The sequence below is a fragment of the Anopheles nili genome, chromosome 2, assembly GCF_943737925.1.
Source record: "Anopheles nili chromosome 2, idAnoNiliSN_F5_01, whole genome shotgun sequence".
NCBI lineage: Eukaryota > Metazoa > Arthropoda > Insecta > Diptera > Culicidae > Anopheles > Anopheles nili.
This window is the reverse complement of record NC_071291.1, coordinates 56114511-56178989: the sequence shown is the minus strand read 5'-3', so window position 1 is coordinate 56178989 and position 64479 is coordinate 56114511. Positions and strand designations below refer to the sequence as shown.

Sequence of the window (64479 nt, the reverse complement as noted above, 5' to 3'; positions counted from 1 at the left end):
TGTTGTGCCCTCCTGGGTGATGTTTAATAGGCAATCGTAGTTGCTAAAATGCAATCAGCAAGCGTCGATAAAATGCCTCATCAAAGAGGCATTCCGTTGCTCTTGGGGGCTCCATTTGAACTCGATCAATTTTGGGAGGCAACCAAAGGCGACCCTGTTGACCTTCACGCCCAGATGAAGTAATAAACGAAACCAGCGTGTATTTATTTAGTTGCTTTATCTGACATCTCGCAGGAGTTCGCCCAGCTAGGATAATTGTTTTACCGTACCGTGTTTTGGGCGAATTCCGGTGGAATATCCTGTGGCATTTTGTGGGGGGGGGAGGGGGGTGGGGCAGTAAATATTTTTTTTGCTCTCTATTTAATCGAACCTTTATGAAGTTTGCCTCGCTTGTTGGTCTAGATTTAGACTTTATTGGCTTTATCAATTTTTCACCCGACAGGTAATCGATAGAGAAAGTAACCACGAGGGGAATTGTCTTGAATATTTCATGTTTCCTCATTCGTAGGCTGGCGTTTGATTTATGTGCGGGGCCAGCACAAGGAAATTAAATTTGATCAAATGAAACCGATCAAAATCTTAATGCATAATTGATAACCCAGCGCTCCACCGAATTAGTCTGCTGCCCGTGTGCGTTTGGAATAAATCCAGCATACGGATCTGATTTTGCCCACCAAAATAACGAAAGATTTCCTGCAAAACAACAGCAAGTTAGCACAAATACCGCATGTTCCATCGCTGGTTGGTTAGTTAGGTCCCCCGAAAGGAACATTGCTTTGGTTTGCTTCTAATGAGCAACAAGCACGAAATGGTGCATTTGATTTGCGGCCAGTACAATCCTTATATGCTAATGCAACGTCTCTATACCTAGACGGTTGACATCAGGAATGGGTCAATGACGCCGATAGCATTCCCTTGCTGTGGGGCCCTATTGTTTCTTTATTGTAAACGTGCATCATACGCCTCGAATCCCCAAACTTTCCGTGCGATCCTTTCGCGTACCATTAAAGCACCCAGGAGCTTTCGCTCGTGTGCTGTAAACGACCGCAAAATGCCGCAAAACGGTTATCTTCTTCTTGCCAAGGGGTGGAGGGCTGCCAACCTGACCCCACCACCTCAAGGTCGCGAGGATTTAGTTCGGCATGTTTGGACAACCGCCAAGTACGGGACCCAAACAGGGGGTAACTCGTAAACCATTTTAAGGCCTTAAATCCAACGACCATTTACAGCGAAAGTAGCTCGCGCTCGATAATGCGCCCAACAACGGTCCGCCAGTGACCGGTTTGCTGCCTCGAAGGTCTGCTTCTTTTCTGACATTTTTGGTATCCTTCGCCTCATCACCACCCCTTCATCGATAAAACCCTCCCGAACCCCTCGGAGCCAATATCGCGTCATCTCGTGCCTCAATGGCTACAAATCCTCGAGCTTGATGTTTGCGTCGCGTTCCATCGGCACCAATAATCGATTCGCCTTAGACACTCGCGACCTGAGCCAGGAGGGGTGCTAGGGTGATGTCTGAGACAAGAACACGCACCCTCCCTGGTTGGTTTGCTTCACGAATGCGGCATACTGTTCCTGCTGGCGTGAGCATGATGCTTGCCGCGAATGTTGTCACCCCAAAGCTCAGCACCATGATGTCATGCTGCAGCACGGATTTTGCACAGTAAAGGCATGCGGCCCGTGGTTTGCTTACTAGGGGTTTTTTTTTCTTCTTCTACTCACCCCTTTAGGTCGCCTTTTATTTACGTCGTTTTTTGGGGGGGGGAAACTCTACCCGTTCTTACGCCGTGGCAAATTGGAAACAGTCGTCACGGGGAGGATTCGCGTGGTGACCCACAGATGGATGGTTTTTGTTTTGTTCACAATCGCGGCTGACTCATCGCCCGTAGGGTTGTGAGAAGGGCCAGGCTAAAGGTTAGGCCCCCCTTGATGGTGATTTATTTAATTGGCCATCGGAAGGGCGGTCGCATCTCGCCCGCGACAACGAGTCTGCTGTATGCTTGGAGTAATTTCTCACCTGTGGAACGATGGTTTTTTTTTTCGTGTATTTTCGCTGCTTTAATGAACCGAAACTGTTGTTTGGTGCAATGAGTGAATAGAATGGTACCTGATGAAGATGATGTCAGATTTTCTATATCTCGTCACTTTTGCGCATCGCAAAGTGTATCTCGTTCATCTTTTATTGATTTGTGAATTTGATTATTTTTTTTTGTATTTTTGAAATTTTAAGAGTGATGTTATTTAGAATAAATTTACAATAACGTCTACCAGAATAAATCATTCGAGTTATTTCAATTACAGATTTAATGGGGAATATTTTAAAATACAGAAAATGGAAAAATATTTTCATGTTTTCTCGTGTTCATCTTCTATCATTTTAGTACAACAAATACAACGTATGAATATCAATAATACAAATTATAAATTTAATACAGACTTCAGAATGAACTTAAGTAACTATGATATAATAGTATGTACGTTTCTATGCAAAGTAATTTATTCTAGAAATAAAATTAGGTGATTTAGAATAATTCTAAAACATCAAATCCGATCGTTTGTTAAGGCCAACGACGGGAGATGATTCATATCTATTTACGTGGAATTATTCGTATTAATTTTGTTTGGATAAATTTTGTCAGCCCCCAATTCGTCATGCTACTTTCCAAGGTAACCCTTTTTTTACATGTTACCATTAATCGTAATGAAGCTTTTTTTATACTTCTTTGATTACTACCGTTAATTCCGGCCATGATAGCATAACGCTGATAAAAATATCTACAAACTGTTGGCCAACTGTTGGCCCTAGCTATCCTCCGTGAGTCAGCGATGCATGCTATTCCAGCGAAAATAAACCAAAAAAATAGAAACAGCAGTCTGCTCTCGATCACAACTGTTATCGGTGACCTGCTATGCAATGGCCCCCTGCAACCCATCTATGCGAAACGGTGTACCGATTGGACCTGCCTGTTTCGCGCCGAAGATTTATGATAAATCCAAAGCTCGAAACCTCAATTGTACCGGCGATATAAGGCGCGTTATCGACCGTATGGGATAATAATACTCGCGTTACAACCGCGCACCTCGCAGGAGGATGATAAATTTGCCAATGAAACGGCAAGAGTGCTGGCGAGATCGTGCAGAGAATGGATGGTAACCGATTGAATTATGGAAACGACCACACACGCTCGCGAAATTGAGTAAAAAAAATGGCCAGGTTCGGGGTGAGGTGACGTGTGTATTGTGCTGCCAAATTGCATTCGAACCACTTGAACTATTGACAAATGTATTTGACGATTGGTTGGCCAGCTTTTAGCTATGCTAACGGCACGCCAATGATACAGGGCAGCCGTCGTTCGGGGAGCTTGTTCTCGATTGGGTATGAATTTCCTGTCGATCTACGAACACTTCACGATCGCGCGATCAGGTGGAAGCAGTGAAAAGGATAATTGAAAACCGCAAGAACCGAATCCATCGATGAGATCATTTGATATTTAAACAGATGTTCGTAGGAGCCATGCAGAACTCAAAAGTCAAAGGATTACTAAACGTATAACGGTTGAAACATTTTCTCAAAAAAATTATCCATTTCTTTCATATTTATATGATTGTGCTAACTTGAGTTGTAAGATATATAAATTTATTAAATATATTAAATTTATTTCAATTTAATATATAACTTATTATTGAAAAGTCAAAAGTAAATAAAAATGTAACAACATTTTATTACTAAATTAAATACAATTCAATTACATAATAATTAAAACATTATATTATTAAAATAGATGTAATTTTGAATCAGTCAGGCTTTGAAAATCAGTTAACTGATTATAAAAATAATCTATCCTTGTACGATACGTTCTTTATTGAATCATTCGTGATACGATGGATCGGTACGATGAATTTGTGAAACAACTAAAATAAAACCATTCATGATATGATGTTTATGTCCACATCATGGCATGATATTCAGCTTATTAAACTTTGTTAACTATTCAATTTACTGCACCGTACAGTGTCTATGTTTTATGTAAAAATAACGAATGAAAACTGCTGACATATCCAACTCAAAACATAATGCCAAAGCAAACTTTACCGAACTATTGCGTGTCCCATTATTCAGTGTTTAATATCTATGCGTTTTGTTTCTAAATCGCGCTCGTTGTCCGTGTTTTCCGTCGTGTTCCACCGAGTACCGAAACCCCTGAAAACCCCGCGTGCGTCCCGTGGTGGAGTGAATAATCGATACGAAAAAATTCAAGCATATTGAGTAATAAACAATCCAAACATTGATACATTATCACCAGCATCACCATCCTTCACCTTCCAAACCACCACCAACACCAACCACCTACCCGACCCGACCCAACCCCACAGTGCGCCGTATGGTTATGTCGTGTGGCCGCGTAGGACCGAACTGCTATGGCCGAAGACTTGGCTGATCAAATTGACGACTATATCTGTGTATTTGAAGGAGCCGGTGATCTAACGATGGATACGTTCGTCATGCTACTGTTCGCGCTGATCGTGGTAGTGATTTCGCTAGTGTTCGCGACCAAGCTGATCTACGACAAGTACGTCCTGCGGAAGGGCGCCACGACCGGTGGGACCGTGGAAGGTGCCGCCGGTTCTGCCGTGACCGGAACTACGGCTAGCGTGGCTTCACCGGTGGTTTCTACTGGTGTGGCCGTTGCGGTCGGTGGCACGCGCCTGTCCGAACCGAAGGAAGTGCTCACCAAGAAGGTAAGTGAGGTCCTTTGAAAATTGCTGTCAAATGGGACATCATTTTTACGTTGTAAGGATAAAAAAAAATGTTTTCAGATTTTAATATTTTACTAAAAAAAAGTAAATGTATTCACAATAAATCAACCGAATTGGAGATTGGGAAAAGGATCTGTTGATCTTTTGAGGATGTTATTTCTGTTCGATTCCGGAAATTTTTTTTTTAAGATATATTACATATGTTACCTGAAACACTGTTATATTTGGCGATTTACACAATGCTTTTCGATTTATAATTATTATGATTACATTGAATGTAATGATTTCTAATATAATGATAACAACACAAATGGTGTATGTTACTATGTCTACAAACCACTGTACATTGATCGTGGAGTCGTTGATCTAAAAATCGGTAGGGTAAACCAACCACAATTAGTTGAGCATTTTGCTTTTGCCAGTTTTTTCATTTATGTTGCTTTTCTAATGGTAAAAAGTGTAAAAAAAACGACAATTGCATTTTGTAGATGAAAGGATAGTTTCATCTACAGAATACACGATCGAGAAATACACTTTATATAAAACTTCAAATATTAACTAGAAACATCCATGGCATATTAGTGATACACCGAAGGTGCAATACTAGGATTATATTTAATATATTTAATCAGTAAAAACACCGTATGGGACTATTTAATTTTTTAACATGCATTCTCAAAACTTGGCTCTGTGCTTGATAAACTTCTTGACGCATCATTGCAGGATGCCATCCTGTCGCAAGTCCGTAATGGCGGTGCCGGTGGTGTGGCCGGTGGTGCACGACCCGGCGGTGGTTTCGGTGGCGGTGGAATGGGAGGTGGCGGCGGTGCCATGATCGCTCGCAAACGAATTTCCCGCATGAGCCCCGGCCCGGAACTGACGCAGAAAAAGCGTCCCATAATTCCACCGTCGAACATCAATGGAGCTAATCCGGTAAGTACGCATCCATGAAACCAAAATCCTGAAGATTATCCCTGGTTTGATATTCATTTGTTGTGTCGCTTCCTCGAACAGGAAATAACTAAGTGGGGGATCCATCTGTTCCGCTGGTTGTACTCCGACCTCGTGGTGGTTAACAAGTTGCTGCAGGACTGGGTATCGTCCGTCAACACGGCCCTCCTGACGCACGTCGAGCAGCACGAGATGATCGTCGAAATTGTGCGAGTGCTTCCCGAGAGTCTGCCTCCGAACCTGTCGAGCATCCTGTGTGAACCGACCGACCAACCGAACGAAGTCGAGCTGCTGTTCGACGTCGATACCACGCCCGTCCTGCAGATCAAGGCATTCAAATCGAACAACCAGAAAACGGAAGTGTCCCACTACAAGGCAACCATTTCGCGACTGAAGTCCCGTGTCAGCGTTATCGTTAACTACATCGCGCTCAAGGGAGAAATGAAACTCGAGGGCTATCCGGACGTGAGTGTCAGGAACGATCGTCAGGAAAGACGAGTTGGCGATGGTTTTTTAACGCTTATCGTGCGCTTCATTTGTAGATTAAAATTCATCTAAACAGCATTGGACCGCTGAAAACCGCCAACACGCAGGACGAGAAGAAACAGATCGATCTCATCACGGAATTGCTGATCGGATCTATCCGGGATGTCGTGTATCCGGTGGATTTCTCTATCTACTCCACTTGTCCGCGCATAATGGGCGAAGAGTCCGATGAGGTCACATCAGACTATGGCTATGGCGTGAGTAACTGCCCTGAATGTTGTCAATGATCTCCTCGTTTACTCGTTCTGTTTTCTTTCAGGGATACAATGATGGATATCGAGCATATCAGGACGACGCGTACGGTACCGGCCTGTCGGCATCGCCGAGAAAGCTTCTAGTCAAAGTTCTCAAAGCGGAAGGACTTCTTAAGGTGCGTTAACGTTTTTTTTTGTGTGCCAAGAACAAACGAATAAATGCCATTAACACTCTCATTACTTCTGTTCTGTAGTGCACTAAGCCGTACTGTGTGATCGAAATGGATGAACCAGCTCAGAAGCACCAATCAACATCTAAGCAAAGCCAAAGCCCGTACTGGGACGAATCTTTCTTGTTGTAAGTAACCACATCCTGTGAGAGATCCTTCTTATGTATGTCGATTTAGCGAATATGGTAGTCCGTTCCGTTGTAGCACGTTTAGTGCGACCAAAATTTTAATTTGGTGGTATCTTTTATTTTTTCTTCTTTCCTCTCGATGTATGGAACGATCGGTCTCTCCCACCTGCATATCTTCCCTGTAGTGACCTGTCGAACCACTCTACCGAACTCCTATTCGAGGTGTACGATACTGTAGCAGTAGGTAAAGATAATCCAACGGCTGATCGAGAGGCCGACCAGGAAGAGACCTGTGAGGATGCTGGCAGCGATCCTCTACAGGTTTCGTCTCCGACGGCCAGTGCGGCGACAATGGCGCCCTGCATGCCTCCGTCGACGCCCAGCGTCGACAGTACTAACACGAGCGTGCCAAACGAACCGGACAACGGCAGCGATGGTGCCCTAGCCACCGTTGCCGAGTGTCCCGAGCCAAGTGCCGTATCGCAGGACGATACTGATCGTGCGCTAGAACCTGAACCATCCGCTCTCGACGCCGGTGGTGATCCCGCATGTTCCGATACTAACCAATCTAAACCCCGTACTGCATGTGAGTGGAAAACCGTACTGCATAGAGATGTGCTATCGTAATAGGATGCGTAAAATGATATGTAGCGTATTTAATAAGCCATTTATTATAGCAATTCCCACGTGAATTGTGTACAAATGCTGTAACGTGAGCATTGCGAATGTTAATTCAATATTCTTGTTTTATCACATTCAATTGTCGTTCAGTTGATCATTCGAGTGCAATTAACCTCAACTTGATGTCGTGCTCACTTATGTAGAAGAGTATGTTTTCGTATATTATGCATGGTGTAGATAGATTGATAACCATTAGATGCTTTTTACATGACAAACAAGATCAGTACGCTAACAAACTCGCTTACAAAACAATTTCTGTTTAGAGAATTCGCAGATTAACCTTTTTTACAGCATGCCGAGTACTATTTATTTTCCACGCTCTTATTAAAACATTTTTACGTCTTCCATGCAGCGGGCGGACAAAAGTTCCTTGGATTGGGCTTGGTTGGCATCGACGAATTGGCCAACGGTCCGGCCACGACTCAGATCCTCGAATTGCAGCCTCGTCCTTACGAAACAGAAAACATTACCGGTTCTCTAACGGTTGAGGTAAGTTGGACTATTGCACGTGAACGCATCGTTCTATAACAATGCGAATGTCCTGATAATATCGTTCAAACGATCTCTTCGATCCTACTAGTTCGTGTTCATCGATTCCCCACCGGTTCCAGCGGCAAGGCGACAGTTTACCCAACCATCCTTCCAGACGAACGGAATGTCCAATTTTGCTCGAGGTAAGTGTAATTAACAAGAAACCAATCTATGGTTCTATGGTTTTCTCATGAAATTTTCCCTGCGAGACATAGTAATTCCGATCATCGTTTTGTTTATCCACTTTCGTACAATCGTACTGCGCACTGTTTGTGTCTATTCGTTATCGTTACCAGTTTTGCCACTCACTTTCACACGATCATTTATCTGTTTTGTTGTACAGTGCTCAATATATTTTATATTTCGTTCAAAGTTGTTTTGCACTATGTGTGTCATTATTTGTCTAGTTAGCTATTTTCGTTACTTTTGTTAGTTTTGTGATTTAGTTTTTTTTTTCAATTAGTTTGGTTTTGTTCCTTTTCACTGCAGTGCTATCGTGTTTGATGTTGGGTTTTGACCATTTGCTCAAGTTTCCCAACGACGAAACACATTCCGTTTTTATCATTATTATTATGTTTTACATAAAATTTACTTGTGATGCACTTGTATGAAGCATTTTCTGAAAAGTTTCCGTTAATCTCCCAAACAAGCAAGAGATAGATTTTTGCACCAAAACCCGTATATCTGCGTTTCACTGTCGTTTATTTTCCTTTTTTTGATTTACGAAATGGAATCTTCTCTTATGACTTCTCGCCACCAGCATACCGCATTCTCATTACATGACGCAACTGTATACCAACACATCGTGGCGCTTTTAACATATTTTCGGGCGAATTATATCTAACGATTATCTAACTTTTTTTTTCAAGAAATGTAAAGAAAAAGTATATTTTCTCACATAATCCCTTATCTATCTGTTATCTATTTTCTTTTCTCTATTTATTGTTTCAGAATATTAAATCAATATCAAATACCAAATACAAGACTTATTTTTTGCCAAACTTTTACTCAACACAACATCACGTACACTCTATCTAAGCGCACGAGCAATCGTCTAATTCGTAAAGCAAATCTTCAATCTTCGCTGCTCATCTAACAACCAATGCTGTGCGCTGTGTTTCTTTATTATGGTGTCCAGTTTCGAACTTAATCCCTGAAACAGAATCTGTTTGGCGAAATGATTTTTATTTTGTGTCCATTAGTTTAATTTATTTGTTGATGGCTCAATCGGTGTTGTAGTTGTACTCGATGAATAAACTTCACTCACTGTTGGAAATTGTAGGTCGCTTTATTTTCTTGTGGTTTATCAAGATCTCGCAAAATTTGCTTGTGTTTATCGCATCGTATCCATTTCATTTTGATACTATTTGATTACTATCACCTTAGTCGCTACTGTCAATCTGCATGTTCCGTCATGCTAAGTAATGTCCTTAGTTGCTATGGATACGGTGTCGAAACAGGAAACGGCATGCTCAGTAGCGCATCATAGCTCACCGCACAGCAGCTTTGTAGCTCCAGGGCCATCTAAGAAGACAAGAATACATAACTGTTGCTCCGTAAATTCACTTCCTTCGAATATCAGATTACGTATAGTGTTGATTCGAGCATTAAAGTACAATACACACCCTAAAGACAATGTAAGGAAATTTCTGCCAATTTCTATGAATCAATTGCACTGAGAAGAGAGATCTATGTGAGTAAAGATATTTTAGCCTGCTGCGCTCGAACTGCCATTAATAGACACTAATCAGGATTGGGTTTGCGATATTTTTTGAACAGTTTTGCACTAACGAATATCATTTGCCTGGAAATCAGTGCACTTGTTGCATTTTAGCTGCTTAACTACAAATACAAGCATGATTCGCTTATGGCTCGGAAGATTTCATTACACCACCAAACATCCGCACACAGTCTTAGACCGACGTGAAAAATGTCCTTTTTTTCATATCATTCTGCATGCGCTTCGATTGCAGCTCAAAAAAAGCTCTAAAAAACGGGATACAAAACGTTACCGATCGTCGAATATACTTGAGTATCTAGAGATTCTTTTTTGTCCATTTGTTCCTCCCTCCAGCAGAGTGTCGTTCCGTTCCAAGCTACGCGAATTGGTATCCTTTTTCCTCAACTTGCTTGAAATGGTTTTAAAAGTTTCGTTTCATTTAAAAGTGTGCCTTTGTGATGTTTTTTCGTTTCTTCCTTTGTTTTGTGAAGAACAGCAAGTCATATATTTGATGAAATGGGTACATTTATGTTTGTTTTAATCCTGATATTTTTACAGATGCCGTTACAAGTACACCGGGAGCAACGGCGAGCCCTACGGGGGCTAATAAACATTTGGTAAATGGCACCTCAACGTCTCCATCTTCACCATCCAAACAATTGCCCACTAAGGCACAAACGATGACAGAACGGAACCAACGATTCCAAGCAGCCGAAGCTAATCGAATGGTAAACGTTGAACAATTCCTAGTTCCAGCATAACGATCAACTATACGCTTCAACAAAATTAAACTAATACTGTTGCAATCTCCCACAGAACAACTCCTTCTTGAAGCCAACAGCCACCGGGCAGCTGAGCCCGATTAATGGTGGAAAATCAGAATCAACCCCGGCCTCGCCGGCACTCTCCTCCGCTTCCGCCACCTCGCAATCCATGTCGGCCAGCTTGAGCAACAGCGCTCCTATTAGCATCAACTCGGCGCCACCGCTTAAGAAACCGCGAAACATTTTCGGCACGCTGCGCAACAAGCTGACACCGTCGAAGAAGTCGAAATCCCTGGACGTACCGCAGTACAGCCCGACCACGCCGGGAGATAATATGCGTAGCGCGTCCTCAACGCTCAGCCGAGGACCATCGTTTGATCAAAGTTGGTTTCATACGGCTCGATTTTGGCGAGTAACTCACTGATCACTATTTTGCTTATATCGATTCTTTATGTACCTCGCAGGATCGAACATCTTCCGCAATCTGTCACGCAAGTCGTCCATCTCGGAGTCTTCCGCCATATCAGGAATGTCGACCGGCAGTGGGCGAACGTACGTGCACGAGGAATCGACGCTGCTGCTCGAGACGACCGAGAATAACGTCGTCCGGCACTATCTGGTTCCGCTCGAGGTGGCCACCAAGCAGAAGAACTGGAAGCGCAAGGGTACCAAGCTGCACATTTATAACGATCACACTTTTGTGGCGAAACACATCGATCGGTGAGAAGCACGCATTCTTTAAATAAGCTGCAACATCTGACCGTTTGCTTGTAATTCCAGCGCGGTCCTTTGCTTTGTCTGCAACCGCAGCATACCGCGCCGTCTAGGCAAGCAGGGCTACGAATGCCGGGACTGTACGATCCAGTGCCACAAACCGTGCCACGTGCGGGCTCCCCAAGCCTGCCCGAATCCGAAGATACTGTCCATGCAGCTGTAAGTACTGCGGCCACGAATCGCATCGGTTGCCATTACCCCGGTGGTGACGGCTGCCCTCTTTTTCCTCCCGACGGACGTGGTCCACACGTTAATGCTGATTCTCGTTTTATCTTCTCACCCCGTTACTCCCCGGAAGGTCAACACTACCCGTGCTTAGAGATTAGTGACACCCCGATCCCGCGTTGTACCGAGGCCACTGCGGCTTGCCGGACCAACATTTGTTCTGCCCCTATCCCGTCCCGTCTAAAGCTTTCGTGTATCGGCTTTTCTTCGCACGTCCTTTTTGCTGCCCGGTGGTTGGTCTTTCCATTTTTTCCTCCATTTAGTAAGCATCTTGTTTGGCTTTTTTTGTTATGCCACTAAGAATTTCGATTGTGCGGTTGAAACAAAGTAATAGCTCCGTCTGTAAAACTCGCTTAATACTAGATCGCGGCGCAATGACCAGCAAATCTGCCAATCGTTTCGTAAGTCCCTAGCGTGAGAATGTTCCTTCACATAAGCTAATTCCTTATGGTTTTCGCTATTAAAATGTGTGCTCTATTCGATTGATTCTAACAACCAATTGGTCATGGATACACAAAATAGGTGAAAGGACTCAGTAACTTCTTAAGATACTAACACTGCAAAAAGTAACTAGATGAGCTGCTTTTCAACTAATTGTTTTTTAACACATTTCAACTCCATTTGTTTTTTGCTCAGGTTTTAATTTTTTATCAGATTTTTATTTTTTTATCAGATTTTTCAAATATTATATTAACTTCTGTTCTAACGACACCTGCCAACAACTGTCTTTTGAGTTTTTATTTTGTTTTTTTGCTTTTAACTATTAGTTTTTAATCCTATGACTCATGGCAAAAATCCTATTGCGACGTGTAAAAATAACTTGATAGTAAAATAACTTCAGCTCTTCCTTAACGCATTGCAAGAGAGTGTAACTAATCCGAATAGCAAGAGTGTTTGACTAAACAGACTTCAAGCGTATGTAGCTTTTCTAGTATTGACAGAATCTTCACTTGTTTCAGATTACGATGGCCCTGGACCCAGTAGGACATTTTTGTGCACAACCGTTGGCCAAATGGTTAAAAAATCACAGGAAGCGAACGCATCTCTGCCAAAGGAGCATTTATATGGTGGAACATAGTGATCGGCTTATAAATCACTGTCAGGAAAAAAGTATCACCTCTCAATCTTCTAAACCTTACGTAAAACGTTGACAAAACTAAGATCACCAAACTAGCAAACAAAAATGTCTCCTTAGCGTCTACGGTTTCCGCTTCTTGGATGCTCGAACACAAAACACAATCTCCCCAAAAAAAATGGTAAAATTAGCAATTCAAATCACACAAAAAAAATATATATACACATATTTCTCGAACCATGCATTACGCTACGAAAACGCTACTTTGTAACGACAAGTTTTATATTTGATAGCAGCTTTGTAACGAAACAGGAAAAACGATATGATGCCACTTAGTTTACTTCAGTGCTGTTCGACAAACTCGCAGAATTATTACTAGCTTCGAAACTTTCTCAAAATGTCCCTTTATCGCTCTCTTTCACTCTTTTGCTCGATTGGGTCGGTAAGATTCTCCAGTAGATTGTTTATTTTATCAACGAATAGTTCTTCTTTTGGTGGATCTAGCACAAGTACAAAGCCGACAGAAGGACGTTGAAGGTGAACAGTAAAAAAGCGACCATCGGAGGCGATCGATGTAAGTCCTCCTGCGTAGCTTAGCTTGACAAAAAACGAAATCAGTGCCTATGAGGTTTTTCGATCTGAGCTAGGTATAGTCATTATAACATAAGAACGGATCTTTGGGAAAATGTAAGAAAATGGGAACATAAGGAGTACCGAAATCCTACGTAGTTTACTTGAAGGGAGCGTGAATTTGTTAGCAAAATAACGGTGGAAGATTGTCAAATTAAAAGAAACATTTTGATAACGCACTGGAAAATGGAATTAGTCAAGAACATAAATTATCCATCAATGTAGAAAACCCCCACATCCGGGAAGAGCTGTTCGTTCAGTAATCGTTCTTTAATGTAAGATCATAAGGGAAGCTCTGTGGAAACGGCACGAAAGCCACTGATCCATCTGCATACGCAGGAATCGTTCGTCCCAAGCACCACTCTCTGTTGAAGTATGTGTTAATGTAAAGTTTTGTATCGTTATCATTATTTTATTAATATCGTTTTGTAAACCCAAGATGTTAGAAGCAAACAAGGCAAAGGAACAACACATCACTGTTAAAAAAGAAACCGAATGAATAAACTTCAATATTGTTGAAAATGGAAGTAGTTCCACTATTTTATTACCTCACTTCTTTGTCTTATATTTTCTCGCTTCTATAATTATTTAGAACAGATTTGTTTTTGAAAAGGTTTGATAATTATTACCATACTGAATTTTCTTCTTTGTTATATAATCGTAAGACAATTTCTTGAACGCTTTTTAACTGAAGTTATTGCTATTTAACTCAAACGTTTTACATGTTTTTAAATACCAATACACAACGTCACAACTTTACGGCGAGTTATTTCTCTCAATGTAATCGTAACGTAAACAAGAAAGCTCGTTTGGAGGCAGTAAATATTTTTCCCATAATTTTGTTTATTGACATTGGTCTCAAACAGCTCATCTAAAAGATATTACATCATGACAGGATATTTGAATAACGACAACGCGTATTCTATACACAGAACACCCTATACTATCGGTGATCTGCTAGCACTTGTTACAAATCGAATGGCTACGCTTATTTCGAAAAATCTAATTAATTTGGTCATAGACACGCGAGCAAACTAGCCGCTCTACACAATCGAGCTAGGCTCTTTCTTTGTATCGCGTCTTTCCCTGTTATTTTCGAATTCCTAACAACTACTAGGTGAAGAGTTCTCCTTTCTAGGTGCATTGCACGCACTCCCTGGCTTTGAATGGATCAATGCACATGCCACATGCTACAAGGCAGATTTGGCTTCCACACGTTGCGGGACAATCCAGCGACATTTAGACACTCAAACTCAACATACATCAGTCCTAACTGGACTGAATTGGGTTCAATTTTACACTTGCCACTTTCAGTACCGCTAGTACTGCTCGTTGCGGTACGCGTGGAAAAATCGTATAACAATTTCTGGCAAATTCGGCGCTCGGCAGATGTACTTGTGGCCATAATGACTGGTCTTTTCGAACCGATGAAATTCGATCGGACCCCACGATTTGCCTCTCGTGTCCAACGCCCGGCGGTAGAGCTAAACAAAACGGAATGTGAATAAGGATTAAAATAAGTTGCCGGAAGAATACCCACTTTCTCTGTTCCCAATTTACCTTGTATCCCAACTTGAATGGCACCACGAGATCGTCCTCGGCGTGCAGGATTAACACGGGCTGGCGGAACTCGCCTATATGCTGATCAGATTCAAAGCGCAGCTTGTTGTCGTACATGGGTTTGGAAACGAGAAAATCGAACCACGGCAAATGGCGATACATCTAACAAAAAAGGAGGCGCACGAATTAATCACCATCCGGCACATAATCAATGGCTCGTAAGCATACCGTCGAGAACGGATGAGCACAGATCTCCTCCTTAATGTTATTGAAAGGACTCTCCAGGACGACCGCTCTGGGCCCGGGTAAGCTCATCTCGGTCAGCAGCGATAAGAGATGCGTTGAAACGCCGGTTCCAAGCGAATGACCCCACAGATAAACCGGATTCTTCGTGATACTCGTGATGTACTGATACACGGCTAGTGCATCGTAGACGACTCCTCGCTCGGTTGGCGAAACAGTGGCCGAATCACCGTACCCACGGTAATCCATCGTTATCACGTGGTAGTTAAGCCCACGCAACCTTTGATATAGCTCAACCCGATGGGTCGCCCCTCGGGAGGCCGTGTTCCCGTGCAGATACAGGACGACATCGTTCGTTGTCGCGCGTAGACACTCCTCGAACAGTTCCCGCTGGTGGTCATCGTTGGTCAGAGTGAACCCGTCTCTCTGGAACACTCGCTCTATGCCACGATACTTGTTTTCCGTTTCACTAGCGGAACTCTTCGCATCAGGCAATATGCTGCCACCATTGCTTACGTTGCCATCTATCGTAGGCAGAGTGCCGTTCGATATCCTTCCCTGTAGATAAGCAAGAGAAATAGCTGGTAAATCGCAACATTTTAAATTCCTATAAATAAAAAATAACTGTAATATTATAAAATTATCGCGCTTAGTTTGGTGATTTGCCAATTTCTTACTGGGACGATTATTAGTTCTATTTATGTTCTTTTCTTACTAGGTATTTTGCCTAAAAAACCGTAGAATAGATGAAACAGGCAATTTTGGTTTTTTCAATGTTGCGATTATTTCTATTTATTATGTCTATCAGAAATCTATCTTATGTCTTATAATGTCTATTAGAAATTCATCTAAGTATCCTAACGCCATGTTCTTTTCCTAATATCTAAGTATCCTAACGCCATGTTTCTTCTGTTCATATTAGCACCCGAATCGATCTGAACTCATTAAATAGTACTAGACGTGTATGTGGTAGCAATTACCTCGATTCAGTTTTTCTTGCTTTCTTTGTCATGTTACAATAAGTAACACATTCGTTGAACAAACCGATAGTGTTTTCTTTCCACTTCGTTTATCAAACATCCACTTCACGCGCTATCAAAGCGAACCTTTTTGCTACCACTCTACCTTCTCTTCCTTCAGTAACCGCGTGTGAAAGTTGACATCCGGTAAAATTGATATTAAACATTTATATCACACCACACGAATCCACACCGAACAACCGGAAAGTAAAGTGCCATTGGGAAGGGCTTCAAGAGCAGTAAAAAAACGCGATTAAAATTGTACCACTCAGCTGAGTAGCATTCATGCACCTGATTCAGCTGTACGTCATGATAATAGCAGATCCATCGAGAAAATCGATCCCCTCCGTCCCGTTCAAGGGAATCAAAACGAGCCTTGGGCTATTAAAAATAAAACAACCCCTAACTTTGGCGCAGGAACGTATATGCCTCCCTCGATCGTGTAATTGCATAATGGATCAAAATGATCATAATCGAGACAACAAAACGATCAATGGTGACGTCCGCATTTTGCTACTGCAAAAATAATGACGATGCGCTGCTAGCTGTACGGTTCGTCCAAATACAAGAAAATTCGCGTCAGAGTCACCCCAAAATCGGTGCACCGTCCGTAACAAAATTATAAAAATAGTCACCAGACACAATCGCGCCACGAAATGTGCGCGGTCGTCAGCAGAGCGCGCAAATTTAAATCCACCAGCCGAGGTTGGCCCCACTGAGGCAGCATTCGGTGGGAAATTTTTAGCCGGCTTACCTCGTCGACGTGTAGCTCTTTCGCGTACCGGTGCACCAAATCGTTCGGCAGCACGTGCCATACGCCAATGTCCACATCGATCTCTTCCTCTTGGTCGCGGTAGTTGATGTAGAAGTTGCGTGTCGCGTAAAGGCCGCTCTTTTCTGGCCGCTTGAGCTCCAAATTTGGCGGATAGGTAACTGCAACGAAAGCGAGGCAGAAAAAGAGTTAGTGGAATGGAATGCATAAATAAACTATTCGATCGAATCGATGGAGCTGCGTCACTTACTGAAGGTGAGAAACAGGATCTTTTTCTGCAGCTCGAAGGAAAATTTGAAGAATATCGGCAGCAGGACGAAAGCGACGAGAAACGACACCACCAAAGCGAAGCACACCCAGTAGCCGATTCTGGAAGAGTGGAAGTAAAAGAAACAACTTTAGTGCCACGATCAGGGAATCGGAAAAGCGCAGAACGACACACGTGCCCACGCAACGCCGTTGCGTAGCGCGCAAGCTGTGGTAAAACGTGCGCCAATTTGAACTTGGGTAAATTGAAACGGAACTTTAGCCACACGGAACACGAACAGCGCGTGTAATGAAACGGCATCCTTTCGTTGCGATCGCCAAGTGCGAGGTGAGATAAGTGCGGTTAGTACGAATAGTGTGAGGCCCACGTAAGCAACGACGCACACACCCGGGAGAGATGGTTTTGCCGTGCGAGTTTGTGTAATGCAATTGCACATGCATTCGCATGCACTTGACCCTGAAAACAAGGGGACCGATGCAGGGGCAGCTTATTGGCGGTACGTCGAGGTAGGGATACGGCTCGCGAATCTGCGCATCTGTAAGGTAACGTGGCTCTAGCCAACCTGGAGTTTAAACTGCATCGGTGTGCAGCACTCGGAACCAACCAAGGGCAAGGCATAGTAAATGTTTTCTAGCAAAGGGGAATATTTATAAACAGCTATTTTATTGCCGGCTTGAGTAAAAGCTGTTTTATTGCACACGCGAATGAATGAATGAAACGGAAAGTTACCGAAGAAACAAATCAGAATAAGAAGATGAATTATTGTAATAGCATGTACAATTCAGGTAAGGAAGTGTTATAACATTTGCAAGAAATGCAAAAAAAATTATTTAAACCACAATTCAAAACTTAACTAAAACAAAAAAAAGTATTTTAGGTGTTCAGTAGTAAAAAAAATATACAAAAATGCAATTATTCATGGCACAAGTAATTACTTCTTCAGATGTCAGTTGCTTTCTGGCTGATTAGCCAGAATATTGATGTAATCATTTATTCATTTCATGTAACAACATTCTTCCAAAAACTCTCCTTATTTTTGGTTTAAAACTTATGACTTAGATTCTATCTGTTTTGCGCTATATTATACAGTTACAATGGAACAATCCATACGTGATTTTTTCACTAATTGTGGCCTTATATATTTATTCGTAATTAGTTATTTTTTGTATACGGCTTTTCTTGCATCTAGCAATTTGTTGTGAACTGCAGCTTCTATTAAACAACTGAATTAATTATGTATTATTAATTTGTTTATGCATTAAATTCTATCTATCGCTATATGTTTTCCACGTCGCTATGATCGCGTAAATTTTTGTTCCTAGATAGGACATTCGTATAATCTGCAATTGCAAACTTGATAGATAACCAGGAAATACAAAGTTCAGTCTTGCATTACATAACTAAATTCCTGGCAGCGTACGACCCGGATGCAAAATGTGAGCTAATAATCAAAACAGAGAAAAGCATTGCAAACTGTGCAACAAAGCAGATAACAAAGACAGAGTGAAAAAAAAAAACAAAAACATCTCAGATGCATTATCTACGAGGCGGCTTGTAAAACAAACATTTCCAGTAAGAAACAGAATAATAGTAATAATAATATAACAAAGAACATTACTACAATCAATGGCAATGAATATTCGACAATTTAAATAGCAGTAAATTGATGTGAAGGAGAGAACTGCGTATTATGATCACTGGTAGCTTCAGACGGCAGACTCCACCGTTACAGCTTCATTTGATTGTTGAGGGGCCCTTTGCCTCCCGTATGCACTCTCACAAGCGTTCACGCCTCACATTCTCCTCAGCCGCTTTTAATTCTATTAACATCCTTCCAGAAGCGAAGAGAATGCGTGTTCGTATTGTGTTCAAAAATAAAGAAAAGACGAACGATTGTCGCCGAAGCAAGCTTGCATCAGGACGAAGCGTCCACGGACGATCGTACTTACATAACATTGAGATATATCTGTGGTGCATACGATCAACGACACAAAGAAATGCACCCGTAACGGGTACGAGTGCGACAGAATTACTTGCAACCGGGCAAATTTTACTTACAAATCGGTTAACCACAGCCCAATCGCGATCCCCGGCACGACTGTGGTCTTGAAGAAATCGGTAATGAGCCGATCGAGATCGAACAGAACCATGGTGGCGATTACTCCCTCAAGCGCGAAGGATCCGGTAACGTCTTCCTTTGTCTCACCAAGGATCGTACCCGCGGCGGGAAGTTAGTAAAGGGATCTACTGGCAGGGAATTTTTGCAAGCTTCTCAGGATCACCACTTCCGTAGCACGTTCAGGGCAACGCGAAGGAACGGCTACCAACTACAGTCAGGATCGCAATTCGAACCGAACGCTTGTGGGATGAATCATCAACCGTATAACACACTTGCCGGCGTTGGGAAGCCGCTTGGAGGCCTTCCTTTCTTTCTTGCCACACAGTTTGTCGCTGGACAAGGTCTCACCCTTTCTTTATGTCAACAAAGAAACCTGCGTGCACGTTTGTTCCCTTGATCACCGCTGTTGTTGCAGCGCCGCGAATTGATTTGTTTTTAGAAACGGCTCCGATTTTATACTACCGCAATAGAACTGACACGGGCAAGTAGAACTGTCACCTGGCATGTAAACACTGAGTGTTGTTGTTTTGGGGTAACGAACGGGTATCGGTTGTCACTAATCGCGATTTTGGACGGTGTACTAGCCTACTACTCTATGAAAGCTTTAGTCCAGTCAGACTAAAAACTCACGGCACACGTACACTCTCGCATACATACACACACACACATGAAACAAAACCTAGCAAACCACAAACGTCGTCATGGAGACGCCCTGGGAGCCAGCACGAAGCCCACCGGTTGCATTTGGTTGTATTTTTACCAATTTCACCGTCCCCCGAAAAGACCGCTTATCACGCCCGACCCAACCGGCTGGGTGCAAGCAACAAAACGCACTAACAAAAAAACGGCACACAACAGTAATCACCTCTTGCGCTGCCTGACAGACAAGTACATGCCTGCGTACGGTATGGCCGCTGCGAACGCACAACCGCTCCGATGATGACGATGACACCGCCCGACCGCCGATTAACGGGAAACGCACGCTGTCGATTGGCCCGCGTTCGGGGGGCAACACCCCACACCAACCCACCACAACTACCGACGGCGCCGGTCTATCAGCATGCGGGGGCTCTTTCCTATCGAAGCACAGCACTGAGTGCTCCCCGTGGAGCGTCACGGGTACCAACACAAGCAACAAGAGCGGGAACGATTTGCACTCCGATATCGGGCCCGAGCCGTCACAGCATTCCCCACCGGAGATGCGCTAGCGTTTCACACACACGCACAACACCAACGTAACCAGCTTGATAACGCAATTAAGCAGCAAAATTGGTCATGCTCGTAATGAATGATTGCGTTCGAGAAACGACATAAACTATCGAGCACTTGATTCTGCCGTTGGCAAGCTGCACTTTGTTTCTATTGAAGCAAGTTAAGGAAGCTTTGGAACATAATTGTATAGCATGGTCCAAGATTTTGAACAAAATCCTTCTTTCTTTAAAGAAACACGTTCACGCTGCTGCTCGTTCGAAAATCCGATGCAAAGCGGGCAGAAACGAAATTCACACTAAACATTCCGCTTCCATTTCTGTTCGCTACAAATTCTTCAGCCCCAATCGTTAATAGCCCCAAAAAAAGTTTGTAAAACAACCAACAAATGCCGGTTTCTCATGCGCAGTAACGCGTGCGCAAGAAAAACGAACGGCGACGCCGCGTTGCGAGAATTTTGCGTTGCAAAGTTTTTCCCCAGGGCGCTGGGGAAAAGCTAGAAAAGTGCAGCAGGGAGATTATGGCCAACGAGAAGGCGCGCGTTTTGGGGATACATCATGAGTACCAAATAAATACTGATATAAATACAAGAATCAACAACCAGCCGGAGATATTTTCAGATCAACATTAAAGTTCATCATCTAGTGACATGTGTTCCTTCGTGCCAATCCAATGGGCAGGACGGGTTGCAAGCAGGGAATTCTTTTTTTCTTCTTCCTAGCGGAAACCGGTCAAAGTCTAAAATATTTAGGACAATTTTGACGATTTCGCCGGCTCTGGTTGGCACTTGAGAGGGGACTTGACGTCGTGTTTGGCACACGTTTTGGCCGATGGTAGCAAAAAACCAAAATGGGACAACCCGAAATACTGGGACGTAGTAAAGTCAGGCCTTTGACTCGACGCGGTTGGTGGCAGGAGGGTGTGGAGGAAGCCTAGAACTGAGCGGTGATGTAATTGCACTTGTAAGCTGTAATTAAAATAGGTTACCATAACGGTTAAGCGCTGCTCAAACGAATGCAACTCGGGACAAATGATAGATGTTTAATGACGGCTATTACTTTTTTTTGTTCCAACGTGAATGGTTTAAACTACGAAGCAAACTGTGGTAAGTTAATGTTTAACTCTCTCTTTAACCCACAAAAAGTTAAATGGGTAATTTGCGAGCTTTCATTATTAAACCAGAGCTATTAAAGCAATTGGTAGAAAACTGTACAAATTATACTAGTATAACTCTAAATAAAAAAAAACATACTCAACATTCTAAAACTACTCAATCTTCCTTTATGTACTAGCAGAAAATTTTGTTGTTATCTTATTGAAACATATTTTTTATCTGATCTTCTGTTATCAAAAACAGTATCAAAGTGGAGTACATATGGAATATGTAAGAAGATGATTATCGGCCAATAAGAGAAGCCATTTTCTTAACTTGATATACAACATAAGAAGTCCAGCACAAATAAAAGGTTTTAGGGAATTTACTACGTAAGCACCTTAAAACTGAGCATTTTTTTCATAGCTAATCGATAGAATATCAAGAAAAACTTCTTAGCTTACACAGGTGTTCCGGTTCATGGTATAAACTAAACATAAGAATGCACTAATAAATAACAGAGGTACTCTACACCATTTACAGGACTTACTTAAATTATCAGTCTTTATGTTATTATTTATCTATTGAAAGAAAATGTGCTGTTTTCAACCGAATAACGTTAGTGAAACGAAATCTGCATCGCGGCAGAAATCTGCAAAACACAATACGTAAACAAATAACATTCAGATCTGTCAAAACCAGCTGACAGTGTTTAGACACGCTTTCTTTCGTCTGCTCTAGAGCAATTGAGCCTGCTGTTATCCTTAGAAATTCAATGAAATTTCTTGAATTGTGAAAATAAACAACCACAGGACTATTTATGTTTCAACGGTACTGGATTTATTCCTAATATTTCACACAAATACACTATTGCCGTGGTAGATCCCGGATTGTAGAACAACTGCACCCCGGGAAGGTGTTAGCAACCGTCTTCAACTAGGTACGGTCTCACAGCAGCGCGTATAAGCTGAATTGCATTGTGATTTACTTGTTCGATTCCCACTTCAACTTTTCATCGCGCTCCCGTTCCACTTCCTGCAGATAAGGTTCCAGATATTTGGTGTCTTCTTCGTACTTTGTCCACTGCTCTTTCGGCAGGATAGTTTTCGTCATTGACAGGTGGAGGGCGCGCGTAATGCGGTAATTGCGTTCGTCCTTCAGTTTCTCCGGCAAACGACGGATCGCCTCCTTTACATCCTCGTTTTCATACAGGCAATCATCTCGGTGGAGGCCTAATTTGAAAATGTAGTGCGTAGATAATAAATAGTTCAGATGCATTCCTAGAGGCAGTCACAACAAATCAATACTCACCGTACTGGTTGAAACCAGCCATATTATAGGCCCATTTGCTGAGCGCAGCTAGAAGAAAGGAAGACAATTATAAATTGCAATGTAAACAAACTTTTGTTTCCATCAAATCCATCAAGTTAACTGGCGGAAAGTTTTCTTAACATTATGTAATTTACAGAACCAAAGGAACTGGCATTAGCATCAAAACACTTTTTGTTTCAAGCAAAACAGCGCCACTAAAACAAATCACATGATTTAGAACAGGTTTTTTGACTCACAGTAAACGGCGGGTCCTTTGCGGGCAACGTACGACATCTTTATCGCCGAAATATGTTCGAAAACCTGCTTAGAAGTTCTCAGTAAGGTCCTGCAACTTTTTTCAAGAAAGGTGAACGAAGATGAGTCTGACGTTTCTCAGTGACGTCTAGCAAATGTTGTGCAATTAGACATCAAATGTTTATGTTACCTTCTACTGAGGTTAGCTTCTCTATATGCCCTCATCATTTGCTATACAGGATGCCTTTACAGCACTTAGAAAATTCATTTTATTTAAAAAAAATTAATGAAATTTTCCCTAATATATGGCTTTATAAAAACTGAAACATTTGATTTGTTTTATTTACAACATTTACATACATTGGAACATTCGAAATCTCCTTGTAATGTGATCATTTATACCCAATTGTATATTCACGCATATAGGTAAAGGTAATTTCAAATTATTGAATAGAAACCTAGTTTGTATAGTAATTGAATTTATTGAACAACAGTTTATAAGAAAACACGTCGAGCGCTATCATTTACTAATTTTTGGGCTTATCATAGTCGAACTGAATTTGGGCTTATCATAGTCGACCCACGTGGACGATCTAAAAGGACTTCACAGACAGGAACGTCCAGTGCCATGACCAGCTCACCGGACTCTAGCTAGTCTAATTTGCTGCATGTGTGGCTTATAACGTATCGCTCTTAGGGGTCATTGTAACGAAACCGCTATTGTCCTTTCTCACAAACGGTTTTGCCAAAAAACCTGAACATCGTCCTTTCAAACGAAACGAAAAATAAACATCTAGGTATGATTAAACGCTATTCATTATAGTCAATTCAATATCTTTTTTTTTCAAACTATTGCATATACATAACATCTAAATAATACAAAGCATTAACTAAAGTAATATAAAAAACATACATGGTAATTTTTATTTTGAATTCATTTATTACCTATTACGATTACGATAGCGTCTATATTATTTGGTATTTATGATCAACAAAATATGAACAACTGGTTTCTGCGTTAGTGGATACCATCCTAATTGAAACTTATACATTTACTGTAATTTCGCACAATAAAAGTACAACCCCCAGGGTGAAAAAAATTGAACGGGACGTATGGTCGAGTTAGGAACATAGGAGTGTGAAAGAGGGTTAAAAGTAAATATATCGATACAAAGCGAATGCTAACCTAGGAAACAACATCGGCTAACCAATTAAAACATGTCAGCGATGTGTCGAAACGAAATGATATGATCGTATTCTTGATGTATCCTCCTACACGGCAGGTCTCGACATTCGGGCTCGAACGCCATAAAGAGCGATGCCTGCAACATAAGTAACTAAAAGTCTAGAGCAAGAAAATAGTCGATAAAATTAATTTGAAGCATTCTTACAGCTACCGGAAGCCTACAAAAAAATACATCTTCCGAAGAACGTGCCTTTTTGTGTTTGCAACTGGGATCTCGAGCTAGTGCTTGCGCATTGCGTTACAGGGATTACGCACAGGGGGAACAAAGAGGTATAATTAAGCGTTAACACTTAGAAAACGTTGGCCAGTCGGACCGACCGATTAGATGAACCGTTCAGCAACAATTTTCTTCCAATCAAACCGGCGACATGGACCGCTTTCAGCTCCTAACAACTAGCTACTTCCACAGTCTCACGATCGGCATGTCAGCACCATCGCATTACCCAAGTGCAGAGTAGCATCACATTGTACCAATCCACTAATTACTCCTCTACAGCTAACTACTTTTGTTTTAATATTTCCTAACTTTCAGTCTAAAATTACTCGAAAAAAAATGCAAACTCCTCGCTAAAGCAAAACCACACAATAAGAGTTTCCCACCGATCGCGATGACGAAAAGCCGCTGGTTCATTTGCATAAGCATTCCGTGCGCGACAAACAACAGCTGATTAGCAGTGCACCTCGCCTGGAGGTGTTGTCGTGTTATGCAAGGTCGAACGATTGACCACAGGACCTCGGTAGAATGGGGGCGCTTCTCAATGCCTTTTGCTCTGTTGTGTCGACGTCGTTAGAAGGTCGAACGTTTGCTTACAGAAGAGGTTACCTTTGATTTCGATCGCTAAGCAACTGCTATTATTGTTGCGTGCATGTTGCTAATCGTAGATCACCCGAAAAGGCACTCACGGTAAGGAAGGACGATTATTGGACTGATCTTTGCACGAGAAGGCGGGACAAGGGATACTATCGTAGAATTAATCTATTTCGCGTTCGATTGAGTCGTCGTTTGTGCATACGGGATGCGCTTTTGTTGCTCTGTCGTCAAAACGTTGTCAAATCTTAGGAATAATCGTTGCAAGGGATGGTTAGTTTGGCTGTGGTGATTTGCAAGATTCTTAATGTCTGTTTGAAGCGTTTGAAAGGGGCTCAGAGAGTTAGATTTTTAGCTAAATTTGAATTTCCCCAGGACGTAAAAAGCTTCAGCTACACAGTGGTGCATTTCCACCGTTCTCAGTTACGGCCATCATCTGGTCCGGCAACATCTCCTGCGTTCGTGGTGGAAGAAAGCGGCATATCGGGAGACTCGACTGTTGCCGGTAGAACCAACCTTCATAAGCCCATCACCTGCTGCATGCTTTCGGTGTTTGCGCCCTTCAGCGCTTCAGCAATGCCGTGGAAGCAATCCTCATTGTACGCGCGACCGACCATATCGGATACCACAGGTATCGGCTCGTGGTTTGGCAGGATGAGACTGATTTCCTTGATCAATGCCTAACCCGCACGGCAAAAGATAGACAAAACAAGCATGGTTAGTTATACAGCAGAACGCTGGAATAGCTGCTGATCAAGCCAAACAACCAGATAAGAGACCTCACCTTTTCAACGTCAACTTTCACCTTCATCTCCTGCTGGTGCACGTCACCACCTGCCGATTTCAGCTGGATCGCCTTCTGGACGGAGAAGTTCGGAGTCTTGCCGAACCGCCAGTCCCAGGAGGCGAAGTTTTCGCGCAGCTCCGTGATGCCCGGGAACCACTTGTCGGTAGGGTTGATCAGTTGAAAGCCGCGCTGCTTCATCAGCAATTCACGGCCCCCATCCGTCAGCTGGGTGGCCGGTGTGCGCAGGAACTCGTAGCTGTAATAATCAAAGCCAACGTGAGACAGGAATGCATTTCAAAGTTGCCCTCAGGGGAGCTTTTTCGCTTACTTACCCAATCGCGGATAGAAGCTGCTGAATGTTTACGGTTCGGTTTACGTCAACCAGGTTCTTAATTGGCGATGGGATGGATGCGGTAGCCTTGCTTGTTATTTCAACCTGTACGGGCGGATGCCGGGAGAAAAACATCAACAATTTAATTCACGCTCGGAACGCTGGAAGTCGCTTGAAGAGAACCCGCACGCCAGCCTGACCGATTACAATTTTTCCAATCTCATCGCTCTTTCCCGCTCGCACGCAGGCCACCACCCGAAACAGAATGTTTGCCCCGGGGTCACTGATAACCCCACCGGCAGGACGGAGGTTTATAGACGGCCCTATCCCCCTCGATGAAAGACCCTGTATCCCTCACGAATTAAGATTGTTTAACAGTCCCTTATCAACACACACCCGGCAGAAAGCGATGCCTCCCATCCATCCGTCCGCAGCGGCTTGTCAGCACAGGCCACCTAACACGGACACGGTGTCCTTCATTTCTATTCCTGAACCATACACCGAAACCCAGCTGCAGTACAAAGTACGCGTGGCAAGTACGATTTTGCGGCGTAAAATGTACCGCTCCTGGATGCCCTTATTGCCGCCGGATGATGTTTGGCGGGATGTGTGCGAGATCCCAGGCCCTTAGACGATTCCGGTTTCGAATGCGGGGTTTGCAACCGGACTGCTCTATCAGGCGAACCGGCTTGCACCGGTATGCATTAAAACTGGAGCGTAGTAAATGATTTTAATCAAGATAAATTGATGTCTGGAAGCATGGTGAGCGATCGTGCTTGACTAGTCTTGGAAGGGAGAGACTGTACACGGATTTATAGGAGGAAACGAGCGGTTGTCGTAGATTCTAAGTGTGTCACAAACCTACACACTGACGGCGAGTGAAATAAGAGAACAAATTGACTCGCATTCTGATACAATGTAATGATGTAACGTTACAAAGTCTGTCTGTGATTTAAAATCAAACCAGATGTTTATGAAATTCCTTCTAAATGTTGTTTCCCAAAAGAGTATGATTATTAAAATTCCATGAAAAATCCCAAATGCTCCGCTTCTTATTTCATAAACTTAATATGATCAGGGAAAGTCCTTATCGATGAAATAATTTCCATATTTCATGCATTATAATATTTTACTGCAGTGTTATTTGCCGCTTTATGTGCATAACAACTGCGACCAATGTTTAGAGACGCAAATGTGCTGCATCCAGGGAAAGACGCGCCTTATCGATCCTCAGATGCACTTGTGCGGTCATATTGTTTCGCTTATCTTGTACAATAAAAAAAAACAACTCCACAACAGCTTGATGAATTGATGAAGAATTGCTCTGTGTTTGTAAAAAATGTTCCACACCTCTCGGAGCAATATATTAGACCCATTATACCCCGCCATGTTATCCGTTATCTAGCCCTGGAACCATCAAAATGTTTCATTGTTTTACAACGAATCAGCTGGTTCAGCTGGCGGTGAGTTCTTCTTCCTCGTGGCGTTGTGTGGATCTTCCTCACGCTAATGTGATGGAGGTGATGTGTTTTAATGTCGACTCGAGCTCCAAAAATAAGGCCACAGCCGTTTGGCACCCATTATCGTTCACACTCAACTAAGGGAACGAACCCCCCCAAGGGTATGATGTACATGGGGGGGTTGAATAGGTGATGATTTTTCTACCAGAATCTTCTCCGCTTATCAACAGACCACCGGGCAAACAATGCCTTCCCGTTTGTTCCGTTGTGCCGTTTCCTGAGCGGTAACATTACACCAAGAACAACATTACAAGAAGGCTTATCATTATTGCGAACCATTCCGGTTCGAACCGGTGCGAGGAACCAGTTCATAGACATTTGGCCTTATTTTTTCGCCAGCACAAACAACGCACGTCTTGGCTTTTCTTATCGGTTTTACATGATTTATCAACCATAGCCAAAAGGGCCCCATTTCGTTTCGGTATGCCCTCAAAAACGCCTTCCATTTGCGTTGGTGGAGAGAAACACGAGCTAAAAAGAGCTACTCAGCGTACAAAGTTCAGTGAGTACGGTCAAGGATATGAAGTAGAGCGGTTCGACGGTACAACAACATGATGAACTCATCCGCGGATTCCACGACATCGAACAAAGGGATGCCATGCTGATGCAATCCAATTTATTCACATTGCGAGGGGTCACTAGACCGCCAAGATGTTGCCAACAAAGGCTAAAGAAATTTATCAGCATGAGCGCGGCGAAAGGAAACACATGCAGTATCTGCATCCTGTCGGCTTCTGGTGTTTAAATTAACCCAGGTCTTATTGAAAGACGCCCATTGCCCCCGGTCCGATCAGCTTGCATGTTACTGTTTGTGCCGGCAAACAAAACAATCCAGACTATCTTCTATCAGCTGTTCGTCGTTATCATTATCATAATTTATCATCACAACCCCTTGGCAACCTTCTCCACTTCGACGGAAGCAGTAAACTGCTCCACACACTCTCGCTTTCGTTGCTGTTGCTGTCAGGGAAACCCTTCTGGAGGAAAAGCCAGACGTATTATTTACGGCATGGCATGACCGACCGGTTTATCTTGTCGGATGGGGCCATCGTTCGCGTGGCGCTATCACCATCCAACGTTCCTGTTTGTTTCGCATCCTTTCGCATGGCAACAGAGCCGGATTTGTATCTCGAAGAAAGTCCTTTCGAAAGGACTGTGAATCGGTTCGGCTTTGGGGCGGTTAATTTTGGCTGGATACTTACGTTATCTTTAGCTAGGGACGCGCCAAGGTGAAGCTTGTTCGAATTTACTAGCAGCGTGCAATGGTGATAAGCGTTCGGTTGGCCTAGTTTTGCTGCCGTACCGGATATCTGCAATGGAGGAGGGAAAATACATTTAAGTTAGTTGCTGTTTCACAAGCGTCGGGAAGTACAGTTTGGTGTAGATTATTCGTATTTCACAATCAGCCTTCGTTCACACGTTTGACCAAAGCCATTCAACGCAAACAACCTTTTTTTGCGCAAAGCAACAGAGGGTGATTTCGCGGGTGAAAAACAAAAAACAGAACGATTAGATTGGTGGCACAATCTAACTGAACTTCTATTCTTAATGTCTTTCCAGATAAGCATCAACTCGCAGTCATGACCGATTCGAGGCCAAACCCTGGGCTTCTTCGGTAGGTTTTTTTGCAAAATTAAGATCGAACTTTTGAGAGGGTTTTTTTTAATTCCCTTCCGCTAAAAACGGATTACCGTTGAAACTTGTTCCGAGCAAAAACCAATGTCGGAAGGCTTTAGATTGTCATCTCAAACGGTACGCAGCAAATCGGTGAGTCCACACCAACGATGGTCATTGACACTCGCAGGCTCGAAAGAATCGGACGACACCAGTCAAGGATGGCACATAGGCTGATGGTCCGGTTTAACAGCCCCAGGTCGGACGGATACCGATACGTGCGATCGAGGCGCACGTAGCAACGACGAAGTTGCCTAGCAACAGCCACCGTCCTGGGAAAGGCCCCGATCGAAGCAAACCTGACCGGCAGTGAGAAACACGTCACTCGTCCCTCGTTCGCTGCGAATCTTTAGGATGCCACATCGCGCACGGTTCAAGGGTGAACCGCGGTCAGGACAAGCTCATCGGCCATTCTTTCCCCCACTTGGCAGGCGTCGCGTGTGCAGAAAAAAAGAAGAAGAATAAAACGAACAACGCTTTGTACAGGCCTAGCGCTTATCAAACCACACTACATAGTTGCGTGCAAATCGCGTGTCGGCTATGCTGATCTCTTCGGGCGTTGCTGTTAGGCCTCGGACACACTCTCACACACTCAATACGCCGTTCGTGGTGCTTGAAGATCGCGATCGCATGCAAATTAGCACCGGGTGCACGTGCACTGAGTGGTGCGTAGCTTCGGGCGTGTGTGTGTGTGGCAGTGTGGAGAACTGCTCTCATCGTCTCTTCCGAAAAACCGGAACGTAGCGCCATGCAGCCGAGAACCGGTTCTCTGGGTCATGTTCGTAACACGTGAAACCTTCCCCGGTGTGCCGACATTCCACCCGTTTCGAGCGTTTGCTGTCTTGCTATCTCGTTTCGTCGATCGGTGGATCGTTTCGCGCACCAGGCTCGCAAAAGAAGATTAAATTGCTTTAACTGCATCTCTTGGATACGATGCACCTAAAAAGAGCTGATGCATGCAAGTGCATCTGTGGAGCGTTGGTATGGAGCGAGATTGGTTGATTCGGCGCAGGACGACGTGACTCGCTGCACGTAAGACAAAGACGTGTCGAGTACGTGCACTTCTTTTGTATTTTTTATAGCTCCCTCATGTAAAGCCAATTAATAAAATTAATCCTCATCGTGCTGTATTTTTATACCATAGAACTCTGGAACGTTCGATTACGGAAATGTGCTCCATTATAGTGCTTTTTGTATAGAACAAAATGATCCTCAGAAAGGAGCAGCAAACCGAGAATATATTGGGAAATCATAGCATGTTTTAAAACAAAAAATCCTTTACCTTTTTGCCCAGCAACACAATGTCATCCCGTGCGGACAATTCCGCATTGATACCGTATTCCCGGTACAGGGATCGTGTCAGCAGCGTCAGGTTGTACTTCCGGTCGTATCGAGCCCGTGGCATAAAGAAAGTGCAATTCAAATTGCCAGGATCGTGGTAAACGGCACCACCTCCACTATTGCGCCTCGCCAGCTCAATACCATTACGCGCCAGCGCCGATACGTTCGTTTCCGAGAACGGATTCTGATGCCGACCGATCACAACCGAGGGTTTGTTGATCCACAGCATCAGGATGTGGTGATGCGTCAGGTCAAAGTTCCGATAGATCCAATCCTCCAGTGCCAGGTTCGTGAACACATCGTTCGATTGCGAGATAAAGACGGATTTTCGCACCTCGCTGTCAGGGATCTTCTTGATGTCAGCTGTTGACAACTGCTTGCTGGCGCTGTTCATGGTCAGGTGGCCCGTTGGGCTGCCACCTTCACCGTTACCCTGGAACGGGTGCTTCGTGGAGGAGGAATACTTGCACAGCTGCGTGGTAACGGCCGGGGATGACAGGACATAGATCCGGCTAACCGACCGGGCGAGGCTGCTGCATCGTTGCACCACCATGGCAGCCATCTTGTTTGTTTGTGCGTCTGCCTACTCTTCGCTGCAATAAATGCACCCGTCTGAGACTCTTCTCACTTCGCTTTTTCTCTCTCTTTCTCTCGCTATCGACACGCACACTCGCACTATACGCTGTTGCACTTTCTTTGTTACGCGTTCCACGGCCCCGTTGACTGGCTTTGATCGTTTTTTTAATGCCCGATTTTTAGAGGACGCGTTGTTTTTGGCCGGTTTCTTTGTTTTGATTCGCAAATTCGTACCACCTTGTGCTTGACGTGTCTCACCCTTTTGTAGTGGAGAAACGAATCAGGTGATCTCTCGTAATGACGTTTTTTCCTTCGCAATATTTCACAACTAGCACTGTATTCAGCACACGAACTTGTTGCTGCTTGTCGGGAGTTCTTACACACAGTGTGAATCGGTTTGGCAGTGTGTCCTCGTTAGCTGTGTGGATGAGCAGTTTCGTTTGGGGGAGTATGGCAAATGTTCTATTTTAAAACGCGATTTTTCGCTTCCGAACAGCGACGGGGATCACTTGAACACAGTTTTGTTTACGAACGAGGGGGTCCCTTAAGGTTTTTCTTTTTGTTTCGTTTCTAAGGTAAAGACGATTGTCCCTTGACTAGAGCGTTGTGGTGATGTTTGTTGACTATGCTCAACACTTTGTTTGACCTCTAAACTCGAGAACGCAATACGCGGGCAATGCAAGGCTGAAGAAGTTCTTTTGTTTAACGCACTAAGAGTCTATCGCCTAGCAGTAACTAATGTCCTTAAGTAAACACTGGATACGGGAATGAGCACTAGACAAAATGGGTTAACTTTCGCACCACCGTCTATCTTTCTCGCCGGTACGCACAGGGTGTGTGTGGGTTTCCGTTTAGCAAGCAACACCCACGAGAGAATTGATGCCGCTTGCCTCTCGTTCAACGATGATACCCTGCTGTGCCGTCGGATGGTGCGACTTTCGGCTGTTGCTGCTGCTATTCGTGTCAGCTGCGCTGATCGAAATCAGGTACTCGTGCAGGGCGATGGTCTGATGCAGCCACTTCCAGGTTTGGTGCAGCGAGTTGATGCGGTATCGAATACCCACACAATCGCGACTGCAGTTAAAGGGCATTCCTTTCAATTGACCAGACCAAGGCACGAAATGGGCGAACGGGCAGCGCGCGTTCTGGTGTTTGTTTTGGTTCGCTTCGCTTTTTCACTTCACTTTCTCCCGGCTGTTTACTTCGATTGTCACGCCAGACAGCTGTCAGACTGCGGGCAGCGACCCGAACGATACGCAATACAGAAACGCAGACGGACGAGACATAGGCACGAACTACGGAGCGCGATTGCGGTGCGGTTTGTAGAGCGAAGCAGATGCACTAGATTGGAAGGCTAGAATGCGAATAGTTCCAGCGGCGAGTGGTGCGATTTAATTTATACACTTGCGGTTAAAAGATTGCAGCGTGCGCTCGGTTCACTCCGCGTTGGGATTGGTGTGTTGTTTTCATTTGCGTCCGTACTCACCAAAGCGTGCTTACGCACGTAAACAACTCGTTGAACGCACACACGCTCAGACATGCGACCGCTGAAGGCTCCTTTACATTAGGCATTTTAGATGTTTCCAAAAATATGCACGATATCCTTTTTTTATGCATTTCTCATAATTTATTTCCAACAATCCGTTGTTTATGAAACCTTTATTTAGAAAAAAAATGGAATATTTTATGCATGGTAAAATAATAAAAAAAGAAAAATCGTTGTAAAACAGAGTAGTTTAGTGTGGCTACCATTGATAAACCATTAAAACACGGTGAACATTTCAAATTTATATTAAAACTAATATAAATTTGAATTTAAACTAATATAAATAAGTGTTCAAGGTATTAAATAACTTATAAACGTGTCCTAGGTAAATGTAAGAAAAGTTCACATACATAAAATTTCAACAAGTCAAAACCTTACCATACCTCTTGCTCCAGTATCTTATCTTGCTTTTTTAAAAATATATGATTTATTCGCTGAAATGATTGATGGTGTCGTAGATCAAAGGATGACCATAAAATTATCTCCTCTTCATATATTGGGGACATATCGGATCTCGGATTTCTTTGATGCCCGAAGTTGTAAGCTAACATGATCTGAAGATGACGAATCACCACAAGAAAAGTGCTTATTATCCTATTTTTTTAAATAAAACATGTAGAATTAGGCTCACCATATGAAATTAAGTAGGATGTTTTGAAAGATTTAATCTTGGATTTGAATTGAGCGCATTCTTATTAGGGTGATAATTCGAGTGAGCAGGAGGGTACCACATCACCTATACTATTTTGAATAGTACTTCCTAAAGCTCGAGGTATCTGATCACGCCACATTGTTCCATTCATGTGACTTGTTAAGTGCCATCTTTAATTACATTACGTGATCAATTCATAGTAACGATGGAGATGTACTATATGGCTCTGTATTGCCGTTACATTGTTGCACTCGTATGATCAGCTAAGTCGTATCTTTCACTTCAACGCGTGATGCATCAATTGGTAGTAGCAAGAGGCTTCTACTCCACGCCAATGCAGGTTCCAGTGCACTCACGTTTCATCCGACATGCATCATTTATCTTAACGAATCACGCATGAAACGAATGCACGGACGACATGACGTTGCTCCTTCGCTACTATGTTGATTATTGCGGTAGGATCGTTGACGTAGGACACCTCAGAAACGTGTTTCAAACACGACCTAGTCTCTCATGCGTTCCCGGTCAAGCCCTAGACCCTGAACACGCACCGAACGGGACATAACAGGCTCGTCGTTTGTCCTCGTTAAGGTCAAACGAGAGTGGGATCATGTAGTATAACGAGTGAAACCACGAGGACTAAGTAGGCCCGAGCGACATCTGGATGCATTACAAGCTGGATTCTACGGAAAATCGTTCCGATGGGACGCTTGATAAGCTGATGCCGATGCCATGATTCGGCTGATAACCCCTTACAGAGGATCCCCTAGGGTGACCGATGCTGCCAGCCACTGCACGACGTCACAATGAGGTGTCTAGGTCTAGCCTTAACCAGATGACCCATATAGCTACCGGCGAAGAGAACTGCGCAAATTATGTCTCAGATGACAACCGCGTACAGGAAGTGGACAAAGCACATGTTTTCTAGATTTTGTTATAATTTTCCCATCAAGCTGCGCAAATGATCTTCGCCTGGTGATAATTGCAATCGACTGGAAACACATCTAGGGCTAGTAAAAAGTGAACGTTTTGTAAGCAAATCTACAAAGGATATAATACATTAAATTAATGAATAAAAGCAAGCCATTCGTTCCGTTACACATAAGCCGCATCGAAATCACGTTGCAATTTTATTATGTTTCTGCGATCCATTGCCACCACCTGCCCAAGGAGCCAATATACGGTCCCAGAACAAATGCGCGTATGTTTCACCACTTTGTTTTGCACACTTTTGTTGAATCGGTTCCATTTTCCTCGCTGCACAACAGCTGCTCTAGCATGCGACATCTATGCTGTTTACCACGTGCGGTGCTTACAATATTCCTTTTCTTTGATCTCTAACCAACCAAGCCACTAAAGCACCTTACGATCACACCCGATTTAAGCCATATTGCTCCCCAGTGGTCGATTTTTCGACCGAAGCGTCCATGCCATCACATCTCAAGCTGAATTTAGCCGTCTGCTATCTTGGAACTCACTGGAAACGTTACTTTAAAGTTTTGATGTAAAATCATCATTTTGTATGTTTTGCGCTATATTGGTAGAAGATCCGGAAAGAAGTGTGTAAGCATTCGAAACGTATGAAAGTTTACCAGAGAGTTTTCATCCACTTTCCTGTCATTTTGTAACGAGCTATCTATTGGATAAGGTACGGTCCCGTGGGACCAACTGATGGGATCCCGGATCAGGGCGTTATTTGACGTGGCAAGCACAACTGCTAACTAGCTAGTTTACACAGCCTCTCTTTCCTCTCATCGGCGGATTATCATGAATAAAAAGACGCTTTCGCTTCGTCGACGAACCCCTCGACGCTGGCTCCATAGTGGACCGTTTTAGGATATACTTGTAAGATTGTTAGATAGATGCCAAAAATGCCAGATGCATGATAGGGAAACGAGAGGTAAATAAATACTCATACAACGATGAAAAAAAAGTACATAAAAAATTAACTAAGATGATAAGAGGTAAAACCTCACAAGTAACTTCGGGTTGAAAGGAAAACTAAACCAACAAACATATATACTTAACAAGATTTAAAGTGTATTTCGGTAAAATTAAAAGAAAACGAAAAGCACTCCGCAATGTTTGCAAATTAAATTATGAATAAACTAAAACAAACAGAAATTATATTACGATACGTTGCGCACATCCCGTACTCTATTACACTATAACGATTGTGTAGTGATGTGTTTGTTCTTCTGTCTGGTCCTTTGAAACCTCTGATTGCCAGTGTATGAGGTTTTAATTTCGCTTCTCGAAAAGCGTTTCGGCATGGATGCAACAGTTTGCTCTAATATATAGCTTGCACTACGTACGGGGTGTGTTTAGCTTGCTCGATTTATCAATCCTTACGTTAACATACAATTTGCAGGGTATTGCTGAACGATCGTACATGTAAACGAAAATACACAAACATTCCTTAGCTTAGCTTGGCTACACGCATGGGGATCGGCTAGGCGAAGATTAGAATAGAAGATGTAGTCTGCGATGTTACAGATGCAAATAAATTAGAGAACGGCATCCAGCCGATTGAAGCTTTTGCTTAGATTAGAGTTTCGATTCGTTTTAGTTGACGAATGCTTGCACTTGGCGCACGTGTAAACGGTGCGGAAAATTTAAACAACCCTCATATATATCGAATGCAGGTCCCGAAGCCTTTCCCAAGAGAGTGTGGAATGTTAATGCGAAAAGAAAGCTTACAAACGAAAACAAAAGTATGACTAAAAGCACGTATTGAAGAGCAACTCAACTAGTTTGAACCAGAAAAAAAGCATTTAACATGAATAAGCTTGCATTCATTGATCTTTTACAGCGATAACAGTAGTGTAACATTGTGTTCGCCGTACGTATATAGCTACGATTTGCTTATTCTTGTCGTGCCTAAAGAGAAGGATTGAAAAAGGCAACCATTTCATTTTGTAATTTTGCCATCACATCTTGCAATTGCAGCATTCGTGACAGCAAATGGTTTGGGGTGCTCCAAAAATTCTATTAAATCGCTTTATCACTCTCTTTCATTGTTGTACCGCGAATCATATCGTATTTTTTTATTTTTTTTTTACTAGACTGAAGGACTTCAGTATCAACGTGTTTTGCAATATTGCCAATTTGAACCCCTGAACACTGATGGTATTTTGGTTTACATTTCTCGTTCTCTCTAGGCTTGAGTTTGCGGGCTCGCCACGGCGAATACGCTATATTCTGACTATGTTCGTGATTTTTTTTTGTTCGCACTCAAAAGCAAGTTCTCTAAACGTCTAGCCGAGGCGATAAAAATTTCTCAAAAAGGTACTTTAAATATTATTCGCAAACGGAAACAGAAGAGATGACAATAACAAAGAAAATCGCAAATAAAGCACGCGTTTTCGGCAGATTATTTTAGCTTTCTTCAATAGCACTAATATCTATGCTTGGTTGTTTGTTTACACAATAAAACGTTGTCGCTACTGCATCTGATTGATGATTCAACTGCGCACCGTTACATTAGCTTTGCTGTTCCTTACCTCTTATCGTTTACTGGTTGTTACGCTAAGATTTTTTTTTGTTTATGTTACCTTCAAGACACGATCAACAACTGTAAATAATTATTTCGGGTTGTTTATCTTCCGTTTACAAATGCAAATTATTATACTTTGTATGCCCTGAAAAACTGTTATACATCTTAACATCAAAGATTCGTCCATGTAAACATTACGTGCTGCATATAGAGCTGTTGTTTTTTTACTTCTTTCTTCTGCTTTTCCCGTACATCTTTTTATCGAATTTTTCGTCAAGCAATGGTGATTTGTAAAGCGAATTTGATTGTTTGCTTGCTGTTTGTTGCTGCTGCTTACATTCACCCAGCACATTCTTAATATGCAATCGGTCCCATCGCACGAATGTTGCCGCTTAAAGCAATAAATAAATATATGAATATATTTTGTTTCCTTATCCTTCCGTGTCACACGAGAATCCTAAACTGCACGTTCGGGGACCGTAGCGTGTGTGTGTGTGTGTGTGTACTAGGATTTGCACTTTTGTATTATCATTATAAATGTCAAACTTTGCTTCGCTCTCCCTCCAAGACACCATCTACTGCAGGTCAATCGTTTTGCAAAGCGTTAGAAAACAGTAAGCAAACATTATATTACGCCGAAAAAACGGTACGACCGGCCGCATCTCGATGTGCATTGTCTAGCTTCCAACTTCTGGTTTCCTCTCAAACTAATGGCACCACGTCGTCAACATGTTTCAAAATGCCATTGTAATCGGTTTGGGACACGCGTCCCATCATTCGCCTCCAAATACGTGGTAGTCAATGCTTCTGCTCCCGTTACGAGGCGCAGAACTTTGAAATATGGCGCGTGTTCATAGAGGGATTGCATATGCTGTGTTGTGTCCACCCGAAACGGGATGGAGCCGATTGGACGAACCAGTTTATTGCGTTTGCTGTTGAATTTCGATCTTCTCTACTGTCATATCCGGATTCATGGCGGTTGCTTCCTGCAAGATAAACAAAAAAGGATACGTGTAAATTGATTAACCAACGCAGCTAAATCGTATGGCACAGTGCAAGTGCGCTAAAAGCCAAATTTGTCAAACACATGTGAGCTACATCGTGTAGGGTTTTTCTTCGAGCGAATTAGTCACTTTAAAAACAAAACAATCCAATCGGTGGGGTGTAATTGGTTAGCAGCAGAAACCGAGCGGGCAACAATGTGTGATTTTCGTTTCTGTTCCACTTGGTACGAATGCTTGGGGAGATTAGCCGAGAATGCTCCCTGCTAAATATGAACCGAGCATAGCTTACATTTCGCAAAATGCAAACAATAATGATTCACTCAGAAGCCGGCGATGGGCAAACGTTTGATATGAGATTTTGAATTGGAAATGATCTGCCAATGGGATGAGATGAAGAATTCCGAGCGTCTTTGGTAGGAAACTCTTCAAACATGGTTTTGATCGACGGTTTTCAATGGTGTATGAATTGAACACGGAAACAAATTTTGCTGATTTCTATGGATGGTTTTCTTCTAATTCATACCATCTAGCAGAGCAAAGTGAGAGCATTTTTTACGGAACGGTAACACGTCCGTTCATAAGGCGCAATCACGCACTCACAACAGTAAAGAAAGTGTCAAACGGCTACTCAACCATCGTGAAACTGTCCATTTTGTTCGCTCTGTGGCAGGATCGTTCCCTCACAAATGCTCGCATCGCACGATAAGCCACCACCAAAACGTCGGCTGGCTCTCCCGAGAAAGTGCATTTTATTTCCCGTCCGGATTGCCTGCAGCGGATGGACCGGGTTTTCCCGACCCAAAATCGGTCAAGGGTGATTGGCTCGTGTGCAGGAGATACCTTCGAGCTGCTTCCCGGCGATCGAAAGGGTTGATATTGATTTTTAGCGAAGCAACCTGCGTTCCCGGAGGTGAACAGTTTTGGATACATTTTGTAACAAGAGAAATAAAAAATGCGGCAGCATGAAGTTATAATTTATGCACAGCAATTGATTGCACTAAAAACGCATAGTGAAGAGAGAAACAAAAAAACACACGAATTCGAAATGGAAATGGTAATCTCGATAGGCGGAAGCCATTTTGAAAAAAAGTTGAAATGGTGAAGAAGATTACACGTATTAAAACACTGGACCAATTGGGAAAGACAAAGAAGATAAACTGACAAATTTACACCATTTCCATTTCACGATTAATAGTAAACGTCATTGATAAATCCCTAAAGTTTCATCTTTCAATAACATTAACATGTTGCATGATGATCGTACCTGAATTGCCTCAGCAAGGGCTTTGTCATGATCGATCGGATCGCCGTCGGATTGGATGGTGATCTTCTGCTCGACGCGTGTTTCTACAACGCCATCACGTTCCGTTTTGTACTAAATGAAAAAAAAGAACACCGTCATTTAGCTGCATAAGTATATGCAAACACATTTTTCACTTCAACTTACGGTAATGGTTTCAACGGTGCGCGTTTTGCTGGAAACCGTTTGGGAGGATACAATTTCACCGTGGGCAGTGGTACCTCCTTCAGCAAGATCATCTACCACCACGCGCCGATGCTCTACGTTGGGACCTTCTGGTATTTGTGATGCTCCTACCACATTGTCGGCACCCTACAACAATCGCAACGATATATTTTAGTTAGTTGAGAAATTTCCGGCATTCAAACAACGCCAATGTATCCTTATATGATCGAAGAATTTCCGATGTGTTCATACTAATGCTAATGGTACGAATACTCGTGTCATGCTATACCTTTCAACCCAGGTTAAAAAGAGAACTAAATGCAATACAAACCGTGTAGGACTTGTTGTAAATCACTTCCGATTGCGATTCGTCTCCGTAGGGGCCATCGATCGGTGTTCCGGAATCACCGGAACTCGTCGATGAGACGCTGTCACGGCGCGCATACTACCGTACGGTGTGTAATAATTGTACATGTAGGTTGATGTTCGTGCATACAATAATAAATCCGCAATGGATTGAGGCATTCAAATAACCGAAACATCATATAACAAACGGAGAGCATGCAATGCAACACGCAGCGTGGCACACAACGATGAATAAACGAAGGAAGAAAGTAATGTAGAATAAAACATACGCGTAAGTTTATCAAAGTAATTAAATTATGAATAAAAAAAAGATGAAATGTAAATGAAATGAAAGAAATCATAAAACGCGCAAGCTCCTTACCTGATCGCCACTAGTGACGGTGGCGGTTGTTTTTACTTCCTGCGTGATAACACGCTGTTCCTGCCGTTCGCCATGTTGTGTGGTGGTCGTGGCCACCGTTTTCTCTTCGAGCTGTTGGGTTTTCGCGTTCGTACCTAGGTCCTCGTGGGTGGTGGCCGTACGCGTCGTGACAGCGGTGGCCGTCACGAATTTACCTGCGTCCGCACCGCTCGGTGCATCGGCCTGGAGTTCGGGATTGAGGAGCAAGGGTGGGAGATTCGGGCATGGTTACGCGGGTCATGATTTGTAACACACAAGCGCGTTTTTTTAGTAGAACAAAAGGCAACAGAAAAAGATTTATAAATTAATAAGTAACGAAAATACAGCAATAAATAAAATGACCTCAAGTGCGGGAGTGTTGCTTTCATATGCGATTGATTGCGTTTTGTGCTAAACAAACGGAACAACACGATGTTCACCACAACCAGAGTGTTTCTCTATGAATGTTACTGCTAACAATTCCTTAATCACTATTCAGACAAACTCATGCATGACCGTTTTGTTATTAGAAAAAGAATACCAATACAATGTGCAATTATTTTGATTTATCGTTGTGACAACCACGTAAAATAATTAACACTCAGCTTAAACAACATTTTCACCATAAAAAAACCAGCTCAACAAAACTACAATATAAGACGATGCAACTAAAAGTGGAAGGTTTTCTGCAGTGTTAAGTGAATCGAAACCGACGTGTAACACATGATGTATATTTAAAGCCAAAAGTGAAAATTAGTAAAATGTAGTCAGAAATAAAGTATCTGTTCATAACACCATCATGCAGATGAATAAAATAACTTAAGACGAAGAGTACAAAAGAACACACATAAATCAAACACACAGCCCAATTAGATAGAAAGAAGATAAAAAGAACGAAGTTTAATAAATATTACTTTTGCATAGCATTCACTACATACAGTTAGAGTTACACAGTCACTAATAAATTGTTTTAACACGAATTGTTAGATACAAATAAAACGATAAACCATAACCAAAGAAATAGCCCCATAGATGTGAACAAATTATAACAAACAAAACAAAACTTAAAATTGCAACACCCACAAAGCGTTAACTTCTTGTGTGAGAAGGCCAGGTGCCACCGTTGTCAGTGAACTCTCTATGGAGAGTGAAAACTGTTACACTACCTTGTGCTCCTGCGTGGAGTACACGATCTGTCCGGTGCCCAGATTCTGCACCTCCTCTTCGACGTTGTGAGTAACGCCATCCTCATTTTTAGTGATCACCTGCTTGGTAGTCGTCTTGACAACGGTTGGAGTTCCGGCGTTCTGCTTACTACCAACACCGGCGGCTGTAGAGCCTGAGTTAATTTCCTTCATCGTTTCCTTGCCGTATTGTGCGGTCATGTCGTCATCAGAGCTCTCGGAATCGCGCCGCGTTGCCTTCTTGTCCATGTGCTTGATGCCCTCGTAGAACTGTTCGCGCGTAATGGGGACGGTTTCCTTCGTGACTGTCACGTTTTTACCGAAGTGGCTAGGCTCGATGTCGGCATAGTTGAGTATCAGTTTACCAGTGACCGGATCGCGGATTGCCGTCGCCGGATCGATATCGCCCGTGTTCGGATCGATGTGGCCCCACTCGGACTTGATGCGTCCGGTGACTGGGTCAATCTCACCACTCAACGTCATCGTCTGGGTGACGGTGGTACGTGCGCCGGCAATGCGTGGATCGTTCGGATCGACGTTGTACGTTTCGCCCGTGATCGGATCGCGCATCTTGTAAAGGTAGAGTGTTTTCGGTGCCACGTTCCGGATGTGGCCCGTCTCTGGGTCTAGATCAACCGCACTCACGTCCAGTTCCTCTGGTTTTCCCCGTTCGTCCTTCTTCGTCATGATGAAAATTTTGATGATGACTAGCCTGCCCGATTTCGGATCGATTCGGCCCACCTTTGTGTAGATCTCGCCGTCCTCCTCGTTGATCTGTGTTGCCGCGAACAACGGCTCTCCGGTGGTTTCGTCCACCTGGCCGGTGGCCGCATATACCTGACCCGTACCAGGATCGATCTTCGTTAGGTTCGGATCCAGTTTCGATTGTCGTTCGATTTCGTTTGTCTTCGGATTCAGATAGCCGTAGATTGTGATGACGAAGCCCGTCTTGGGGTCGACCTGGCTTGAGGTGTAAATTGTTTCACCCGTCTTGGGATCCTTGCCACCATCGGGCAGCCAAACTTGGTTCGTTTTTGCGTCCACTCGGACATCCTTGTCTTCGACAGGTGCCGCCGGAACGTGCTTGCCCGTTACCGGGTCGATGCGATTGTGCACAATACGTATCGATACAATGCGCCCGTAGTCCTTGTCCGGTTTGCCAGTCTTGGGGTTGAGCTGGTTCTTCAACACAACCTGTCCGGTGACCGGATCCACCTTGATCTCCTTTGTTTCCGTCTTGCCAGATTTTGGATCTACGAATGTAACGGTTTGCTTCACTAGGTCCAGCTGACCGTATTTGGTGTTGATTTTGCCCTCCTTCGTGTCCAATTGACCCGTGCTTTTGTCGATCGCGATCGTCTTCGGATCAACGAGACCCTTCTTGTCCAGCTTACCCAGCACGGAAGTGACTTCTACCACCGGATCGACCTGATTGCCAATCGCAAGCAGGTGGGCCTGGCTGTTATCAACCTTATTCGTCTTGGGATCGGCCACACCGACGATCGTAATCTGACCATTGCTGCGGTCGACCATCACCGCACGAACGGCCGAGGCCGCTGGTGAGGGTTTGCCAGTTTTCGGATCGATCGCACGCAACTCAGAAGTGCGTGGATTGATGTCACCATACTTGGTGCTCAGAACACCGGTGCGATGGTTGAGAATACCTCGTGTCTTTTCCACTTCTCCATTGATTGTATCAATTTTTCCCGTACTCGGATCAATCTTGGAAGTAATGGTGGTGATTTCTACCACCGAATCCTCGTCCGGTACCACCGTAATGGCTTGACCGAGCGAATCATCGACCTTACCGCTCGCCGAGTCGACCACGCCGCCAACAATATGCAGTTGACCCGTTTTCGGATCCGTTTGACCTTGGAACGTCTCATTCTGTCCCGTGCGTGCGTTAAAGTTGACCACCGTACCAGCCTTGGGGTCGATCAATCCGTACTTGCTCTCGATCTGGCCCGTCTTTGTGTCCAGCACACCGGTCGAGTGTTCGACTACGCCATGCGCCGTATCGACCTTCTTTGTCTTGGGGTCAAACTTCGAAATGATGACCATAATCTTGACCTTCTTCTTGGCTGGTTCAGCAGCGGCAGCAGCAGCAGCGGCAGCTGCTGCAGCAGCTCCTGCTTGTTCACCCTGGATAAAGCTTGTGCTTGTATCCTCCAGCGGCCGGAACGTACCGGCACCAGAGGCCAGAGGATCAACCACCTGTCTGCCCTTGTTAGGAGAGTACGATCGGGCACTTGTGCGGACACCCTTTTCGGCATCACTCTCGCCTGGCAGACCGCGAGCGGCCGACTTCGGGGACAGTTGATCCTTTTTGTCCGGAGAACCGGCGACAACCGGTGATCCAGGGGTCTTACGTTTTTCGACCGATTCGCGAACCTTTTGATCCTCACCCGGGGCATAGTTGAACGCAAGCCCGGTTGCTCGTCGACTTTGCGAGTTTGGACTCAGCTGTGGCTCGTTCTCTTCGTTCTGACGTAGTGGAGCTTCATCATACCGGAAACCACGAGTCTTAACGTTCTTTTTGTTAGCACCAGGTCCTTGCTCGCTTTCGGAGTATTCGTACGGTTTGGTGAAACCGGGCTTTTCCGGTGTGGTTTGCTTCTTGGCCGCATCTTGTGCTTGAGCCTGAACGGCTTCCTTCGTTTGTTCCTTCTTTCCGCCGCTACCGTCACCGTTTGCTGCGGCCATCACCTTAGCGGGCTGCTCAGTTCCGGTGGCAGGTGCCTTCTTGTCCTTCGGCGACTTGCGACCGGATGAAAACAGGAATCCCTACAAGCGACGCAACCACACGGACACACGGCAGGATGGACGGGCACGCAGACGAATACAAAAACGTGTACATAAGGACCACATACATGAACATACACAAACATATCGTCGGGACGTCGGGTGGGTGGGCCGTGGAAGGATTCAATAACGCAACAGAAACGGAATGTGAAACATGGGTGGGAGAAGGAGAAACAAAACGGGTAGAAGAGAAAAATTAAATCAATCAACGCTACACTAAAACATTTTTTGGAAATCAGTATGCTTCTTTGAATGGAAGGAGTTTTTTTCCCTCGTTTAGAAGTAGAAGCACTGGAAGCAATACGAGATTCGTAAATAAAGAAAGTAGTGAAGAAGAAGTGTGAATCTAAACTTTCAACTGACACGAAATACGCTACCACAGCGAAATGATTTGCAGGAACACAGACAATCATTACCATAAGAGTACGAAATACATTCGATTTAAGAAGATAAAATTCCATTTCATGGAAAAAACAAAAACACACTATTGGCTTTGGCAAATGAAATGCGTTGCGTTGAAAATACTACGTTTTCATGTTGTAGTGAGATCAGCAAACCAAATTGGATCGTATATAAAGGACCAAAAAACACATTCTACCACAACTTGAGAATATACTAGATTTGAATTTGAACTAACAAATCACGGCGAGGGAGAAAACAAACTTCTACCTTTGCACAACATATGCAGAGTGATATAGATCAATTCAATAAAAATGTGAATGTCTTTGAAGACGCGAATGGAAAAAAAACTTGTCACCAAATGCCGCTTACCCTGCGTTTGCCGGACGGTGATGTTGTTTCTTCTGCCGATGAGTTGAGTGCTTCAGCTTGTCCGTTGTTTCCTAAAAAAGATTGAATGTTTGTTGAAATTGTCGCGACGAGATAACTACTGACTAAAAAAAGATCCTTTTACCATTAAGCCCCTCCTCTTTTTGTGTGACTTGTTCTGGTTTGTCCTTCTTTCCTGCACCTGGGAGTACTGCAACACCTCCAGCTGGCTTCTGAGAAATATAATTATTATAAAAATAAAAGAAATAAGAGAAATTAATAATGGAAGAAACATCAAAACGAAGGACAAAAAACAATTTTTCCAAAAACTATGCATGCACAAGTTACACTTATAATTCAGAATAATGAAGCATTATGGTGTGTAACGTAAAAAAGATAAGATAAAAAGAGCAAAGATTTTTTGAAAGCGCGTTAAAGTACAAAACGTTTTACATGAGAAATGAAATGTGTCAATGTGATTAAGGTGAATGTGGATAAATAAATTCGCTATAAAATTTGAAAATTTATAGAGAATCTTCAGATAACATTTGTTACAATTTATCACTTTCTGCAGTGTGGATTCAGTGAAGAAGCAGAAATTGTTTAAAACCTCGTGAAATCATATCATTTGTGTGTATTTACACTTTTCAAACGCATATCTACGAATATAAATGATAATTCATCATAAAAAAACAACAAATAGCCATCTAACTGATGTACAACTAAAATTAAAGCTACAAAAACCAACAGAACTCATTGAAATCATACATCCGGTTCGCTCAAAATCAACTCAAATCGACGCAAGTAAAAGTAACAGAAAATTATTATACTTCAACACAGCAAAACTATGTGTCACAGCCAGTTGTTTGCGATTGCATGAGATGGAGACACTTGAAAAAGAAACTAAATGTAACTAAGAACAAAACGTGAATGAAACGGAGCTGAATTTCTTGAGCTATTAACCTGTGCTGGAACAACGTTTGGCGATGTGGTTTCATACTCTCCCTCGAGAGAGCTCTGCGATGAGGCGGACGCTGTGCCAGTGCTGGACTCGCGCTTCAGCTGTACGGAGCCCCATCCCATGAATCGGAATCGTTGTTTTATATTAGGTGAATGATTCAAGATTGTTTTTGTTTTTTTTTTGTGTTTTAATTGGTAAAAGACAACACACCGATTTGCCATTCGTCATTAATCAATTCGATCATAGATCCAACGGTAATAAGCAAACAATAGATAGTGTTATTAGTAACGCTTCGAGTCAATATTCGATGAGACGGATATTTTAGACAATCAATTCAGATAAACGCATCACAGAGAGCAACGGGTTTCCCGAGATAGTGTAAAATAGGTATGTTTATAACAAATAATCATTTCAAATTACAACAGAGAGCAGTGTGAGATTCATCTAAATTTTGCAGTAACATCGAAACAAGGCCACGATTTCTACAAGTGTCGTAGATAGGAGAAACAGGGGTATCGTTTCGGAACGAGCCAGTACAGAGTGATAGAGTAAGTGTTCAACGAAACAACGAAACTTCACTAAGTGATCGCGCGCGACGTAACTATTACAAGATCGTGTTAGAATTCAATTTTTTGACGAGACATTGCACACTTACGCGTTCCTTTTTGTCCTTCTTGATGGGGCTGCGAGATCCGCGAGTCGGTGAGTCCAGGTCAGGAATGTGATCCGGCGGATGGGACATCGTGTGCCGCTTGTTTGCATCCTTGTTCGGATCCTTGGCGGCGGCACGTTCCTTCTCCTGCTGTGCCAGAGCTGAACAAAACGAGAACCACAAGCGTGAATAAACCACGGAAAGATGAACCACCTTAAATAAATCAAACTGCATAATACTACAATTACGCACCATCCATACTGCGGCTGGATAATCTCTTTCCTGTGAGACTACGAATAAAGTCGGGTGCGGGACGCTCCACGGGCGTTTTTCGCGTCTCGTAATGCGTGCGGCCGGAGTAACGATACTTGGAGCCGAGACGCGGGAAAAGGCCAGACTTTTGCTGCGGTTCGGGCGTCATGAGGCGGAAAAAGGTGTGATGTTCGACGCACGCCTTCCATAGCTTCTTTGCAGCGCGATGATTTTCCAGCTTGAAGCCGATCGTCGATTCATACTGCTCGAACTCACCGGGACGAATTTTAATGTAGAAGTTGTTGCGTTTGTAAGAAATTTTCAATATCTTCGGCCAGGCAAACCGATTAATGCGAAGTCTGTAACGCAGGGGGAGAAGTTGTGTAACAAAATGAGTATTTTTAACATTCCCATGAGCCCTCGTTACCCTTATATACGTACTTGTCTCTGTAAACGAGCAAACCTGACGCACAAACGCCAAGCATGATGTCCACGCCCTCCGAATCCTTAGCCGGGTGCAGATCTACACCGTACATAGCGAGCTTTTTTGCATTTTCGAGATAGTGCAGCTCAGCTTCCGCCGGTGTTTGACTCCTGTCGAAAAGAAATGAAATCAAACATATCAAATATAACAGCCCCTAAGTGCACGTCTCAAATCGTCGTACTTGTGAGTCTTGTGCAGATCGATAACCTTATCCAACAGCTCCGGTGTCTGGTTGGGGGCGATCTTAAAGTCCTTCAGGTAGGAACGGTCCTTCATCTCCGCCGGATCGTAGTCACCGAGCTCCGATTGCACCAGGAACGAACCGAGCAAGGCATGTGTCACGAACGAACAGGGTAGTCGACCCTCCAAAATGTCGTTGCGCACCTGCAGACACAAGTGGTAACGCGTGATGTCCTCCTGCAGCTGGGCCGGCTCTGGAGGATAGAACTTCACTTCGAAGGAGAGGTCCCACGGGTCGGAACGGAAGAATTTCGTCACGGGACGCTCGAGATCGAGCCAGGTCCGTGGATCGTTCGCTGTGTGATACGTCAACCCGAAGTAGTCTTTCTCCAGAATGTTCAGCCCAGCGCAGACGGAGTTCAGCAGGTCACGACCGCGGCATTTTCGCTGTAACCAAAGCAAACACACGCTCGATATTAAAACCCATAATTCTTTGTTCATACAACGCGGTATTTGCGGTTCACTTACATCAATGGTCACCTCCAGAATCGACCCATCGAGCAGGGACACCTTTGCCAGGGCCGCCCGTGAGTTAGTGGGCTTCTTCTTCGGTGTACTGGGACTGCTGGCTGCGGCCGCTTCCGCCGCTTTCGCCGACTCTCCAGGCATCGCGTGCTAGTGGTGCCTTCGCTTCTCTGCACTACAGATTGTCTGTTCTACGGCCTCGACTCCTCGACACTCCTCACTAGCTACGATTAGGTCACTCGGTCAACGCCAACAACGCGAGTGCGGAACTTCCGGAGTACTGCGAACGGAAGCATAAAGAGAAAAATGAAAGTTAATTGCAACCATTATCGAAGTGATGATATGATGCACCATTCCCGTTCATCACCACCTACTCTACTCCTGCCAAACGAGGCTAGAACACTCGGGCTAATGCGTTCATCAGTGTCGCGACACTTTGTCGTCATCATTACCGGCGTCGACACGACTCAACCGGCTGATAGGATCTGCATTTAGCGAACGAATTTCTTCGACTATGTGTTTTACTTTTCGTACGCACCCTGATAACAGGACGAAAACTTGGTAAACGGTCGGTAAAACTCTCTTGGGGGATTCTTTCTTTTGCTCACTCCGCTGCCTGCCTGCCTTTACTCATTTGCTGTACCGCATTCCGACGCCATTATGGCATTAGCATCGCGTGAGTAATTAGACATCCAGCAGACAAGCAGCCGTCTGGAGGATAATACGAATCGATGCGTTTCAATGACACACATTGAGCGGGTATGGAATCGATTCGCGACAGCACAATTGCTATAAATTAAGTTTTACTGTTGCATTTTACACCTATTGAATCATTTCGCAGTAGGGTTTGCGTGTAGGAACTTTATTTTTTCTTATATGAAATGCAGCGCATGACTTCATCTGTACTATAGAATACTTTATTCACACAACACAACCAACTCAACTGCAGTTATGAGAAGAAAAGAAGAATGAGTCACGCTGATAAACTCTTGATTCATAAAAAAATGCAGTAACGTGACATACATTCAGTTAGCCTGGAAGTTTTCTTTTTCATTCTCTTTTACATTTATCTCAAATGGAATGGAAAGGAATGTGATTTTATTTTTAATTCAGGCGCCCTAGTTACAGCTATAGAGCGATTATTCACGAGCAGATGATGGTAAACTCCATTCACATCAGCTGGTTGAGCGGAAGCGTTGAAGTTGAAGAACATAACAGAGCATGTTACGGGCTCAGATAAATCATGGTTATGTCGAAATCCCCTACATGGTTTCGGTGAGATTGTACAGTCACGCGTACAAACAAACAAACAAACCATATTAGTGGCTTGCGGACGATAAGAATCCGTGTAGTTTTTATGTGTTATTTTCCTGCTATCGATAATATTTTGATTAAAAAAGCAATGAAAAACCGTAAGATGTTGTGATCGTTTTTCTTTCGATAGAGGATTAAAGAACATTGAAACATGTGTAGGATATTTGAAATTGCTGAGCTGAAATTGGTGTCAAGTTCAATGCAATGATCGTCATTCACCGATCAACGCCTAACGCTCTTTCTATCGGTGCACAATGAACGTGAATGCATTTTTTTTTTGAAGGTGTCGATATTAGAGAAGGGAACAACGTGAAGGTTTCACCAGAAGTCCCATCACTTCCACGCCCTTGACAGGGAAGTGGATCTGATAAGGTCTTATCTTATCGAGGTCGAGTACATGGAGGACGCTTCTGCTTATCATTTGGTCACTTGCGATTGAGCACACAACATACAGGGCTGTCCGAGTTGATCCACTGCACTTGTCCATGGACATCGCGAGAGCGAGACCGACTAGCATACGATTTTCTCTTTCGCGAAAAATTGAGGATGATTGAGGAAAAAACACACAGAAGCTTCTTATCGCCATCCGTCCACAATCGCGAACCGACAGTGATTAAGCTCGCTTCAACCATGGTTCAACGCTACCGAGAACCGAGAAATACTTTCCCCTGGTTTGTGATTGTTGCTTTGTTTTGATTCGAGTTGCAACGAACGTGATTGCATATTCTGCAATATCGACCCCTTTCCGCGACTTGGTGGCGGGTATATATTTAGCACCGTGATCTCATGTTGTTATTTACAGTAGGCCGGTAAACATAAAAAATGTTGCCCTGGTGCCGGCAAAGCAGCAATAGGCAGCTGCCATTTTAAGCACAATACATTGTGATGTGAAGACACGGATTTAATGAACGATAAGCCTTTGCAAGGCGTTGGGGAAAGTCGGAGCTATGAAAAAGCGGAAACTAATAATTGCATTTACATTACCTTCCCGCTTAGCAGGAAAATAAATTAAACATCATTATTACCGCGGGCTAATGTTTAAATGCATTGCCGGTAGGCGACTAATGCTCAAATGGTCGGCCAGCGATAAACATTAGTGAACAGCGAAGCTTAATTTATGTTGCGACTTTCGCTGATCACCGGAGACCGAGAAACCCCGCCGCATCCCACGCAAATAAAGAGCGCACAACGCCTTTCACTCGAATACATGTGTCGCGGGAGCCTCCGTGCCCCGTGGTTGACTCATTTCATTCACCGAGGGGGTGAACATCAACCACCCACATGCTGGTACAAGTATATGCCATCTTCCCACCTCAAGCTATTGTGTGTTTGGTGGGGACGTAACCGAATAGAGCATATCACTTTTTCCACCTCAACAGCAGTAGTCCCGCCAGCAGACACACACACACACGACGAGGATCTGCTGGCTAACGGAGGCGCCAATTTTCCTCGACCATGTATTTTTCGCTTCACCCTCTTCGTCTGGTTGTCGTCTTCGTGTCCAGTGTTTCTCTCTCATGCGCGTCATACACGCAGGCGGAATAGTTTTCCACGCTAAAACACGGGAATTTTCCGGTCGGTAACGAAAACACAATATGTTCGTTCGCAAGCAACCGTGGTTGTACGAACTAAAAGAGCGCCCCCTTTGTGTGTGTGTTTACTAATGCATTGTGTGTATTGGATCATAAATTGTCGCGATAAAAGCCGCACCCTTTGGGGAGTGCTTGTTGAGCGTAAAAGGGTTGGCGAAAATTGCAAGGATAACGATACACTTCTCCACCACCTTGTTGAATGGCCGAAATAGAACGTGTTTTAACCGTGCGGCACATAATTGTACGAAATTGAATTGTGCAATTTTTGTTTTTAAAAAAAGCATAATATTGTTGAACGGGGGCGGACAACAGTGGGGAGTAAAATCATGCTTCTCGATTCCCGCTGTTTTATTACTGTAAAACATTGAGAAATTGAGATATAAACACGCACGTGACGCGAAAATGGTAGTCACCAGGGTGGCGGTAACATGTTTTATTTTTTGCTTTCCAGTCCAATCGATCGCAGCACCCCCGACAGGGAAGCGTAATTTATGTGTTATTCGTCAACTTTTATGCGAATTTTTTTTTTGCACTTGTTCACGAGCCGATGGGGAAAAAAAGGCAGCACTGAAGCAAGCAAAAAAACCCGAGCCACCCAAGGCCCTGGGTGTTTGCTTTCATCGGTCAAATTGCTGTAGTAGGGCATACGCAAACAGCGAGGATTCACGTCCATTTATGAATCATAAACATGGCATGTTATCTGTGGCGTATTTTGTGATTTTTTTTCTTTCTTTTTCACACCTAACCATTTCATATCGCACCAAATGGAACGCTCCCCAGTAGGGGCAACAAAAGTCCGGTAAGGTATAGGGCTTCTTTTTCAACGAAATTTTGATAACAAAACATGCTGCAGAGCTGGCTCAATGCTTCTCATTAGACCAAACAAGTACCGAGCGTGTACGCACACACGAGGCTATTGCGTATCTCTTCCATTGGTAAATTACTTAACTTTCGACCTATCGTAATCCGTGAGTCCGGATTATCAAAGCTGGGTTTGCCTTTCCACCGGTTGATCGCACGAAACGTCAGGGGTGGGCCAGCTGTCACTCTCGCCGGACGGCACCTGTCACGCACCTGGTCAAGATAAACATTACCGGGACGCACCTTCCGGAAGAGACCCAAAACACGTAGCAGGAACTGCCAAAACGACACGACCAGCTCAGGGTTACAAGTATCGCCGACGTGCGGTAAATTACAGGACGTGAAGGAAAAGTCCGGAGTTGGCACGTGATATGGGGTAGGAAAAACGACACACAAGCCGGGGTCGACTCGCCATTAGCGAATTTCTTGATTAGCCGAATGGCGACGGAAAGGATGAGCTTCCTGTCTAATGTACGCCTCCTTAGCAGAGCAAACCGTGTCCAGAACAAACAAGGTCAAACAAGCCGACCGATACACCAATTTATGAGGGAGGCGGCCTTTTTCTTCCGTGTCAATTTGTTCTTTTAATTCTAGGTACGTAGCTGGAGCTTCTCACAAATGGCCATTAACTAATTAGATTGTTTGTTTTGGTTTTTGAATTACTTTGACCATTTGCATCAACTTTTTTAGCAAATTTATACACCTATATTCATGTTTTAATCTGATCTTTATACATCTATATACTCATATTGAAGCTAAAACATATTTTAATTTATGTTTTGGATAAAGCTATAGATATTTGATAACAGTAATGATGACTCTGCCATGTCAGTGTTTGGTTATGTATTTAACAAAAACATGCTACATTCTGAACATTCAAGATAACGTTAATCCCCTTTTATTAAGTCTTTTCAACGACAGCATTGTGTTTAGTCAAGTCGACAAATTCTGACAACGCCACCATTAATTCACTCGCCGTTATCGCCATCGGCAGGATCATCGAATGCGTCAAAGGCTCATCCAGCAAGAAAATATCATTTACGCATCGTGCCAAGGCTCCATCAGGGTACCGGCCGTACCGGGACGGAATCGATAATAATCCAAAAATTATCGACCAAACGATTGCACTCGACGGTCGACTCTGGGACCGTCGCATCGTCGTCAGATTGCGGTCGTTGCGTGTCCTTCGCGGATCTCCCAAACACACACACACCCAAGTCCTAAGGTTCTGTGCCGAAAACAGTAGAAGGACAAAGTGTCCGTGTTGCTGGCTCGCCTAAACCACCTGCCCCCGGTTTCGGTGGCAGGACATTTCGCGTGACATCGTCAAAAAAAGAGACAGTGCGTGTTCCGTAAAACCGTAGAAACGCCCTCCGGCTTCGGTGGAACCGTTTTTACGATCCATCCGTGTGGGCTTTGCTGGGAGGAGGGAAGGGCTGGGCCATATCCGAAACTTCTATAAGCTGCCGGGGAGGCCCTTTTTGTTCTTTTTTTCGTGCGTTTGCGTGTGTGTACGCGCGATATAGTCAGCCGACATGTTGGCTAACAAATGTGCGTGAGCGTGTACGTGTGCCTGGTGTTATAAATAAATGGACGGGGGACGACCATGGGACGTGCGCTTTTCGGGTCACTTGCGTCGGATTTGTCCAGCAACAAGGTGACCGTCGGGACTGAGACGGTCCCAGACAACCGCGGACCATTTTGCCAGTTCGGTTAGATAAAGAAATACCACGGCGCTGGCTAACGCGCGATAATAAAAGACAAGAGCGTAGAAATATCGAGCTACGAAGAATTTACAAAAAAAAAGATCAATACTGTTTCAAAAACACAATATTTCATCAATACATACTAAAATCGAAACACAAATCAATTCTTTTTATTAATTAAACTATTCATTTTTGTATTTAAAAATAGTTGAGCAATTTCCAACTAAAATTATGTCATTGAAAATATAAACTTTAAGCTACTAAAATAAAACAAAAAAATGCATGCTTGATGCATCGCAAGCGTAGAACTTAGATACCGCTGTAGTTTGCCTCAGAAATATCTGATACGGTGCTACGTGCTCGTTGGGCAATAATAGTAGCTTCAATCAGATGCTGACTAAATTGAATTTTTATGGCCTCCGCGGTCGGCAATCTTGCCCATTCGTCAAGGTGTACCAAAGGTCGTTTAAATCAAGCTATATAAGAGAACACGAGAGAAATCGTTATCCCGTCGTGCCCTCGTTGTTTTTTAGCATTCTTACTCAAATATGGCACTTGAGACATAATGTTTATAGCGTAGGAGTCGTCAAAATCCTTTTCAAGCAGGAATTAATACTTTAACACCTCCCCATCATGGGGCTCGCAAGCAATTGATTTATTCCATCTACAGAAAGGGGAACACACTTTCCCGATCGCCGATTGTGCAACACCTCCATTGCGTAGATACGGAATTGTGTAAATTATTTATCGCAAAACGGCATTACCATTTCAAACGCCGGTATTCGCGCCAGACGACGCCCAGAGGGTCCTAGTAGACTTGCTTCTTAATCCACTTCCTACAGCGCAGCGGGATATTAGCGTAATTGATTTAATAAGAGCGACCCGTCTGGTGAAGCTTTCAACCGTGCCGAACCTTTTTAGCGTCTGCCCCCCACGTCCCGGCGGCAGAGGGCGTCCTTTCTAAGGTCCTGCTGCGCCAGTCGGCGGTGCGAGTGAGCTGGCGATAATTTAATTTACCATATTAAATCCGACACGCTTCAGTGCTAAAACGGATCCATTATCATCACTGCGCCAGCCGTTGGCATCCCTCCCCCAAACGGTCCCGGGGCCAATAATCGCATGTTGCGCGTGCTGCATCGGGTGCAATTCTATTTTAACGTCGGCAGCATTCAAATCCAATCCCCACCCCGGAAGGGTTTATGTCAGGCGTGAACGCCTCGAAAAATGGCCACCTACGAAGGGAGTCATCCGATTTGGCTTTGGTCCACCGGAACCGAGTTCCCTGAAGTCTTTTTCTCCTCAATTTGAGGGCAGAACGATTCCCCCCACGGCTGCCAAAACGAACGCAATCCTCTGTCCGGGTGGTGGGCGGTATTAAATATTTACACCAGACGTACCCTCATCCACCCAGTAGCAATCATCTCGCCCTCAAACCCCACCTAAACCGAAAGGGAAAGTTAAATCGCAGCCCATTGGAGCCACGCCTGGGGCGGATGTGCTCATTCCACAGTGTTTTTTTTTTCATTGCCCACATTTTTCCTTTGGCCCACGCGCACGAGTCAGAATGTTATCTCGGGGACGCGTCGAGACAACAGCACAAGGGCATGCAACAAGGCGCACTCGGTAGCCTGGATGACGCGCACCGAGCAGAGGAGGCATTGCATTGGCAAACATCGGATGCATAAATCATCATCAGCAACGGCTGCACCAGGACGTACAGAGAGAGAGGCGTACAAGTTTTCCACTCTTGCGGAGGCAGCGATGTTCATGTCTGCCACGCGACGACTATGTTTAATTAAACGCGGAAATCCTGGGGCAACTTTGTTGCCGCTGTGGGGGATGATAATCTCGCTTTCGTGTCCTGGAGGCGGTGTTTATGATACGCGCGAGTAGGATCACATGAGGAAAAAGGTATGAAATGCTTCCGATTTTAAGAGGAAAAGGACGATTAGCGTGTACTAGTTGGAACATTTTATTAAAACTCAAAACAAACAAAAACATGGGTAGCAACAGTTAACAGCAACTTAAAATAAGCATAACAAGGATCATAAAATCTGAAAAAACTTTGCGTTGTTTCATTTGAAATATGCTGTTGATAAGTATGATAAATAAAACATTAATAACATAATCTTAAAATAAAATGACGTTGGTCATTCAGAAAAACGCATTGCTGGTAACAAATGTTTTGTATTGTGAATGTTAATTTTCATTCATAAGCTGCTGATATTACATTATCAACACGAATACCAAACCTACACAAAAAAAAAACAAACAGTCTTTTTAATCAGCAAACCTCTTTAAACGTTGTTAAACATGAAAGACGCATTTGTACTTGTTTGTAAGCGCACAACGTTTGTTGATATTGCTGAAGATTAGATGTGGTAACGGATTTGCACAAATACACAATTAGTTATACATTTTCCACAACAATTAATCGGTGAGCCATAAGCAATTAATATACTTTATCAGTTGATAGGAAACCGACTGCAACCGTGCATAATTTAGCAATGACTCATTAGCGGGCGTTACAAATTGGAACATGCCTTGATTCTGGTTACAAACTTGATCGCAAATCAGGCCAACTTTAGCTTGGCACAAATTAAACAATTAGCTTCCCACACGCTGGGATCGTCTCTGAGCATGAAAGGTGGTGTTTACACCGAGTTGCAACCTAAACTTGTTGCAACAGCTCATCGGGAAGTTTCCAACACTCCTCCTGGCGCCGCCTTTTCGACGACTAATGTGCGAGTAAAGCCCTGTCTCTCACCTACCACACATGCCAGACATCACCAGACACCGAAGGAATGCAATTCCGGCAAAAGTTCGTCGTCCTTTTATCCGCCACCCAGCCACAAAATGCATTGCGCAACTGCCTTTCAAGCTGCGTTTTGCATCACGTGCGCGTGCGCGTAATCCGATCGATCGGATTTCCACCGGCCGGTGCCGCACCATTCTCCAATCTCCCCTTCCTCGTACGATGGTGTGGCCGGTTGTGGAGTAATAGTAAACAAAAATCCGCACCACGATCGCGAACGTAAAGGGCTTGGGGTGGGATAAGGCGCGTGCGTCCCAACCCAACCGCGTGTTATTATTTACCGAATGCGCGCGTTTGTTTACGAACGAACCGGCCCGGCGGTGATGGGAAAAGCGTGTTACTGTGCATTTGTGTGTGTATGTGACTCCTAACGCACCTTCTCTCCTCTATTCAGCATGCACTTTCCACGCACTAAGCGCCGTAATTGCAGCCCGAGGAGAGATGCACACGCCCTGTGTGCATACTCGAGGCGTAAATGATACACACCTTCATGTCTAAGTACGGGATGTTGTTGCTGTAGGAAAGTGTGTTTGTTTAGGGGATTTAATAGCCATCAGCGTTTAAAGTTTCCATTTTCCTTGCCTGAGAAAAAAAATCCTTAAGCGCAATTCATCGTAAACGATATGGCGGGATGATGAAAATGGTCGGTTTTCAGTGAAAAAACGCTTCCATCCTGATGATGACGAAAGCGGCGTTTCGGTCATAAATATATCTTACGAAAAAGCGAACCAAACCGAACATGGTATGGGAAAAAGGAAGCGCCTTGAAGTCGCTTCCCGGTCGTATATATAACTATTCAAAATACATTTTCTAAATTAACAATCCATGTAATGTTTTTTGGCAACGGATACTTGGATGATGTTACACTAAGTCGTCAGGAGCACAAGCCGTACGAAAAAAAGACACTACTACTGGGGGGGGAGCAACGAAAAGAGTTGTCTGGTGCCAGAATGTCCTGACCATCCCATCGTCGACGTGCACGCTTGCTGGAGCTCATCAGAAAGGCACCCGTAGGGACGGAAACGAAACAACAACACTTCAACTCTAATTACGGTCCGATAAGAAGAGATCTCTCTGGCGCCAAGTTGAACTTCCGTAGAACAGACGAGCCAACGAGAAAACGAGCCGCAGGGGTTGTTTCTTCACCCGTTAGCCTGAAGAACAGCGGTTCCATCTTGACTGGATTGGTCTTCCGAAGCGAGATTACTTAAATTTTTTCAATGCACGCACGTGGTTCGCGAGGTGTTGGTTCAAGCTTCTCTCCACATCGCTTCTCAGCAGAAGGTTGTGGGTTTATGTGATTGCCCGACAGCGTTAAAGTATGTTCATCATGGCGAAGTACTAACATTTTTCCAGGGCTCCGCGTACCGACTTCGCTCAAGAAGTCACTAACACACTTTTCCTCCCGTACGTTTTTCCTTCCCTATCCACACCAAGCTGCTTCGGTACAAACTACTTCTGCCTTCTTCGCTAGTCCACGCGGGAAGCGGTAATTGAGTTCCGGGTTGCCCGAGTTTCCAGCAGCCAATCGGGGACGGAAATGGATTTTCTTCTTCACCCGTCGAGTTGTTTATACCGGGTTTTTGTTTGCGATCCGCGCAAGAACACCGTCAGGATCCGTGCGGAACCAATTTGTTATGTTTGAGAAGTAATGCGTTTAGGGAAGTAATTCATGGCAATCAATTTAAAAAAAAGTTTTCTTTTTCTACTTAAGTGAAGCCATCGAAAGCGCGGCGAACTACGGTGCTATGGTACGTTTTTGTAAGGATTAAATAAATGAATCCCATAAAAACTGGACTCGAATGCTGCATCACGGTAAGCAGCTCTTCGCAATCTCACATTGTACCGTTTTGCAGGAATTTAGATTGCGAAATGTGAACCTCTTCCGTGTTCGAAATGTTATTAAGATTTACGTCCGATCGCAATCACGTCCAGAGAATTCTCAGAAAATCCCCACCAAATTTCTTCGTATCGAGCAGGGGTTAGAGGTATCGAAAAGGTTTTTGCACATAAAAATGCGTTCGGCATCAAGACCTTTTAAATCATGCCCTCTCAGTGGAGTGTGTTGCTTTCGTTGTTGCGTCAAAATTTGTGAGGAAAAAACAAAAATAAATAACCCTAATATTCAGATAGAAAGATAGATCCCTCCATTGATGGTTGGATGTTTTCTGACTGCTTGGAAGGTTCGCAGTTTGAACAAGACAAGATTAGTAATAAATAATGCGACTATAGGAGCAGGCAAACTGCAGAGTCAACAACATTTGCTTCGTCTTCAGCGTTTCTCCACCGCGAAAACCTCAAACGAAAGGGCACGATGCAAACAAGAAACATAAACACACGCCCCTAGAAGGCATTGGCACGGTCGGGTTGGGTTTTACGCTTTTATTTATGCTCCCAAGCCCCCGTCGTCGTGTCGGTGAGAAAGAAATAAAAAATAATAACCCCCCGCGCGCGCAGTACATCCTGGTGAAAAACTCGCGAAAACAAAAAGAAAGTTCAACCTCTCAGCCCGCTCGGAACGGGAACAAGCTGGGTAGAAGGTTCACGTTTGCGTGACTTCTTCGTGGCCGCACCCTGGGGGCGAAGGGAGAACTATCAAAAGGGGGCCTTTGCCAAGAAACACGCACGGAGAAGCAAAGACGGACTCTCTCCAAACTCCACCAATAAAACAAAAAAAAGGATGGAGGCGCGCGTACGCCGAAAGCCACCAGTTGGGCTTGGCGGGATTTCGCACCACCGCCGGGACAAAACAGGAACCAACCCACGGTGAGTGAAAGTAGGTCACCCCGTCGGCTCGTTCTCGCGTGCACCCGACCTGGATGTGGGTCACTGGAAGCTACGGTTAGCACCGGAGGCCACTATACGCGCCGCACTATTATTGTTGTGTTGACGGCATTGAAAAAGGGCGCTTTTCTGACAGCTCGATCGATTCGCCGGACTGACAATCAAAGACGGCGCGTTGTTTACTGACGATTGTTTGACAGCACGACCCGGCTGCCAGCGGATGGCGTGCGATATGGGCCGGGCATTTACCGAATTTCTTCTTTTATTCTCGCTTTTCTCGGCCGGTGGTCATCGGACGCGCTTGCAACGCGACCCTGAACGCCCGCAGAGAGTGAAAAGCGAACGCACGCGCGAAACAAATTTAGAATTTTCCGATCCCGCTTGGGTGTCCCGCTGCCGTATGGAAAATGATATTTATAGTGGTGATGAAGCGCGCGTTTGCGAAGATTTCAAACGATCTTGCATGTCGTCGGGTGTGCTTTTTAATGCGTTTTTCGTTTTTTTTTTCTTTCTTTTCTGCTATGGACCTTGGAAATTACCAAAAAACCAAAAGGCACGATGGGGTGATTCCTGGCGAGGAGAAAATAATAAACAATCACACAAGTCAGCAATTCATTCGTGTGAAATTCATCATCCACCAAGGGCAACATGCACGGGTTGTAGGGTAACTAAGATTAGAACAAACAGCTGTAATACAGCTGAGGCACTTGCTGCTAGTCCTTGCATGACTTCAAACAAGGGTGCTAGAACATAGTGAAACCTTCAACTGACGCTCGTTGTGTATGGCGACGTTATCAAATGTTCAGTTTAACCGCACGATAAGTGGTCACACTGTGTGCTGATTAATCGTTTCTCGTAAGTCGAAGACGTCCCTTTAATTCGACATCCACCCTAATTGATGGCGATCGGCTACGAGGAATTTGACGCCGGATTAAACGAACAGGGCAACAGCTCCGATTGCAGGCAAGTCCGTCGTGTTCCCATTGACCGAATTTCACCGGTTTCGCCGTAGGGCTAAATGGGGAGTAGATTAGTCGACCAAGCGGAAAAACACCAACGTAAGAAGATTAATCACCTACTCCCGCCACTACTATCGCTTCACCATGAGTATACGTGATGTGAATGAGTTTCAACTCTGAGAATACTTCTTCCGAACAATTCATTCGCGCGCTTGGGGAAGGCGAGATAGCAAGTGCCGGGATCCCCCATTTCGGTGGGATATGAACGAAGACGAACTATTTTTACTTGACCGCCGCCAGAGCGGTTTAGAAAACAAAACAAACGCCAAAGTTATCGCCATGGCGTGCTTTTCCGAAGGGCGATCGTTAGGGCGGGACAGATATTTTTGTCCCCTCGATGTCGATGTCTAAGCGTCTTGTATAATGAATTCCAATCTTAAGAGTCATTTTCGAACACAAGCGAGTTTCGGTGTAGCTATAAGAAGCCATCGACGAGCTGAAACAACAAACCCCTGATCTAGTTTCATCTTGTTCAAACCCTATCCTCGTCAGGAAATTTACATTTTTCGCAAAAGCACGTCAAATAACCAGCAGCGGTTTTTGGCGTAAAACAGCACGCTTATTGTTGTTCCGAGATTAGTTTAAATAAATACACCCCACCGGATGGACGAATCATCCGAAATCTCCCTAACATCAAGAAAATAAACGTCGCATGTTGTTATTTTAACTTACACACGCCAACTGTTGATGATCTCACTAAAGGCATGATGTCACACTGAAAACGATGGAAGGACCTTGGCCAATCAAACTACTAGCCCAGTCTGACCAGCCTTGGACAATGTTTCCGTTCGAATCTGTTTGCTTACACAAGGTGGCTAGGGTTCGGGAAGGTCCCATCGAAAACCAAGAAAATATTCTGGACATCGTTTCGAGCCATCTGCTCCCTCATCCATCGTTTGACCCTTGTCTCGGTGGATGCAGACATCACTCTCAAATGCGAACGATTTGTGTGTTTTTATTTTCGTTACATACTCGATGACCAAAAAACCCACCCCGGAGGGATAACTCCGACGGTATTGAGCAGAGTTGGCTGGACACGCGAACGGAACGATTTTGACCTACCATCTGCTGGTTTCAAGTGCCCGCTGACTCCGCCAGGGCCTTTACAACCCCACATATGCTGGACTGGAAATGTAGGAACCCACAAACTGGAAATACGTATAGATCCTCGCGCTCCACGAACGCCATTTCCAACAAGTTCTCAATATGCTTATGGCGATTGGAACGAGGCCGCTAGAAATCAACTTTCAAGTAGTACCACTCTAAGCCGTACATCGGTTGATTTAATAGAAGACAGACAGGGAGAAGTGGATGACCCGAGAGCCCTTTCGTCGTCGACAATTCGTGTCAAAATACCCCTCGGAGGTCCGTCCTTTAACCAATTAACAGCACGACCAAACACGGAGCAGTAACAAATTCTCCAATTCATGGCCCACATTCGTTCGTGGCGCGTGAACAGATCGCACAATTTCGGGGTTGTGGAAAGTGCGCGTGCACTTGGGTGTCCCGCGTCGAAAGTGAGGTTAACTTCCACAAAGTGATGACGTGCCGCTATTAATAGAAGCAATAAGTCAGTGTGTCAGTGACACGGAGCCCGCCACTCGTTCACCCTTTGCATGTTGCACCCCCGGAGGAATCTCCCCCACTGGCACACTTCTCTCGCGTGGTGTTGAAAATTTATTACATGTGCACCAGGTCACCATCGCGTAATGCAATTGCTGGCGAGATCCCATCGCAAGTGTAATGCAATTTGATCTGATTTTTTTTTCTTCCTTCTCAACGAGTCGTCATTGTTTCACATTTTGCACCAGCCATGCGAGATCGAGACGAAGCAGGCCATGGTTGAGAAGGGTTTTTGCAACTCTTACTTGAGTCAGAGCCAGAAAAACTTGCGCGCGTTTTGTGCTTGAGAAAACGAGCTGGATCCAAACCGGGACCAGGCAGCGTTCCAGTCGGGAAATAATGACGTGCTCACGTCCATTCGGCCGAGTAATCACGAGTTCTGGGTAATTTGTTAAAAAGTAACCACGCGGGTCTTAAATCACCACGAAAATGTGCTCATTCCGCACAACTGCTTCCTCTGTCGTAATTACATCATCAACCGAATCGGTTCGAATCGGAAGCGATGATCTCATGCCCGAGAGACATAACGCCGTCCCGGGGCAGGTGGTTTCGTGCACGTTACTGGTCAAGCGAACTCCTGGCAAGTCCCACCAGCACATCCTTCCCTCTTCCACGTCATGGTACGATGGAATGGTTAGTAAAATCGAATTACACCGGCTAAATGGTGATAAAATTTGCACAACTTTACCGCAGGGAATATTATCGGGTCCCCCCACCGTAACGAGGGTTTTCCATTCGGGGTTTTTATCGACTATGATCACGCCTGCCGTCTATCTCTGTGGCGGCAGATTTCCCGGAATGGTCAATATTAGCGCAATATCGCCGCAAAATGTCACCGCTGGTTCGCTGCTCGGATTACCATTCGATTAGGCCAGCGGAGGGTTTTTGACATTTTACGACGGTCAGAGCGAAAGAGAGAGAGAGAGAGAGAGAGAGAAAGAGAGAGGGAGAGAGAGGCCTACCTTGATGACATCTCAGTGCCCCCGTGCTGGATGGATCAATAGCAACCATCCTCACACAGCCGGTTGCCGTAAATTGAGTTTTCATCTCCGTTCAATTGAACCTTTCACCGGTGCATGGTTGGGGTGTTGATTTGATCAGGTGGGTGGGTGGGGAGGAGGGGGGGGGGGGCGCCTCAACTGGGACCAACATCTCCATCGCACGCTGACACGGAGCAGGAAATGAAAGGAAATGCAAACCTTTCACCATCCTTGCGATGAGTCGAGTCGACCGTTGATAGTCGGTCATTGAAAACTTAGACGCCTTCCACCACGATCGCGTCCGTCAAAACAATGCGAATGTGAACATGATACCCCGGGCAGGAGACGAAAAATCAGATATATTGGCAGATGGATTTATCGTTTCGTCAGCGTAAGGTGTCAAAAATGGTGCGGTGATGGATGAGAATGCGCCTGGCAAACAATGCAACGGACGAAATCGTTGGTAAACAAACCGTCAGCAGAAGCACAAGGGAGAAAATTTAGCCACACCCAAAGCAGTGTGTTTAGGGACGTTTAAAATAAACTTTTACCACGAGATACAAATGCAGTCAGTATAATTAATGCAACACCGATAAACAAACACATGTGGGTCCGAAACACACTGTCGATGGAACCCTGTTGTAGCAGAATGATTTTTATTGCTTCTTAAATGCATCTATAAATATTTGAAGCCAACCATTTTCAAAGCTAATCTCTTTGATTTTCTGAATTTTTTTGGTAAATGAATAATCTACAAAATCGGTTTATTATTAGCAAATAATGATTGTAGAAACTTTGGAATAAAATAGTTTATTGTATGATACCAATATAGCGTTGTACAAACTGTGATAGTATTAAAAACAATAAAATGATATCATACTCCTCTCACTATTGTCAAACATATCATATTACACGTTTTAAAGAGAGAATTCTTAATCTTATAAACACAATCTAAGTTTCTCTAAAAACAAAAAATTGCTGCATTTAGTAGGCATAATTTTCAGGGCAAAATGAACCAAACTAATAATGTTTATTTTTTAGTGTTTTAACACGTTTTTTGCTACAAAAAAGCCGAATGCAGGGTGATAATTATCAAGAAACTGTTTCGAAATGGAACTGCAGTGTTTGCTTGTTCAATTGTCTAATGCAAGAAGAAACAAACTGGGCGCCTTCGCGGGCAGAACCTCTCAAGTGGCCGCTCCGTTTGCTGGGCCTGTAAAAGTGTCAACGAGTGAAAAGTGTGTTTCTTCGTCCGCTAGCGAGTGAGTGGCTTTTAGAGTGTGTTCCCAAGTAACACCACACGGCCCAGGGTCCATGTCCCGGTTTGGGTGCGGAAAACCGAAGCGAAGCGGCCCGTTCGAACGGGTTAAGAAGTCAACTTGTGTAAGCCATTTTTCTTCACACCGACATACCGATGGCCTCCTCTGGCTCTGGTTCTGGCGGACCCCGCGTCCCGTTAATACGGTGAATCGGATTGTGTAAAATGAACGTCTTCTTGGCGACTTGCCCCCGCCGGTTGAAGGGTATTCGAAGACGGGTGTCCGCCAGGGAAACGGACGGGAGGATTTTTCTCGCCGATGCCTGCGCCGCGTTTGACGCCTAGATTATTAGTTCTCTGCACCATCGTATGCAGGGCGCGTTTAGATGGTCGAGGCGATAATTATGCATGTGGCAGCCGCGGAACGGACCCGCGGAGAACAATCCACTTCGAGGAAGAAAAATTAACTCCC

General features: G+C 44.1%; 6 protein-coding genes across 8 annotated transcripts; 1 reads left to right on the top strand and 5 right to left on the bottom strand.

The window, feature by feature from the left end:
- Window positions 1-4405: 4405 nt before the first annotated feature.
- Window positions 4406-13731, top strand: LOC128720730 (uncharacterized). 2 transcript variants are annotated; one of them, XR_008410767.1, is made up of 15 exons: window positions 4406-4740; window positions 5482-5691; window positions 5773-6174; window positions 6252-6452; window positions 6515-6625; window positions 6704-6807; window positions 6993-7051; window positions 7841-7977; window positions 8069-8162; window positions 10298-10467; window positions 10556-10886; window positions 10968-11223; window positions 11284-11436; window positions 11576-11903; window positions 12462-13731. XR_008410767.1 is itself a non-coding variant. In XM_053814424.1 (14 exons), exons 1-14 carry the CDS (start codon window positions 4420-4422, stop codon window positions 12484-12486), a joined length of 2916 nt encoding a protein of 971 aa, XP_053670399.1. In that variant the 5' UTR covers window positions 4406-4419; the 3' UTR covers window positions 12487-13731. The 2 variants fall into 2 exon arrangements, 1 of the variants encoding a protein (XP_053670399.1); XM_053814424.1 differs by lacking the exon at window positions 11576-11903 and having other exon boundaries at window positions 6993-7393.
- A 10-nt stretch (window positions 13732-13741) lies between these two features.
- On the bottom strand, window positions 13742-19227 carry LOC128720731 (lysophosphatidylserine lipase ABHD12). 2 transcript variants are annotated; one of them, XM_053814425.1, is made up of 6 exons: window positions 19128-19227; window positions 17052-17170; window positions 16784-16962; window positions 14996-15568; window positions 14768-14929; window positions 13742-14691 (listed from the first exon to the last, which is right to left on the bottom strand). In XM_053814425.1, exons 1-6 carry the CDS (start codon window positions 19217-19219, stop codon window positions 14527-14529), a joined length of 1290 nt encoding a protein of 429 aa, XP_053670400.1. In that variant the 5' UTR covers window positions 19220-19227; the 3' UTR covers window positions 13742-14526. The 2 variants fall into 2 exon arrangements, with proteins under 2 accessions (XP_053670400.1, XP_053670401.1); XM_053814426.1 differs by lacking the exon at window positions 19128-19227 and adding an exon at window positions 17326-17377 and having other exon boundaries at window positions 13743-14691.
- A 3095-nt stretch (window positions 19228-22322) lies between these two features.
- LOC128726512 (cytochrome b-c1 complex subunit 7-like) lies at window positions 22323-23281 on the bottom strand. The gene is made up of 4 exons (XM_053820330.1): window positions 23254-23281; window positions 23059-23184; window positions 22802-22849; window positions 22323-22722 (listed from the first exon to the last, which is right to left on the bottom strand). Exons 1-4 carry the CDS (start codon window positions 23279-23281, stop codon window positions 22475-22477), a joined length of 450 nt encoding a protein of 149 aa, XP_053676305.1. The 3' UTR covers window positions 22323-22474.
- Window positions 23282-25628: 2347 nt separating this feature from the next.
- LOC128731678 (lipoyltransferase 1, mitochondrial) lies at window positions 25629-31589 on the bottom strand. The gene is made up of 5 exons (XM_053824810.1): window positions 30705-31589; window positions 28951-29058; window positions 26230-26333; window positions 25895-26153; window positions 25629-25790 (listed from the first exon to the last, which is right to left on the bottom strand). Exons 1-5 carry the CDS (start codon window positions 31323-31325, stop codon window positions 25629-25631), a joined length of 1254 nt encoding a protein of 417 aa, XP_053680785.1. The 5' UTR covers window positions 31326-31589.
- Window positions 31590-32190: 601 nt separating this feature from the next.
- On the bottom strand, window positions 32191-32430 carry LOC128726501 (uncharacterized). The gene has a single exon (XM_053820318.1). The coding sequence runs from the start codon at window positions 32428-32430 to the stop codon at window positions 32191-32193; it is 240 nt and encodes a 79-aa protein (XP_053676293.1).
- A 2202-nt stretch (window positions 32431-34632) lies between these two features.
- Window positions 34633-48199, bottom strand: LOC128720607 (protein 4.1 homolog). The gene is made up of 14 exons (XM_053814285.1): window positions 48059-48199; window positions 47532-47977; window positions 47308-47460; window positions 46867-47225; window positions 46618-46775; window positions 45965-46063; window positions 45147-45234; window positions 45005-45075; window positions 41414-44215; window positions 40230-40451; window positions 39834-39947; window positions 39485-39649; window positions 39302-39412; window positions 34633-38019 (listed from the first exon to the last, which is right to left on the bottom strand). The coding sequence occupies exons 1-14, from the start codon at window positions 48197-48199 to the stop codon at window positions 37954-37956; spliced, it is 4995 nt and encodes a 1664-aa protein (XP_053670260.1). The 3' UTR covers window positions 34633-37953.
- Window positions 48200-64479: the final 16280 nt, after the last annotated feature.

Excerpts from the sequence above, each read along its gene's own strand:
- LOC128720730 (XM_053814424.1), top strand. The coding sequence starts at position 4,420 with ATGGCCGAAGACTTGGCTGATCAAATTGACGACTATATCTGTGTATTT. Across the intron at positions 4,741-5,481 it reads AGGAAGTGCTCACCAAGAAG|GATGCCATCCTGTCGCAAGT; the intron begins GTAAGTGAGGTC and ends GCATCATTGCAG. Across the intron at positions 11,224-11,283 it reads GTGGCGAAACACATCGATCG|CGCGGTCCTTTGCTTTGTCT; the intron begins GTGAGAAGCACG and ends TTGTAATTCCAG.
- LOC128720731 (XM_053814425.1), bottom strand. The coding sequence starts at position 19,219 with ATGGTTCTGTTCGATCTCGATCGGCTCATTACCGATTTCTTCAAGACC. Across the intron at positions 14,930-14,995 it reads GTGCTCATCCGTTCTCGACG|ATGTATCGCCATTTGCCGTG; the intron begins GTATGCTTACGA and ends CTTTTTTGTTAG. Across the intron at positions 14,692-14,767 it reads CATTCAAGTTGGGATACAAG|CTCTACCGCCGGGCGTTGGA; the intron begins GTAAATTGGGAA and ends CGTTTTGTTTAG.
- LOC128726512 (XM_053820330.1), bottom strand. The coding sequence starts at position 23,281 with ATGAGGGCATATAGAGAAGCTAACCTCA. Across the intron at positions 23,185-23,253 it reads ATATAGAGAAGCTAACCTCA|ACTCATCTTCGTTCACCTTT; the intron begins GTAGAAGGTAAC and ends GAGAAACGTCAG. Across the intron at positions 22,723-22,801 it reads GGCTGGTTTCAACCAGTACG|GCCTCCACCGAGATGATTGC; the intron begins GTGAGTATTGAT and ends TTTTCAAATTAG.
- LOC128731678 (XM_053824810.1), bottom strand. The coding sequence starts at position 31,325 with ATGGCTGCCATGGTGGTGCAACGATGCAGCAGCCTCGCCCGGTCGGTT. Across the intron at positions 29,059-30,704 it reads TTGTGTTGCTGGGCAAAAAG|ATATCCGGTACGGCAGCAAA; the intron begins GTAAAGGATTTT and ends CCTCCATTGCAG. Across the intron at positions 25,791-25,894 it reads TGAAAGTTGACGTTGAAAAG|GCATTGATCAAGGAAATCAG; the intron begins GTGAGGTCTCTT and ends CGTGCGGGTTAG.
- LOC128726501 (XM_053820318.1), bottom strand. The coding sequence starts at position 32,430 with ATGCCCTTTAACTGCAGTCGCGATTGTGTGGGTATTCGATACCGCATC.
- LOC128720607 (XM_053814285.1), bottom strand. The coding sequence starts at position 48,199 with ATGCCTGGAGAGTCGGCGAAAGCGGCGGAAGCGGCCGCAGCCAGCAGT. Across the intron at positions 47,978-48,058 it reads TTCTGGAGGTGACCATTGAT|CGAAAATGCCGCGGTCGTGA; the intron begins GTAAGTGAACCG and ends CTTTGGTTACAG. Across the intron at positions 38,020-39,301 it reads CCCTTGCTGAGGCAATTCAG|GAAGCAACCGCCATGAATCC; the intron begins GTACGATCATCA and ends TTTATCTTGCAG.